Below are 69,507 nucleotides of genomic sequence, written 5' to 3' on the forward strand. Positions count from 1 at the left end.
CCAGGCGTCTGTGGCAGTGACCATTGGGCCCTGGATGGGATAATGTCTCTGCCCCAGGCCCTACTCCTTACTCGGGGCAGCACCAGACCTGCATTCAGATTCTGAGATGGAGGCTTCTGGACTTGGCACAGGGTCAGCTGCGGAACCTATCTGTGCCACACAACCTCAAGTGACCGTGCACATCAGGAGAGCTTATTGACCAGGCTTCCTGGCAGGGGTGGCTCTCAGTTCAGCATCTCCTCCAGGGGCAGGGGTTGTGGGGGTTCTCTGAGTCATGGGGGGATGGAGGCAAGGAGGAGCCATGGCTTGTGATGGTACAGGTTGAAGCAAGCAGGAAGCCTGGACCTTTTGGAAGCATTAGGTGAGGCCTCGGGCTTCTGCACCGGCTGTTCCTTCTGCCCACTCCCCTTTCCTCTCACCTCCTCCTCAGCTGAGCTTTCTGATGCCCCTGGATAGGGGTCAGGGTTTCTTCTGCAGTGAGCACAGAGGAGGGCTTTTCTCTAAGGGTCTTCGGGGCATCAAATGGGGCAGGGTACAGACAAGTGAGACAGCCACACCCCTACAAACATGCACTTGAGCTCAAACACATGTGCATGCAACCTCAGGAGACCTGTGAGTTCTTAGCAAGAGACAGGAGGTCCCCAACCGGTGGTTTGTGTAGCCGATCTGAGGCCCCGAGCTAACTAACCCTACACAGTGCACACACGTAATGTGTTGGTAAATAGTCACTGATTTCGTGCTGAGCACCACTTCAGAGTCACCAGATCCATTGTCGTCTGGTCTTTAGCCCAGGTCACACAGGAGATGCAATGGGGGCTGGGACTTAAACCCAGACCTTCGTGATACCAGGTAGGGCAGGCAGCACCAGGAACCCTGCCAGCCCCTGGAGGCAGTGACTCACAGGCAGGTCCCCACATCCCTTCTTCCACCCCTCCCTTTGCAGCTGACTCAGCCAGACAGTCCAGGGCCTTTCTCTGGAATTCTGGCCCCCAGGCAGCGCTCTTGGCCACCTTCTCGTGTAGGCAAGGCACACCCTCCATAAAGACGCTACACGATCGCCCCGTCTTCATGCTCCTTTCTGGTGCAGGTTTGATGGATTGAGCATCAGTAAGCATCTCTTTCAACCATCCTGGGAGAAGAGGAGGCACACACACTTAAGGCTGGGTGGTACAGCCTAGGGAAGGGATGGTCAGCCCAGCCTCAGTATCTTGTCTCTTAGTATCTGTCTAGTTCTTCTCTCTGGTCTCAATCCATTCCCTTATTTGTCCCGTTCAGCCTTACCTCTGGTCTTATGCCCCACCCAAGGCCAGGTGGGCACAGATCTTTGTCATTGGCTGAAACTTGAATGAGTCACTATTTCTATTCCCTGCTGCCAAGCTTCTGGGTATGGCCAATGGGGTTGGGGGAGGGGTGGTGGTGGTGGGGAGGAACCACACACATCTCACACACACACACACACACACACACACACACACACACACACACACACCTCCTCCCATCTGTCTGTCTGTCTGTCTCTTTCTCAGCTCTCCAGGAGACTCAAATTCCTGGGATGCCATTGAAGATCTTCCTAGAGGAAGGAGAAGGTGAGGGGCTCAGGCATCCCTGAGAGGTGGGAGAAAAAGAAAGTTTCAAGGCTCTGAACACTCTGTGGCTGGCCTGGGAAGACCTTGGTCACAGCTTCACTCCTGAGAAAAGTGAAGAAAGTTGACACACTGCTGGTGCCTGTGCTCTGTCCCCAACTCTCTTCTCTTGCCTAACTTTCTCTCCCTTTTGACCCATTCCTCACCCTAAAATCTGGAACATTCTGGCCCACTCCTACTAGCAGGTGAGCTGGGGTGTTCCAGAGAGATTGGAAGTAGATCAAAGTCCTTGTCCTGAGAAGGTAATGTTTGATCTCCGTGCGGTATAGCCAGAAGGAAGGCAAAGGCTAAGAACAGAGGGATAGACATTCCAGGTGGAAGGAAAAGCCTAGAAGTGGAAGAGTTTGACAGGGGCAGGCCAGGGCCAGTGAGTAAGCAGAGCCCTGGGGACACACACAGCCAACGGGTTCAGCATTTGTGTCTTCCATCTTAGTGGATAAACTGGGAAGGTTTAAACCTGAGTGAAGTCTGGTTTGAGATGATCTGTCAAGGATGAGTTTGTGATTCTAGCTACTTAGGATGCTGAGGCAGGAGGATTACTTGAGCCAGGAAATTTGAGGCTAGTGTGTGCAATCTAGTGAGATCTCATCTCGGCAGCAGTAGCAGCAGCAGCAATAACAACAAAACAACATCAAAAACCAGCCCTCTGGCTGCTCTGTGTTAAAGACACTGAATCTGAGAATTGGGGTGTAGAGGAACCAGAGGTAATGGGACATAGAGGGGTTTAAACCTAGGGATGGGCTTCTTGCTGAGTTGGGAAGAGAAACGACGTTGAAGATGGGTTCCTCAGCTTACATGGACCGTACATTCATGCACAGGGAGGACTCATGTCATGACTGACACTCAGCCATTTGCCTTTGTCTAAGAAGTCATGGCTAAGGCCCATTAGGGTACCCGGCCTGCTCTCCCACTGTCCTCCCTAGTGTGGCTGGCACTGCTTACCTCTTGTCATCTGCAGACAGGGAAATGGAGTCTCTGGGAGGTCTAGCACTTCTGGCCAGGTACCTGGGGACTCAGAGATGCTGTCACAGGGACCCAGACCTCTGTCTCCCTGCCTTGCTTTGGTGACAGGGAGAATGATGAAGCAGAAGCCACAAGAAGACAGTATTGGAAGGGACGCTTAATGGCATTCATCTCCCCTCCATGCTGCGAACACCTGGGGACAGCAGACCAAGCAGGGGCATTTGTTGACAATGGAGATGTGGGTGTCGCACAGGCAAGTGTATGTGTGTGCATGTAAGTATAGGTATAAATGTAATTGTGTGTAACCATGTGTGTGTATGTAAGTGTCGTATCTATGTAACTGTGTGCAGATGATTATGTCTAACTATGTGCCTGTGTGTATCTGAATAACTGTGTGTACAAGAGTGTATCTGTTAGGTGTCTGTGTATGTGTGTAAAAATGTGCTTGTGCCTTTGAGTGTGTCTGTGCAACCATGTGTGTCTATATGAGTGTGTCCATATAAATGTGTATGTGTGTGTGTGCCTGTGAGTAACTGTGCATTTGTTTGTAGCCTGTGTATGTGTGTTGGTGAGTGTGTGAATAGTAATATATCTGTGTCTATGTGAGTGTGTCTGTGAAACCAAGTGTGTGCCTGTGACCATGTGTGCACGTATGAGGTGTTTCAGGATCTCTATAGCTTCTTTAGGAGCAGGCTCTGGAGCCTGCTGTGACTCTGTGACACCCCCCCCCCCCCCCCCGCCCCGGCTGTCAGCTTACAAGCTAATTCCTAGTTTCAGTGCCAGACAGATCCCTGGCCCTGCATTTGTGTATGATGAGAGAATAATTAACTAAAGACTCATTTTCCAGGGTTTCCTTCCCATCATCCCAGCCAAGTGAAAACATTCACAAGGGCTGTGGGGTGGAGCCGCTCCTTGAGGGAGGAGCTGCTCACTGTGAGAGCCAGAGCCAGGGCATCCACGGCCAGCAGAGGAGGGGTATTCCTTGGGAGGGAGCCTTGTGTGACCCTGGACACTGAGCCTCGGGAAGGGAGTCGGGCCAGGGCGGATCCAGTGTGTGGCAAGTTCTTGCTTTCTCTGGGCCCCTGCTTCCTCCTCTGTGAACGGATGTTTGCACTAGAATTTAGTCCTTTCCACAGGGGCTTCTTCTGCAGGTGAATTGGTGACACTCCAAACAAAAGCAAGTCAACTTTTAAGAGTCTGTGGTTCCTTAAGGCTGGGGAAGGAACTAGGTTACATAGGTAAACTAGTTTCTTTACTGCAGGGGCTGTTCAGGGGTTGTGGTCAACCTTGTTTCCTTGGGTGAGTGATGAATCTAATTCGGAAAGTATGGGTGGGTTTGGGGACCTACACATCTTTCCAGATCCTTGGTGTCCTCTGAACCCCAATCTCTCCACCCTGAGGGCACTTTCCAGGGCCCAGAGAGCTGCTATCACGTGAGTCCAGAGCCTTATTGTGGGAGTGAGCATTAGTGTCCAAGGCTTAGGGGAGTTTTGACGCTGCTTTTTCAAACGTAATTGGTTTTAACCACAAAACCCTCAAGTATCTCTTGGACCATGGTCTGGAGGAACAGCCATTCAAAAATGCAAGCACCCTGTTCCATCAACTTTACCCAGGAAGAGAGATGCTGTCAGTCTGGATGCCTGCAGGGACTGACTCCCTTCTTTGGAAAGGTGTCCAAGACCCTTCCCATCCCCCCCCCCCCCCCCCCCCCCCGCTGCCCACACAGACTGTCCTGAGCTTGGTGGAAGATGCGAGCTCTTGGCAGTGTGTCCGGGAACACTGAGACCGTGGAGGGGCACTTGTCCAGGTCACTGGAAGATAAGAGGCCTAGCTGGGAACAGGATGCAATGATTCCAACACTGAACCACACAGCCTCACAGCTGACCCGGGTCTTTCAAGTACTTGGGCACAGGGTGTCTGTGGGAGTAGTCTGTGTGCCCAACACCATTATCCCAGAAGATGGAAGTTCTGCCAACTTCTGAGGCCCTGTCCCACACTTTACAGATATTTCCTGAAAGGTGGACATGGATTATGCCCAGGTATATGGCTTCGGGCAGAGTGGATGTACTTACCATGCAGGTTGAAATGGGTCTGTGTATGAGGTCTGAGCCCAGAGCTCGCTAAGTCGGTGTGACCTGCAGGTCGCGTGTGGCTAGCACAGCGGGACACTTGTGGCTTCCAGGGCTTGTGTGGAGGGTTCAGCCAGCTGTTGGCGCTCAGGGTCGGGGGACAAGGTGAGCGGCGGCGGCGGTGGCGCGCGGGGTGTGAGCGCGCGCGTGGCGGCCCCGCCCCGTCGGGGGCCGGGCAGGTGTGGGAGGGCCGTGCGGACCCCGCCAGGACTGGCCCCGAGAGCCGGCGGGAAACAGGAAGCGGGGGTGGGGGGGTGGGGAGGCGCGGCTGGCCCGTAGAGCGGCCGGGAGGACCGCCGGAGCGCGGCGGGGCGCGGGCGATGTTGGGTGGCCCGGGCGGCCGCGGGGCTGGGGGCGGAGCCAATGACCCAGAGGGCACCGCCCCGTCGCACCGCCGGAGCCGTCGGCCGAGCACCGAGCCGGGAGCCCAGGGCAGCTGCAGCGCCCGTGGTGAGTGCGGGGAGGACACGGGCGGGACAGCAGCGTGAGGACCTGAAAGGACGCTGACGGGACGCTCGGGAGGACGCGGGTGTGACCGCGCGAGGACCCGGGAGGGTGCAGGCAGAGCGGCGTTGGGGTCCCGGGAAGCCGGAGCGAGACAGCGCTGGGACCCGCGGGCGACGCCCAGGTGCGGTGACTGCGGCTCCGTGCCCACAGTGCCTGTCGCCCGCAGGCCCCGAGGACGCGGCCATGCAGGGCCGAGCGGACGCGGGCGAGGCCGATGAGGAGGCCGGGGCTGGTTCGGGGTCGGAGGCCGAAGAGGACGCGCTGTGGGAGCGGATCGAAGGCGTCCGGCACCGGCTGACGCGCACCCTGAACCCGGCCAAGCTCACGCCGTATCTGCGCCAGTGCCGCGTCCTGGACGAGCAGGACGAGGAGGAGGTGCTCAGCACCTACCGTTTCCCGTGCCGCGCTAACCGTACGGGTGAGCCTGCCGCCGCCAGGGGTTTCCTCTCACTTCCCAGGCCCACTCCAGAGCGGACAGCTGGATGTGATTGCCAGTGCCGATGGCGACCCCTGTGGGATCTTTACTGTGCTCTTTGACCTCTCGGGTTCTCTCTGTCCCATTTGTGTGGGAATGCACTCCTTGAAGAATCAGTTTTTCTCAAGAGCTCAAGTCCGGGTCCAATTCTCTAAGGTTCTTCTCCCACTGGGTATCTTTGTACCAGGACTGGCAAGGGAAATAGGAGTCTCAGGGAACTTAAGTCGATGAGAGAGAGCATTTTGCCTGGGTGAGACGCAGGCATCCGATGCCCCCAGGCACGGGTTTGCTGCGGACCTGCTTCAGAGCAGGTGCTGTGGGGAGGGTCTGGTGTTCTTACCCAGGGCAGAATGAGCTTTGCTCCCTGATGTGTTGGGACAGGTCTCTGTGTGTGTCACAGCCCAAAAATCTGGGGAACGTAGGCCCTGGAGCATTATGGGGGTGGAGAGCAGGGGCACTGGGGGAAGCCCTCATCCTGACCTCTGTCACAACCTTTACCCTCAGGGCGTCTCATAGACATTTTACGCTGCCGGGGCAAGAGGGGCTTCGAGGCCTTCCTGGAAGCCCTGGAATTCTACTACCCAGAACACTTCAGGCTGCTCACTGGCCAGGAACCTGCCCAACGCTGCTCCATGATACTTGGTGAGCAATCTCAGTGGGTGCCCCAGTCTCAGTGCCAGAGCAGAGGTTTCTTACCCTAATCACACTAGGGGCCTGTTTCCACTGTACCCACTGGGCAGATGAAGAAACCGAGGCACAGACTGCAGAAGTTTACACAGTAGGTGAAGGGTAGGGTGAGTTCAGAGTCCATGTGCTTAGCATGACTTTCTCTCCTCAAGCATCTTTACGAATGGTTTGGCTGGACATCGAGTTTAGTTTCTTCTATAAACATTCAGGAGTGGATGAGATGGCTCCGTAGATAAAGACAGTATAGCCAGCAAGCCTGGTCACCTGAGTTCACACCCCGCTACCCACACAGTAAGAACTGATTCCTGAAAGTTGTCCTCTGCTCCACATAGATGCTTCCCTCCCCCAAACAAACACACAAATGTAATAAGGAATTTAAGTCCAGGGTGGTGATGTTTGTTTGTAATACCAGCCAGGAGGCAGAGGCAGGACCAAGTTTGAGGCCAGCCCAGCTTGGATGCACCTTGTGCGTCTTGTTTTTTGAGACCGTTGACAAGGCTCCTTGTGGGAGCAGCTACTCAGGATCTGATTCCACTTTTTGAAGAGACAGCATACTTTCTCTGTTTTAGTGAACCCGTCACATAACTCAATGGTGGAGTCCCTTGAGGGTGGACAACCAGATCGGTTCAGGTTTTGTGACGTTCCCTCCTCCCCTGGCCATCTCTGGTGGTTCTACTCTGAGCTGGGAGTTTGTGGAGTTTCTCAGGGAATGTGTACATTTTGTTTTGAATGAGTAAAATTTAAGTGCCATGACCCTAGCTCCCTGCCCCAGCAGAGTGTGAGGGCCCCCCTTTGCTTTATGAGTCCTTTATATGAATAAGAGCACCATCTTGAAACATTTTTGCCAGATAGTTCTGTAAAAATCATGTTTGAGGTTTACATCTTCTGTGTCTTTTTGTGTTTTAGAGACAAGGTTTCTCTGTGTAGTCCTGGCCATCCTAGAACTCCCTCCATAGGCCAGGCTGGCTTCAAACTCAGAGATCTGCCTGCCCCTGCCTCCCCAGTGATGGGGTTAAAGGTGTGTGCCACCACTGCCCAGCCAGCTTTGTGTGATGTGGTTCATAGTTTACTATTCAGTCACCAGCAGGTAAACAAGATGGGTAGAGCCTCAGTATTTGCTTTTGGTATCATGAAGTTTAAATAAGTTGATACAGTGTCTAGTATAAAGAATGAAGCTAACAAACATTAGTTACTGGTATTACTGTTCTTGCTGGTGGATGAAACCTGTTTAGTTTATCTCTCATGTTTTTACTTAGTTTGCTTTTCTTGTTTTGTAGGAACTCTTTATGTATTATGGCCTTGAACCCCATTATAGTTTTTTCCTACCTGTTTTTTTTTTTTTTTTTTTTGTCTTGTCTTTTAACTTTGTTACCTCTTTTACTACAGAACTTTTCAGAGTTTTGTTTTCCTATCGGATTTTGAGACAGGGTTTCTCTGTGTAGCCTTGGCTGTCCTGGAACTCACTCTGTAAAGAAGGTTGGCTGCAGATTTAAAGATCCACTTGCCTCTGCCTCAGGAGTGCTGGGTTTGAAGGCATGTAACACTGCTGCCTGGCCAGCATTTTTTTTTTTTTTTAACTTTTTAAACTTTATTTTAATACAGACTTGTCCACTTTTTTTTTCTCTCCCAACTCCTGGATTTTATGTCTTGTTTGCAAAGACATTCCCTGTCCAACAATAGCAACGATATCTTCTAGAATTTTCCTCCTGCCCTATTACGGTTTTTAGTTTTTCTGTGCAGTCCAGCGTGTCTCTGGGTTCTCTTTGACCCTTCTGAATATTCTACCCCCCACCCCTTACCTGGCAGATGAGGAGGGGCCCGAGGGTCTGACTCAGTTCTTGATGACTGAGGTCCGGAGGCTTCGGGAAGCTCGAAAGAGCCAGCTACATCGAGAGCAGCAGCTGCAGGCCCGGGGCCGGGCACTGGAGGAGGAGCGCGCAGGGCTAGAGCAGCGGCTCCGGGAGCAGCAGGCGGCACAGGAGCGCTGCCAGCGCCTGCGGGAGGACTGGGAGGCAGGCAGCCTAGAGCTGCTTCGTCTCAAGGATGAAAACTACATGATCGCCATGCGCCTGGCTCAGCTCAGCGAGGAGAAGAACTCGGCTGTGCTGCGCAGCCGAGACCTGCAGCTTGCGGTAGGCCCCGGAGAGGTGGTGGGATGGAGAAGGGGGGAGGTGGCAACATGGTCACCAGTACGTGTTTCCTATTCACCATCCCGGGTCTTGGGTCTTGACTGATAATCAATCCCTGGCTGCCGTGCGTTCACCTTTCATTGCCTTACGACTGGTTCTCTCTACTCAGGGACACACCCCACAGAGCACCTGGCCATTCTGGGAAGAGTTTTGTTTTCTTGCTATCTTTTTGAGACAGGGTATCCCAAGTTGGCCATAAACTGAACATGTAGCTGAGGATAGCCTTGAACTTCTGACCCTCCTGCCTCTTCCTCTCAAATTCTGGGCTTCAGGTGTCTTGTTTATGTTCTGTAGGAACCCCAGGGCTTTGTGCCTAATAAGCAAGCGCTGTAACTAATTGAGGTGTACCCCTAAGCTCTGGGAGCAGTTTGGGTGGTCATCCCTAGGATGTTGGTATTAGCATTAGTAAACAGATGCTGCCACGTGTCCTGCTGTGCCCAGGATAGCCCCTACAACAGATTTATGACTTGCTGAATGTCAGTAGTGCCTAGAGCCTTACCTTGGGGCTGGAATGGGTCAGTGAGATCCAGGCTTGGAATGTCAGATGTAGAGCGCTTGGCAGAGGCTGAGGTCCACGCCTGCATCTGTCAGCCATTCTGTCGGCCATTGCAGTTCCCCAGTGCAGGCTCCACGGGGGGCCTCATCTTGTCCTCACCAGCACAGGCACGGTGCTCAGGTTCCATTCCCTGTGCAGATGCAGGGGCTCACACCGGTCAAGGGGCTTGTTCAAGGTCTCAGAGCCTACATATGAACTGCACATGCCTGGTACCCAAGCAGGCCTCCCGAGGGATGCCATTCTGCCTGTCTCGGCTAGTGAACTCCTGCTGGTTCCTTTCCAGAGGATCCCCAGGTTGCCTTTCAAGGCTTGAGTCCCCCCTCCAAGGCTGAGGGATGGGGTCTGTCCCTCACTGTCCTCCATTGTTCTTGGGACTCCAAACGGAGTTTCTGCCATGTCTGAAGACCTCCATGTGTTGTCCGAAGCTCTGAGAAGCTATCTGGCTCAGAGGTTCCTTGTGCCAGTGGGTTCACAGTGGCTTCTGACCTTGGTGTTTGGAGCCCCTTCCTGACCAGACTGGCTTCAGTGTTGGTGGTAATGACAGGCACTGGGGGTAGTGGGACTCTGGGCCACCATTGTCTGGGTTTATACAAGCTGGCTGGCTCAGTGTTTCGGGGAGGGAAGCCCAGATTGCTGAGGCTGCTGTCCCTACTTGACGTGTAGCTGATGTGTTTGCAGTCGAAAGCTGATTGGACAGCTGCCCTCTGAACATCTGCTTCGTATTTGGTGCTAAGTGGGGACTCCGATTGCTCTCAGTTGCTGATGAGCAGTGTCACGTAGGGCCAGGCTTCTCTCCTCGTGCCTCAGTTTCCTGATCCTTAAAGTAACAGGTCACCCCGAGGATGCTTAACATTGGAAGTACCCCTGAGCGTTAGGTGTTTGCTCCCCACACACTTTTTACTTCCCTACTGGGGTTGGGTGCATTTGTGGTTCTCATTGCTGGAGGGGGAAACTGAGGCACAGTACGGTTATCTATAGCTCTTTCCTAGTACCCTGAGATTGAAGAAGCTTTGCTGCCCGCCTGGCTGAGGGTCGGTGGGATCTTCCTCCTTCCTTCAGCTAATCCACTCTTTTGGAACCTGACATGGAGCTTTGTCAGGTTTCTCCCGAAGGGGCCGTTACTCAGAGAGGGCAGTGTGACAGTCAGTGCCCTGGTGGGGCTGCCAGGGGCCGTGGCAGGCTGGGCTGGCATCCTCTTTGTCACTTGGGTCTGTGCATGTGTGACTGGGAGATGTTCTGCGCGTGTCCCGTCGTTGGGGGTGGGAGCTACTGCGGGAATGGCTGGAGTCTGGAGAAGAGTCTGACAAAGGGGAAGGGCCCTTTGTCACCTGCGGTGCTCATGGTTGGGATCAGCCGTTTCGGTGGCTGCCCTTGCATTTAGAGGGTAGTGAGTGAGATCAGTGGAATAAAGAAACCCCCACACCACCTGCATGTCTTGGAGCTTTTCCTGTCTTAAAGTTTAAAGAGGCTTTGCAGGTGGGGGGAGTGCTCAGCACAGCCATGGGGCCTGGTCTCCTCCCACCATGGACAGGTGTCTGATTTAATACGGCGGTTTATAGGGTGCAAAGTTAATGAGCTGTTATTTCTGAGCAACATAAGTTTAAGGAGCTAACGGTGTAATTTCGAGCTCAGGAGTTTGTACACTGGGATTAAAGGCATCCGGGTTTCCTGGAGACTTGTCTCCTGAGCTCACTGGGGAAGCTGGCTGGCCCGAGGGTCAGGCAGGATCCTGGGTGTGCAGTTGTGGTTTGCTGTGAAGGGTGTGGCCAAGCTGGCCTTTGAAACCAGCTGTCTTTCTCTGCTGGATCACAAAGCAGTGTTTTGTGAGGGGAAAGGAATGCGGGGGTCAAGACTCACTGAGTCTTTGTGGAGGAGGAGGAGTGGACTGTTAATTGGAAGATGGACTGACCCAGCTTCAGACGAGGGTGTGTATGCTTGCGCTGTCAGGGCCTCTGGGACCTGGAGCACTGGCTGTCATTCCCCAGACCGGGACACCGGTAGGACACCAGGTGTTGGTTCTCTTGCTGATGTCCCCAGAGGTCGTTGTGCTCTTTCCCCCACAGTGACCTCGCTGATGGCCTGCACCTGTTGCTCTTCTTTCCTTAGCCCAACCTCCCCAGATCCCACATGCGTTTGGCAAACATCCCTGGCCAAGAACACTGTACTCCAGCGAACTGACCATTCGTGTCGGTTCTTGGGCCAAGATGCTATCATCAGCTGGCCACCCCCACCCAGCTCCCAAGCCAGGCTCTTGCTTCCCACACTGAGCTGGTGACAGGCCAGGGCTCTGGGATCCCTTTAAAGCCCCACAACGGCTGTGTCTCATTGCTAGTGACCCTGCAGCCTGCTTTGCCCTGTCTTTGTCTTCCTTAGTTCTTAACAATTCGAGGAGGTGGAGAGGGAGAGGAGCGTGTGCTGATAAAAGCTGAGGCTGGGGTGGGGCTGGAGAGATGGCTCAGCGGTTAAGAGCACTGGTTGCTCTTCCAGAGGTCCTGAGTTCAATTCCCAGCAGTCACATGGTGGCTCCAACCATATGTAATGGGATTTGATGCCCTCTTCTGGTATGCCTGAAGACAGAGACTGCGCACTCATATACATACTATGAATAAATAAATCTTAAAAAAAAAAAAAAAAAAAAGCTGAGGCTGGGCGGAGTTGAGGGACTGACTTGTTCAAGGTGTCAGAGTACAGCGGTGAATACCTAAGCCTAAACCTGAATACGAGGATGTTGGCATGAACCAGCAAGCCAGTCTTTTGGAGAAAACCTCTCCATAAGGATTTTCTTTCCTCTTTCCTTTGTTTAAAGACAGGATCTCACCGTGTAACTCAGGCTGATTTGGAGTTTAATATTAGCCCAGGCTGGCCTTGAACCCTCCTGCTTCAGCCTCCAGCGTGTTGAGATTATGGGTGTGTGACATAGTTGCTTTGTGAAGAGTTTCCTGAAGGGACCCCCACTTCCCTGTGTGTGTTGGAGCCTGGGCTGGAGGGGCAATCCTTGGCTCCTGGGCTGGATGAGGCCCTCAGGTTTATCACTGCTTTCTCCTGGTCTAGATGAGGAGACCCAGAGAGGCACATCCAATAAAAGCATGCCTTGCTCAAGGCCACCCTCACTCCAGGCAGGGCAGGGTCCAGACCCTGTTCCACTCTCTATACTTAAGTAGTCTCCCCCTTTCTCACATTGACATTGGCCAAGCTGTTTCATGCAGGGCATCTTTTCATGGCAGTCCTGGTACAACAGCCTTGGCTTTGCCCACTTCCCTCCTCCCTATCCTGGATTTGCCCTGCCTTAGGCGACACCCTGCTTAGGCTACTCAGGAACCTGGGGACATCTTAGTGGTTCCCAACGGGTCCCCATCCAGGCTGACTCACGTCTTGGGCCTCAGGTGGATCAGCTGAAGCTCAAAGTCAGCCGGCTGGAGGAAGAGTGTGCCCTGCTGAGGAGGGCCAGGGGCCCACCGCCTGGGGCTGAAGAGAAAGAGAAGGAGCCGGATGGCGTGGATCTTCTCTCTGAGCTTCGGGCGGAGAACCAGCGGCTGACGGCTTCACTGCAGGAGCTCCAGGAAGGTCTTCAGCAGGTAGGACCCTGGTGCTGGACCTCGGCTGCTCACTGTCCTTCTGACACCAGAGCCTGAGAGCGTCAGCAGCAGAGGCTAAGGACTCACCTGGCCCATGCAGGGTGGGGCCTCTTCTCACCTGACGCTCTTGGTAGACAGTCCTTAGCATGCTGCTCTCCTTGGGGGTTCAGTCCCGGGTCTGTAGCCAACCCCCAGAACCCCATAAAACCGCACCCCTGAGCGTATATGAGCACTTTCTTATAAAAGGAGGGTTAGAGATCAAGCCCAGGGCCCTGCTTTATACTGAAACCCTAGTTTTCCCTGCTGCATGATTGTGTTTTGCTTTGGCCTGGGCTCATTCTAGTCTCAGCTGATCTAGAACTGGTTATGTACGCCAGACTGGCTTCAAACTTGTGGTAATCCTCCTGCCTCTTGGGTGTTGCAATTACAGATGTGAACTACCCTGCCTGGTAGAGTTAGGCTTTTTTGAGACAAGTCTCAGTATGTAGCCCAGGCTGGCCTTGAATTCCCAATTCTTCTATCTCAGGCTCCTGAGTGCAGGCCTTGTAGACCTGCGCCACCCACTCCTGGCTTCTGGAATTTAAGAAAGGAGTCTCTGACCCTGAAGTGCTTGGGACAGCCTGGGTGGCTCTAGGACATGTTTAGTAACCTCTCTCAGGTCTGTGGTACTGTGGACTTGCTATTGGTCCACACAGAAAGTGGGAGTAACATTGTTTTTTCTTTTTAAGATGTATTTATTTTTATTTATATGAGTACACTGTAGCTGTCTTCAGACACACCAGAAGAGGGCATCAGATCCCATCACAGATGGTTGTGAGCCACTATGTGGATGCTGGGAATTGAACTCAGGACATCTGGAAGAGCAGTCAGTTCTCCTAACCACTGAGCCATCTCTCCAGCCCAACATTATTTATGTTGTGGTTTGGAGGTGCTTGATTAAGCCAGTCCCTAGGCCTTGGATTCAGGATCAGCCCCTTGGAATCTTTTAGTCAGGGGGATAGGGATAGGCCTTGGGGAATAATAGTACTCTGGTGAGGGGCCGGAGGACGAGAGTGGGCTAGGGTTTTGTTTATGACCAGGGTCCTGGCTGAGCTCAGAGCACACCCTCATCCACTCTCTCTGGGCCGCACACATCTTCTAGAGGGCAGTGGAGCTGGAGGGGCCAAACCACTTTCCACATAGGGAAACTGAGGTCCAAGTGCCAAAGCCTGGAATAGTAGACACTTGGCTGATTTGGAGAGTTGAGGGATGTGTGTCTCCCTTTCTCCATACGCCTAAGGTGGGGTGGGAGCCCCAGGGGTTGAGGTAGCCTCCCACTTTACCCTGCAGGAGATGAGCCGGCCAGGAGCTGCGGGTTCTGAACGCATCCTGTTAGACATCCTGGAGCATGACTGGAGAGAGGCACAGGACAGCAGGCAGGAGCTGTGTCAGAAGCTCCATGCTGTGCAGGGCGAGCTGCAGTGGGCAGAGGAACTGCGGGACAAGGTAGGGACCACTCACCCCTGTTCCGATCCAGCAACTTCCACTAGATGCCCTGGTCTAGGAGGGGGATACTGCCAGGCATGGTGGGTTGTTTAGGCATTGCAGATTCAACAGTAAACACCTCTAAGAGTCCCTAAAGGAAAAAAAAAATCTTAAAACACAAACCCACAGGGTTTGCGGATTTAGCTCAGTGGTTGAGTGCTTGTCTAGCAAGAAAGAGGCCCTGGGTTTGAACCCAGGTTCCGTTCTGAGCACCCGTGTCAGGTTGCTCCCAGAGGCTGGTGAGTGTTAGCTGCTCTGGTCTGTCTTCTGTTGACATCTGCACTTATGGGTTTATATCCCACCACCAAACACACACGCATACACACAAATAACACATCTTCAACGCCAATTCTTGGAGGGGGTGTGTATAGCAAGCAGGTGTACGGGGTGCACACCTGGGACCCTAAAGCAGTTCACAGAGCCGTGGGCTGTTGTGCCTGCAAGGAGCTGAGAAGAGCAGCGGGGTTTGGGGATGAAGTCTCCATGGGAGACCAGAGTTGGTGTGGAGGATGCTGTTGGTACTATCGAGCCTGCTTTACAACTTATGCAGCTGAGGCTCAGCGAGACAAAGACAATGGTTGAGGATATCCTGCCGGAGAGGTGGGCACTCGTTCCTGGGTTTTGGGGGTTCTGAGCCTCACTCACCTGCCCTGCCCACAGTACCTGCAGGAGATGGAGGATCTGCGGCTCAAGCACCGAACTCTGCTAAAGGACTGTGACCTCTATAAGCACCGCATGGCCACTGTGCTGGCCCAGCTGGAGGAGATTGAGAAAGAGCGGGACCAGGTGAGCGGCAGCCTGCTAAGTGGCATCCCTCATCCCATCTCTGGCTCTGATTTAGGGAGGAAGAGGAGGAGCAGGGGAGGAGGAGGAGAATTGGGGAGGAAGAGGAGCAGGGAAGAGGCAAAGGAAGAGGAGCAGAGGAAGGAGGAGGGAGGAGGGGGAGGAGGAGGAACAGGGGGAACGGGGAGGAGGAGGAAGGGGAGGAGGAAGAAGGTACAGGATTGGCATTGCAGGAAGAGACTTTAACCGTGCACTGGTGAATTGGTGAACTGAGACGAAGCTGGCAGGTCAGGGAGACCGGTAAGCATCTTCACATATACCCGGGCAAGCCTGTGAGTGTGCTGGATTGTAAACTACGGGCCTCAAAAGATGCCCACCAGTCATATGAGCCTCACAGTCTCCCAGAGACTCTGCTCTAGTCTCTCATTGTGCGGAGCCCAGAGAGGGTCAGCCTTGGTGATGATCACACAGGCGGGCAGGACTGGAGCAGGGCCCAGACCCTTGGTACATCACACAGGGGTCCTGGGATTGCAGCCAAGAGCTCTCTGCCTTTTCCCATTGAGCACTTAAGAGATCCGCCCTGAGCTCTCCTGCCCTCCCAGATCCTCCTGTATCTCAGCTCTCTGCATATATTTGCTGATAGGAGGAACCTGCAAATATTTGCTGATAGAGGAATTCCCAAAGGTTTTGGCTTTACATCCCTGGCACCACAGGCTTGCCTCCTGTGAAGGCTACAGGGTAGCTGAGGGTTCCTGACCAGTTCCTTTATGCCCATGACCACTGTGTGGGAGCTCACCCCTGTAGGCAGGGCAGGAGGTTGTTGTCCTACTAACACATGTGGTAGGAAGCCTTTAGAATGTAGGTTTGGGGTGTCATCCCTTGTGTTGTGTCTCTGGTGCTTTGGAGCCACCAGGCTCTTCCAAGCCCTCCAGGCCTTTTATCCCAGCTTCTTCAGAAGCAGTGCAGGCAAGTCTGGGCCTGGGCCTGGCTCTCAGGGATTTCTTCATGCAAAGAGCATCCCCTGGGCTGAGTTGAACTCCTGGCACCTGTAGGGAGCCAAGTGCTGTGATTAAAGTTAGGTTCACAGTAGATCTCTTGAAAGTATCTTTTTGTTGTTGTTTTTTTGAGACCAGGTTTCCCTGTTCAGCCCTAGCTGTCCTGGAACTTGCTCTGTATACCAGGCTGGCCTTGAATTCGGAGATCTGCCTGTTTCTGCCTCCCAAGTGCTGAGATTTAAAGGCATACTCCACTACCACCCGGCTGGAAAAAGCATCCTTTAAAAAAATGTTTTTTAATATTTATTTATTTTTATATACTTTAGCTATCTCCAGACACACACTAGAAGAGGGCATTGAATCCCATTACAGATGGTTGTGAGCCATCATATGGTTGCTGAGATTTGAACTCAGGACCTCTGGAAGAGCAGTCAGTGCTCTTAACTGTCGAGCCATCTCTCCAGCCCTGGGAAACGCATCTTAAGTTTAGGACTGTGATATTCCTGGACTCTGACCTTCCCAGCTAGAGCCACCTGTAGCTCTGGCGGTATTTTTTCTTCCTCCAGTAAGACCAGTGATCCATCTTCTTAGTCCAGTGGTTGCCAACCTTCTTAATGCTGTAACCCTTTCCTCCTGTTGTAGTGAACCCCCCCAAACCATACAGTTATTTTCACTGGTACTCCATAACTCCAACTTTTGCTACTGTTATGAATCATCGTGTAAATATTTTTGGAGATAGGGACACACAGGTTGAGAACTGCTGTCCTAGTCTCTCTGTAGAGATGATAAGAGCCGACCCAGGGCCCCCAGAAAGTGTCCCACTGGCAACAGCACTGGCTCTTGTTCAGTCCAGCCCACTGAGGCAGCACCATTCCCTCAGAGGTTGGCTACCCTGTTCTCTCCAGGCAATCGAGAGCCGGGACCGGATCCAGTTGCTGTATTCTCAGAGCCTCATTGAGAAGGACCAGTACCGCAAGCAGGTGCGGGGACTAGAGGCGGAGCGCGATGAGCTGCTCACCACGGTCACCAGCCTGGAGGGGGCCAAGGCCATGCTGGAGGCACAGCTACAGCGGACACAGGGGGGTTCCTGTCTCAAGGTGAGTAGGGCCTAAGATATAACACCCAAGGACTGGGTTGCTGTGGACTTGGGGAAAATATATGCCGGCCTAAGGCTGGGCCTCTGCTGTGAGCTCTAGGCTCCCGAGACCTCAGCTAGGTCGGACCGTGGTTGATGTTGACAATGGGTTGTAGCTGAGAGGTTGTGGACTGACTGCTGGCTTTTTGCGACTGCTCTGGGCACAGAGGATCGTTTGAGCTGACTGTAAACACTTGGCAAGGACTCTCAAAGGCAGCTAGGCTAGTCAAGCGTGGGTCTTAAAGTTCCACAAGAGAATAGCTGCTCCAGTCCTTTCAGAGTGTGGGGCCAGAGGTCTGCTGGAGGTCACTCAGTCAGGTGGTGCTGGCACAGGGCCTGGTCCTTTGGGAAATCAGACAGTGGTCCTCGGACTCTGCCGGGAGCTCTGTTCTGTTTCTGGTCATTTGTGATGAGCTCATGAGCCTGGAGGAGCAAAAGGAGGAGGCAAAAGTATGTGACCTCTTAGTGTCAGAACCTTGGTGGCTTTTGCTCTGAGGCAAAGACAGACCAGTTCTGGCCCCTAGGCCCAATAGGTTGGGCTTCTCCCACCCACTTAGCTTGGTCCTGTGGGTCTTAGTATCTTGAATCCAAGACTCTGTCGTGGTCCTGCCTTAGGACCTTTGCATGTGCATTTGTCCAGATCGTCCTTCCTAACTAGACCTGCTTTGCACCCCCATACCCTGAGTCTGCAGCCCAAATCCCACTTTGCTTGGTGCGCACAGGGTCCTCTGCTGGGCTCCCTGCTCAGTGTAACATTTCTTCTGCCGTCCTCACATTTGGGATGATTTTGCTCCTCTGTAGTCCGCCCCCTTTTGCGGCATGGGCTCTGGCATCCTGTGTCTGTATCTTCCCTGTGCCTGGCACGTGGTGCGTGTGCAGTACGGACTGGCAGTCCGGTTCGGCCCTGCTCACCTCCTCCCTTGCCTCATCCTCTGGCAGGCTTGTGCCTCTTCCCACTCCCTGTGCTCCAACCTCAGCAGCACCTGGAGCCTCAGCGAGTTCCCATCGCCACTGGGAGGCTTGGAAGCTACAGGAGAAGCTGGGGTATCTGAGCCCCACACCTCGGTAAGATATCACCCACTCCAAACACAGGGAAGCCTGGGACTTTCCTAGGTTGCCAACACGCACAGTGCGTACGGTTTACCAACCGTTGCATGTCACAGACAAGCACAGACAAGGCCCCGGGGAGACAGAGAACCTTTTTATTTTCACATGTGTTTGTATGTGCAGGTGTTTCTTGCATGTCCCTATGTGAGCAAGCATATTTGTATGTGCATGTGGAGACCAGAGGTCAACCTTGGGTATTGCTTTTCAAGAGCCCACCCACCTAATTTTTTCTTTAAGTTATTTGATTATTTTTAATTATACGTGCGTGCATATCTGTGTGCACACGAGTACGGATAGCCTCAGAATCCAGAGATGTCTGGTCCCCTTGGAGCTAGAATTAGAGGTGGTTGTGGGTGTTTAATGTAGGTGCCGGGAATGGGGCTTTATCTTCTGAGAGCGACACAAGCTCTTAACCATTGAGCAGTCTCTTTGGCCCTTTGTCATTTTTGGAGACACTCTCTCCCTGGGACTTAAAGTTCTCTGATTAGGTCATGCTGGCTGGCTAGGAACCCTGGGATTACAAGTGTGTGCCACCATGCCTGTTTTTTGTGTGTGTGTGTGTGTGGGAGGGGGCAGCTGGAGACCCAGCTCAGGATCTCCTGCTCTCTCAGCTTTTTTTTTTTTTCTGGCTAAGCCTTTCCCAGAGCCCACAGGTATGGGGAGCCCTCAGGTATGGGGAGCCCACAGGTATGGGGAGCCCTCATACACTGTGGTCTCCTTCGTCCTGGGCCTGAGGGCTTGTCTGGGAGCTAAGGGTTGGGAATGAGTGAGGTGGAGATGATCAGGCCTTATGCTGGGGTTTTGCAGGAGGAAGCCACAGACAGCGAGAAGGAGATCAACCGGCTCTCTATACTGCCCTTTCCACCCAGTGCTGGCTCCATACTCCGCCGGCAGCGTGAGGAGGACCCAGAGCCCCCGAAGAGGTAACACGCTGGAGGGAGCTCACCATGAGGGCAGGGTTGCTAGGTCCTGATGCACACATCCGCTGAGTTCAGCTGCCAGAGTCAGGCAGGGCTAGCGGTCCCCTTACTGAACTGCCCCGAATCTGTCTAGAGTCCTAGAAACAGTGAAGTTGAAAGAGGAACCAGGTTGGGTCAGGATATGGCCAGCTGTCAGAGTGGGCTCAGGGGCAGCCCAGCACTCCGGTGGAAAATCCACTGTAGGCAGCCTGACATCTCAGGTTCTTAACCTTAGAAACTGGGTTGGCTCAGGTTGGGGATATAGAGGACTCCATGGGCAGATTACCCAAAGCAAGAAGGCCAGGCCTCAGCTTCAGTTAGCAGCAGCAGCAGCAGCAGCAAGCAGGTCAGACAACCCAGCCACATCCGCAATGGCCAGAGCAGGATGTGGGATTTCCTGTCTCCTAGTCCTTCCCATCACCGTTTTCCCCTCTAAGTGGCCTCCTGATGGGAGGTTGGGCTGGGGAGGCTGTGGTGCCCATAGGTTTGTGTGAAGTGTTCTACTTTCACAGGGATGGCTGTGAGGAGGCTGGTCTAGCCCAGGAAGTTCAAGTAGGAGCCAGGGACCAAAGATAGCAGGGGAGGGCAAAGGCAGGGGGCAAAGGTAGCAGGGGAGGGCAATGGCAGGGGGCAGAGTAAGGGATGTAGCATCCAGGGATGAACCAGCTGTGGATAAAAGCAGTGAACTCCTTGCCTTGTGCTTTTAGGGGACCGGGGTAGCCTGGGTGTCCTGGGCCCGGGTCCTGGTCAAGTGTTTGCTGGGGCCCTGAGATACAAGGTGGGGCAGAAATGTCACGTGTCTCATTTGCCATCCCTGTCTCCTCTCTGTTCAGGTCATTTAGCAGCATGTCGGATATCACAGGTAATTCCCAGGTCCCTGGGGGAGGCCCACTTTCGGGTGGAATTCCTCACCACTGGCCTAGATCCTGTGTGTGCTTGTTCTTCTGGCCTGTGTTCCCTCTGCTACAGCCTGTCTGTGCCCCTGACCACTCATGGAGGTTGTGTGGGAGGCTTTTGAGAAATAGGGTCCAGCTTTTACACCTGCTCCTGGGTGTGCCACATGGGGCCCTTCACTTCCTGCCTACTTCTTCCTCCTCTAGGAAACTGGAGCCTCACCCTGAGACCCTGTCCCAGCTCTGTGCTCCTGGGGCCATTAGCCTGCTAGGCCCCCCTTTGTTGCCTTCAGCTGTCTCTGTGTCTAAACTCCTGACTTCCCTCTTCCTCCCTAGGGAGTGTGACCCTTAAGCCCTGGTCCCCTGGCCTCTCTTCATCATCTTCATCTGACAGTGTGTGGCCTTTGGGAAAACCGGAAGGCCTTCTGGCCCGGGGCTGTGGCCTGGACTTCCTCAACAGGTATGCAGTTCTCCAGGGTGGTAGAGTAGGGTTTGGGTGTCATAGCTTCAGAGAGAGGGTCCAGGTCTCAGCTGGGAGGCAGCAGGCCACACCTCTGCTCGAGGCATCCATGAATAGTTTGTGCTGTATGAGCCCCGGCTGCTCTCTGGTCCCAGGCCTCAGTTTCCTCACTGGTTAAAGTCAACAATGATCTCTTTAGAATGTGGGTGTCTGGAAGTTTCTGGTTCATGTGAACAAAGCATCCAGTTCTGGCAGGTACAGAATTTGTTGCTCATGACTCCCTCATTCCAACTTCTTTCTAGCTACTCACCTCTGCTCTGAGCTCTGTGGGTAAGACTCAGCCGCTGAGTCATTTACAACCATTTATAATGGCCCAGGTCACCCCAGGAGCCCCTGTAGGTGTGGTGACCACAAACCCAAAACAGAAGTCAAAGACATTAGGGCAGGATGCCCTGGAAATGACCCACTTGGTCCATGAGGAAGGACCCACCCCTTTCTCCCCAGGCCACAAGACCTTTGAACTCTGAGCTGCTTTGGAAAGATAGGACCGGTTAGTCAGGGAAGGGTCTGGAGTCAGTGAGAAGGGAAGAAAGGAAGATGGAAGAGAGAGTTCAGGCCAGATGAGTCCCGATGGACCCTGTGACTAAGGCATAGACGTGGATTTTGGCTTGCGTGAATTAGATGCTTGGGAATGTTCCACTACCATTCAGTGCCAAGGCAGCTGCTTCAGTCCTGGGACCAAGTGTTGTTTTGATTGTCCTCCTCTCATAAACTACAGAAGCTCAGGGATGTTCATGAATTTGCTTGAGACCACATGGCTGAAAGTCAGGGACTGGACCATACTTGCATTTTTGGAAAGCCTTAGGAAGCACTGAATGCCAGTCAGTGTGAGGTGGGGTTCGGGGTAGGGATGTCAGGCTCAGGATAGAGCGGGACCAGAGGCCTTCTGCCTCCTAGAGACAGCTTGGCCAGGCCCCCAGCACCCCACCCCCCACCCCCATCCCCACCCCCGGCTCCTGTTGCAATCCCAGTGTAGGCAGTGGGCCCAGTGTGACATTGTCTCAGGCCTGTGCAGGACATGCTTATGGGGGAAGGGGTGGAGGTGCCTCCCTTCCTGCCTGCTGTGGCCCTTCCTCCAGCCCGGATTGCAGCAGAGTCCTGGCTGTCTTCCAGGGGGCGCCAGGATGCTGTACTGGGAGCGAGGATCTGGCCCAATCCTCCTGGGCTTGGGCTGGGTCACCTCTCCTGCTCAAGCTGTTCTGGTGAAGAGGGAGTTGGAGGAAGACTACAGACCAGGTTGTGGGCTTAGGTGGCTGAAAGAGAAAGGGGGACAGACCCTCACTTAACTGCAGGACACTTGGGTCCCAGGATATGGCTATAACAAGGTGGGGGAAGATCTGGCTCTGTATCCAATGCCTTGGGTACAAAATCTTGCTGTTTATTGCTCCCCTGGGACTTGGGCAGGCCACTTAATTTCCATGTATGCTATAGATCTATTACAATCCAAGTCTCTTAGGTCCTTCTCTCCCCATCCCCAGGAGTCCTGAATTAAACAGTACCTGGCTTAATCTTGGGTACTCTAGCTACACAATGACTGTGCAGAGCCTGTATGGGTGCGTGTGCAAGGAAACATGGACTGTGTAGTAGAATGTGGAATGTCTGCCCGCACAGGTGTGTGTGCATTTGTGTGCAGGTGTGGAGGACAGAGTTGAGATCAGTGACTTCCTTTCATGGCTGTCCACATTAAGTCTCTGTATCCCGGGATGCAGGATGCATCACTGTTTGGCTAGACCTGCCGGTCAGTAAACTCTTGGGATCTTTCTGTCTCTGTTTCCCCAGCCCTGGTGTAACAGACACAGTGTGTGGCTTTCATGTGGGTCCTAGGCATCCAAACCCTGGTCCTGATGTTTACACGGCAAGAGCATCTTTTCATCCCAGAACCCATTCAGGAATTGCCCAAAGCCACTGGAGGCTGGTGTAGTTTGAACACACCTGCCTTCGGTGTGCTGTGTACATGTTGGGGGACATACACATAGCTCCTGAGCCTCTTAGTTGCTAACTCAGTCACCCCTCCAGCCTCTCCACTCTGTTAGGGAACAAGGCAGACAGAGTCAGTGGGCAGTCAGGCACTGGGGTGGGTGGAGTGGAGCTAGAGCCCACTGGGCAGATGGGTGTGTGGAGGACATGGTAGGGGAGCCTAAGAATGATGTGAGGGTCTGGATACTGGAAGAGTGTTAGAGAAAGTTGGTCTGCTGTCTATCCGCAGAACCCTCACATGGTCCTAGAGATTTCTAGAACCTTCTGACCATACACAGAGAGTTCTAACAATCTTTGTCCAGATCCACTACCCACCATTTGTACCATCCTTGGGAAGTGATAAGTTCTTGTACCTCAGTTTCCCACATCTCTAACATGGCAGCATCGTAGCCAGAAGCATTAATATTTCTAGTCTGTGTGGCAGGCTTTGGCCTCCGCATCCAGGTCCCTGACTGATGCGAATCTGGAATCTGTCACATGCACAGCCTGAAGATCTTCCCTCAGTGTTATGGGACAGGGGCACTCACACGCCACAGGGCCCATTACTACTCACCGTCAGCAGGAATGACAGGCTCTCTGACAACACGGGGGTCGGGCTGGGAGTCCTTCTAGGAATTGGGTAGCCCCTGTCTCTCCCAGGCTCCAGGGCCTTAGTCTCAGACATGGTCAGGATCAGCTAGCATGTCTTTCTCCCCTCTGAATCCACCGAGGTCCCAAACAAGGGGCTTTCTGCGTGCTGTTCCCAGATGCTGACAAGTACTCAGATTGGGCTGCCTGCTTGTGAGGCTTAGGGATCAGGGAAGTTTACAGAGTCCTTGGGGACCCTGGGAAGGGTGGTTGTCCATGGTGTTTCAGAGGAGAGGTGCCAGAAGTTAATCTTTAGGTTTCAGGGTGGGCAGGGGTGTGGGAGGAATCTGAGATCAGCAGTTCTGTGATCTCGGCATGATGGCAGTGGTCGGTTTGTGACAGCTAGGGAGATGGGACCAACAGGATTGTCCTCAGTCCCACCTGACAACAGGAAATAGTCAAATCTTTTCTTAAAAATATATATTTTGTTTATTTAATATGTGTGTGTGTGTGTGTGTGTACCGTGCATGCCACAGAGAAGTGTAGAGGTCAGAAGACAACTTGTGGGAGTTGATTCTCATTTTCTATCCTGTGGGTCAGAGATGGGGCTCAGGTCATCAGGTTTGACAGCAGGCACCCTGACCTAATGAGCCATCTCACCAGCGTGACCAGAGTTTCTTGAGCATCTCCCATGGGGCCATAATGCTGAGAGAACATTTCTAATCGTGGATAGACGGGTTGGGGTGAGTCGGGGTTGAGGGGTGGGACGTGCACATCCGTCAGGCCACGGTGCTGTTTCCCTCTGTGGCGCTTTCCTGACCTTGCACCCAGGAAAGGAAAACTTGGAAGAAATGAAAGGTTCATGAGACAGTAGCCCAGGCTTGGGGATGCGGCTCAGATGACTTGCCTGACATGCACAGAGCCTGGCGCTGTGTGAAACACACAGGGTAATGCATACATATAATGCATTGTACTTGGGATGTAGACGCATCGGAAGTTCAAAGTCACCCTCAGCGATATAGAGAGCCAGCCTGGGGTATCCAAGACACTGTCTAAGGGATGAGTGTGGTCCAGTCATTTGAGAGGAGGCCTGGTTGCCTTTTGTATCCTGTTCTGTCAAGAACAGAGTTAGTCGGGGTCTGGGGAATTTCACAGCCCACAGTGGCTTCACAAATCCTTACCTTGTCCTTCTGACCCTCACGCCCACAGCGTCAGAGGGATGTCACTGTCATCTTCACTTTATGGACAAGCAGTCTGTTCACTCTTGTGAATCCAGGTCATGGGTTAGCGCGGGTGTGCCCAGACCTTTGACATTTCAACACTGTGTTGTCACCTACACAATCGACGCTCTGTGCAACTGAATTCTAAAATGTGGCCCGAAAAACCTGTCTTAAGTAGTTTAGGATTCTGTGTTGGGCTTCACCGAGTGCTGTCCAGGGTGGCTTGTGTCCCATGGGTTGGGTCGATACACTGAGTGGGGGCCTCTAGGATATTTTTCTCGAACTGATGGTGGCACAGGTTTCAAGAGTTCCCCATTCTGCCTCGGTCTTTCCACATTTTCTCCACGATCCAGGACAGGCCCCAGGAGCCTGGCTCTCCAATTTGACTGAGGGGACAGGTGTCAGCCGCAGGGGGCAGTGTGAGCACCTCGAGGTGGGGAGGCTCTGCTGGGAGAAGAGGCGCTCCTCTAACTGGCCTAGCCTCAGGCTCATGGAAGAGACTTTGGGGTCAGTTTGTCTGAGACTGGCCATCGGGCCCTCCCAGTTCTCATCCAAGGATGGGCAGGACTCTGCTGTCATGGAATCCTGGCATATCTTTGGCTTCAGTGGCCACAGCCAGTGGCCCCCTTTGTGTCAGGGAATAGGGTGGACAGATACCTTCCTGTGACTCAGACACAGGTTCCAGCTGGCTTTCTGGGGGCTGTTGGCTCAGGATTTTAAGTTGGTAATCCAGGAGGTGACTGTGGTGCTGGGGACACACGTAGCACCTGGAATTTCTTACTGCCTCTGCTGCTGCTCTTGGTATTGGACCTTCTGCAAATCCTATACTCTGTGCTGCAAGCCTCCCATCACCCCAGAGCCTGACTCCTCACCCTCTGTCACAAGATACTCCGGTTCCATACTGTCTTAGTCAGAGTTTCTATGCCTGCACCAAGAAGTAAGTTGGGGAGGAAAGGGTTTATTCAACTTACACTTTCACATCGCTGTTCATCACCAGAGGAAGTCAGGACTGGAACTCAAGCAGGTCAGGAAGCAGGAGCTGATGCAGAGGCCATGGAGGGATGTCACTTACTGACTTGCTTCCCATGGCTTGCTCAGCCTGCTTTCTTATAGAACCCAGGTCTACCAGCCCAGGGAATGGCACCACCCACAATGGGCTGGACCCTCCCCCCTTGATCACTAATTGAGAAAATGCCTTACAGCTAGATCTCATGGAGGCATTTTATCAATGAGGCTCCTTTCTCTGTAGTAACTCTAGCTTGTGTCAAATTGACACAAAACCAGCCAGCACACATACTGAGGTGGGACCCAGCAGTATCTTCCCCCCGGAGCCTCTTCCTACCCTCTGCTCCCCTTCCTGCAGCAGCTTCTAGATTAGGGTGTAACGGATCCTCCCTCCTGGGATTGTGAGTAAGCTGTACTTCTTGGTCCTCAGTGTGTTAGACATTGGGTTTGGTGATGGGATACAGGCTGCATTTCACAGTTGTCTGGGCTTCAAGGGCTTTGAGATGGGCAGAACTGAAGAGAAAATGCAAAACCTGGCAGCGGGGGCAGCTGGGTAGGGCAGGTTAGTGGTGTGCATCTGGGAGGGAGAGGCTGTGTCTAGCCTGAGTTTTGAAGCAGCTGCAGACTGACCAGACTAGGGAGAGGGGGAAGGGTGCTGGGGAGAGGGGGAGGGATGCTAGGGAGGATGCTTTAGGGGGAGGGTGCTTCAGGGGCACTGGCCCTGGGTGAGATTCATGGCCTCTTCAGACAGCAGGAATCACGGTTGCTTTCGGGCAGTTCTGTTACAGTACTGATTGGATTCTTATTTCTATTTTCTCAGGTCTCTGGCCATCCGAGTGTCCGGCTGGAGTCCCTCTGGGGGCCTGGATCTTCAGGATAAGAGTCCAGATAGCCTGCCTGGACTATCCGTTCTTGGGGACAGATGGTCTGGGGCGGTAGTGCGAAGGGTGCTGTCTGGGCCTGGGTCAGCCAGGACAGAACAGAAAGAGGTGAGATTCCTCTTTCTGATCAGGGGCAGGAGTTCTGCTTCAACAAGGGTGGGTGTTGGTTGGTGGAGCAGCATGGGGGGTTCTGGGCACTGGATGGAGTAGAAGTTGCTCTGCCCTTAGCCTACAGTGACTAACTGGGGGGGGGGGCATAATGACAGCATCCCGACAGCTGCATCTCTAAAATCATTCACTGTTTGTTTCGGCTCAGCCCCGGGCGGAAGGCAGTGGCCTGGAGGGGCCAGGCCTGGAAGCTGAGGCCCAGCAGAGGACCTTACCCTGGAACCAGGGCTCCACCCTCCCCTTCCTGCTGGACTCAAAGGGTAAGCCCCGGGCCTATGGGAGAGCCTGTTGAACTCATGAGACTCAGCCAGCTCCTTCAGTCCAGGATGTGGGTAGGAACAGAAGGGCCCAGAAGTACATGCAGAAGCCAGTGTCTCAGTGCCCTGCAGGGCTGTGGCCTTCTTTTGGTGTGCACATGCATTCTCTGTTTGCATTTAGTAAGCACTAGCTGTTAAAGGAGTATTACATTAGGAGTCCAGAGGCCTTTGAGTCCTGGGTCTGACTGTTAGGGTTGACTCAGAGGTTCAAGCCAATCACTTAACTGTTCTCTCCCTATGCCCAGGCCTATAGAGAGGGTCATATCAGCCCCCAAGGTCCCTTGAAGCTGATCCCTGGACTCACTAGCTTCCTGTGTCTTCCCTACTCTGCCAAACCCAGCCTGTCAGTCCTTCCATGAGGCCCTGGATGCCTGGGCAAAGGGCCCGGGTGCGGAGCCCTTCTACATTCGAGCCAACTTCTCCCTGCCTGAGCGGGCAGATCCCCATGCCCTTTGTGTGAAAGCCCAAGAGATCCTGCGGTTGGTGGACCCAGCCTACAAGCGGAGGCAGGAGTGGTTCTGTACTCGAGTGGACACCCTCACCTTACGGGACCTGGACCGGGGCACTGTGCCCAATTATCAGAGGTGATGCCGGAAGCCTGGACTGGGGGCCTGTGGAACCTGGTATGGGGATGTAGCCCTCTGTCCCAAGGAGTCCCTCACTGCCTTCTGGGACAGGATGAGTTGGAGGAGAAGACGTCGGGGCTTGCTTTTCTCTTCAAATGTGTGACCCAACCTTCCTCCTGCAGAGCTCAGCAGCTTCTAGAAGTCCAGGAAAAATACTCAGTCTCCAGCAGACATCGAAGTCCTCGAAGCAATGTAAGGAGGGATGATGGGTAGGGACAGGCATTGGCAATGGAGGGAGGGGCAGGCTGAGTATTCTGTCATCCTCGAGGAGAGAGAAGAGGGGAGGCCTTCTTGACCATAGTTGATCTCCTAGGTGCCTAGGAAACAGAATGTTAGTTCTCACACGCAGGATGATTGAGAAATGAAATGTATGGAAGGGGCCTGTGCTCTAGTCTGGTCTATGTCTAGCACACAGTGGGCACCAGAGAATTGTCATTTTTCTCTTTTTCAGTCCCTGGGGTGGGTCACCACTGTGCCCATGGTAAAGTGAGGGCCCTTGATAGTGAGGGTCCCTGGGAGACCCCATTGCTGGAGAGTGGCCAGGGAGTGTGTGTTCAGGGGGATTGAGAAGAGCGTGCAGCAGGACTGCGAGCAGCTTCTGTGAAACCATGCATGTCTGGGGCCCAATGCCCACTCCTGTGCTTGCTGCATGGTTGTCATGCTCGGGCTAAATAGTGTGAGTGTCAATGGTTTTCCTACCCAAGGTCTTGGGCTAGTTCATTGGAGGAGAGACTGTGCTGGACTGGGCTGAGGGTGGGGATGAGGGATAAGGAGTGGGGTGGTGGTGAACAGAACGATAAGGGGGGATGGGCAACAGAATAGGAGGGGACGGGTGTGGGACTTTGTACTGGAGGCTTTCCTTGGAGATCTCTGACCTGGCCAGGGGTGAGGGTTAAGGCGAAGGGAAGAGAACTTGAGCAGGGAGGAGGAGTTGTCTCCCTGCCCACCTCCATCTCTGCAGATGCTGCTTCAGTTGCTCCAAGACATTGGGCCAGGCTGAGCCTGGGGGAGGCTGACTAGCCAGTGAGAAGTGCAGGGAAGCTTCTGGCGGTGATTTCAGGAGAGCAGATCTCTTCCCCAGGCTGCAGTGTTACAGCTCTTATGTAAAAGCTCTCAGATGATAGAGTGGTTCTCGTCCACCTTTATTCTTCCTAGATAGGTTTCTTCTTCTCTTTTTTAAAAAAGACTTATTTTATGTGTTTGAGTACACTGTTGCTGTCTTCAGACACACCAGAAGAGGGCGCTGGATTTTATTACAGATAGTTGTGAGCCACATGTGGTTGCTGGGATTTGAACTCAGGACCTCTAGAAGAGCAGTCAGTGCTTTTAACCACTGAGCCATCTCTCCAGACCAATAGGATTCTTATTTATTTGCTTATCTGTTTGTTTATTTTAAGTATACTGTAGCTGTCTTCAGACACACCAGAAGAAAGCATCAGATCTCATTACAGATGGTTGTGAGCCACCATGTGGTTGCTGGGAATTGAACTCAGGACCTCTGGAAGAGCAGTCAGTGCTCTGAACCACTGAGCCATATATCTCCAGCCCCCGATAGGATTCTTATATACAGTTTTGGGGTGGGTCAGGGTCTGACAGTAGATACTTTCTATTGGCTTGGTCTGAGAGCTTGGAGATACCTAATCTACATGTGGGAGGGCTCAGGGTGCTGTTCCTACATGATTGATAGCCACAAACCTCTCTATAGGGGGCACTGGGGGCAGGCTGTAGCTACATGACTGGCCTGGAGCCCAGGAACAGGCAAAACGCCTACCGTCCCTTTCAGAGTTACTGGGGTTTCAAGCCTCAGCTTAACCGGGAGCCAGGATGCCTTTCACAGCCCACCGCCCCATAGATGGGGATAGGGCTGCTATGTGCGGACCTGTTGAGTCCGGATGACAGTGGCAAGGTGCCCCCTCAGCTTAACCTCATTGCTGGGATGGATTGTGACAATCTTCCTTTCCTGTCCACTTAGCTGAAGAAGCGCGCCCTGGGGCTGGTGAGGCCCAAGCCTGCTGGGGGCACTGCAGGAGACTCAGCGGAACAGCTGCCTGCAGACCCCTGCTCAGGTGAGTCTGAGGGGACCGGAACATTCCCTCTGTTCAGGTGCCCAGTGTGCCTCTGGGTGGGAACAGTCCGGAGCTACAAGGCTCCCTGGTGGTGGGGTGGATTGAAGACGCCCATTGGTAGATGGTGTGCATATGTGTGTGACTCTGAGTAGGGTTGACAACCAGCACCACCCACCACACGGAGGAGAGCGAGGGGCTGGGGAGGAGCCAGATGAGGAAATGGCACTCCGAGGGGCACCAGGGGTGCAGAGGGAAGATTTTGGGTGAGAGGGGGAGGAGCTTACTCCTGACCGGAGGAAAGGCTCATGCACGGTCATGAGAGCACAAAGTCACAAAGTACAGTGACTTTGGAGGGAAGTGGGTACCATGGTTGTGGAGAGCCTCTCTCAAGTCCAAGACACTTAGCAACCCCTTGCTCAGGGGCTTCCTGTCTAGCAGATGAGGCAGTGAGTGTAGTTAGAGCCAGGTGCCCAGTAGCATGTGTTAGGGACCTAGGACGATGTGACTGGAGCTTGGGGTGGCTAGTGGAAGTTACCTGGGCTGACTGTGGCTGTGAGCTGCAGGCAAAAGCCCCGGCATTGCAGGTAACTAAAGCAAGAGCAGATGAGCTGCTGAATTCCTGCCCAGGCTAACATGCAGTGCCTTTGTTACCACTAGCAGGATGTGACCTTTTGCCCTGGGATGTTGGGCCGTCATTGGAACCTTGAAAGCAGGGAGTCCTTTGATGGTTGGAGACCTCTCCCGAGGTGCTGAGTGCAGAGTGGCCTGTAGGGGGCAGACCTGAGACAGGATCAGAAAGATGCCTTCTGCAGAGAGATCTTTTCTGAGTGTGTGCGTGCGTGTGTGTGTGTGTGTGTGTGTGTGTGTGTGTGTGTGTGTGTGTGTGTGTAGGAGCACAACAGGACTCAGGAAGGGGAAACAGGTGGCAGAAGATGTTGATTTAAGGACCCTGTGGAGCTTCTCACCTCTTCCATACTTGTCTCTGCAGAGCTAGAGCGAAGCCTAAAACCCTATAGCCTGGTGCGGCCGCTCTTGGTGTCTGCCCTGAGGCCTGTGGTGCTCCTGCCCGAGTGCCTGGCACCTCGCCTCATCCGCAACCTGCTGGATCTGCCCAGCTCCAGGCTGGATTTCCAAGTGTGCCCCGCAGGTGAGCCTGCCACTCGGGTGGGTGGTATATTGGTATGGGGTGGAGGGGTGTGCATCTGGGTGACACTGGGCAGCCAAGCCTGTGGCCCTGGGTCACACATGGCCTTGTTCTCCACAGAAAGCCTCTCTGGAGAGGAACAGTGTACATCCTCAGCTCCCGGAGCCCCCAAAGCCTGGCCCGCCACTGCTGGGCTGGGCAGCAGGATCCGTGCCATCCAGGAGTCTGTTGGGAAGGTAAGTGACAGTGGGGGCAAGGCTGCCCTCTGGGACCCTGAGCCAGCTTCTGGGTCACCACCTGGGCTCCTCAGGGCCCTCCCTGTGCTGGTTGGGTCGGAACAATGACCCTTGGGGGTTACTTGATGAATGGGCTGGTATCTCTTACCTGAACCTCCACCGTCCTGCTTGCTGGCTGGGGCTGCAGGGGGGTGACTGATGGTGATGAGAGTAGAGACCGGGGTCCAGAGGGTCTTCCCGCAGCGCAGTCCTGAGTGTGAGTCCTTTGCTGATGGATTAGGACTTTCTCCTGGGAGGTGGTGGCAGGGTGGGTACAGCAGGGAAGGGTGGGCCCAGGACTGAACTGTCTGTCTGTCTATCTGTTGGAAAAGAAGCACTGTCTGTTGGAGCTGGGTGCACGGGGAGTGCGGGAGTTGGTGCACAGTGAGGTCTACCCCATTGTCATCCATGTGGAGGTGACTGAGAAGAATGTCCGTGAGATCAGGTGAGTAGTGGCCATGTTTAGGTGCCTTCTGTGGAAGCCTCTGTCTCTTCACCTGTCTGCCTGTCCATCTGTGTGCATGCTTGTGTCATGTATGTCTATTGTGGGCATTTATCTTTAGAGAGGGTTAGGTCTGTAACATAGGTAGTCATGTGTATGGGTATCAAAAGCATTTGTACTATGTGTCTCATAGATATGCTTGTATCATACGTGTATCATATGTGTATGTTCTGGATGTGCATTCTGTGCATGTGTCATAGATGTATAATGCATTATAAATGTATCTTGTCTGTGCATCATGCATAGCGTGTATCACATGTGTAACTTTCATGCCATGTGTATATCAGGCACAACACACAAAGTGCATACTATGTATTATGTACTTATATGTCATATGTATTGTGCTTTTGTCGTATCATGTGTGTTGTAGTTATATGTGTGTATGTGTATTGTGTATTAGTATGAATTCGTATGTGCTATGTATGTTGTCTGTCTTGTATGTGTGTGAATATAATGTATATCGCACATATATATCTGTATTGTGTGTGTGATTGCATGTGTGTGCACATACGTAGCCAGCTCTGATCACCCCCTTCTTCTGCAGGGGCCTGTTGGGTGTGTATCAGTATGTATTGGTATGTGCTGTGTGTGTTGTCTGTCATGTATGTGTGTGCATATAATGTGTATCGCACATGTATCATAGATGCATATTTGTCTTAGTCAGGGTTTTTATTTCTGTACAAACATCATGACCAAAAAGCAAGTTGGGGAGGAAAGGGTTTATTCAGCTCACACTTCCACATTGCTGTTCATCACCAGAGGAAGTCAGGACTGGAACTCAAGCAGGTCAGGAGGCAGGAGCTGATGCAGAGACCATGGAGGGATGTTGCTTACTGGCTTGCTTCCCCTGGCTTGCTCAGCCTGCTTTCTTATAGAACCCAGGTCTACCAGCCCAGGGATGGCACCACCCACAGTGTGCTGGGCCCTTCCTCCTTGATCACTAGTTGAGAACATGCCTTATAGCTGGATCTCGTGGAGGCATTTCCCCAGCTGAGGCCCCTTTCTCTTCAGCTTGTGTCAAGTTGACACAAAACCATCCAGTATGGTATTGTATGTGTGATTGCATGTGTGTGCACATACGTAGCCAGCTCTGATCACCCCCTTCTTCTGCAGGGGCCTTTTGGGCCGGCCAGGCTGGCGGGACTCGGAGCTCCTCCGTCAGTGCCGGGGCTCAGAGCAGTGGCTCTGGGGACTGCCGTGTTCCTGGGTGCAGGTGCCTGCCCATGCATGGGGCCATGCAGAGGAGCTGGCCAAGGTGGTTCGTGGCCGAATCTTGCAGGAACAGGCTCGCCTTGTGTGGGTGGAGCGAGGCAGCAGCAGAGGGGGCAGTGGCAGCAGCAGTGAGGCCTGAGGACCCATCTGATGTCCAGCCTCTTCCAGCCACTGTCCAGACCTCCTCCATGCGATGCCGGGGCCTCCTCCAGCCTGGATACTCTCCAGTAATACATGGGCTCACACCTGTGCTGGAGAGGTAGCCAGCTGAGGAGACCTGGTGTCTTCAGTGGAATCAGACTTTCCCCAGTTGGGGCCTTCCATGTCCCCCATGGACTCTCCAATGTGGGACCTAGGTCCTGGGCTCTCACCAGAGTCTGTCATTGGCCTTGCACAGACTGTAGGAGCCCACACACCTGTCCCTGACCTGCTGCTCTGGGTCTCCCCATGTTTCCGTTTGTGGGTCTTGTGTGTGTGTGTGTGGCCTTACACACTCACCCTGGAATAGAGTTCTCACTCCATTGTTTAAATTTGCACACATGTCCTCATGGATCTTGAGTTCTGTCCCTTCACCTTGGTGCACAAGGTCTCTGGTGTCCTCAGCCTGGGGTCCTCAGTCTGTGTGTGCACCCAGCCCTGCCTAGCACCATGTGGCCTCCACAGCCCACTGGCATTTCCCATGTGTGCTGTCATGCAGATACCATGGCTGCCCTGGTTAGCTCCCACCCTTATGTCTCTTCACGTGTGTCATCTCTCATCCTGTGTGAACATCACCATTCCTGGGACACTGGTGTGTGCTCTGCCCAGCACACGGGGGACATGTTTTCTCTGGTTCCCCACCTGCCTCTAGGAGGTCAGGGCGGGCGGTGCTGCTAGGCCGCCTGAGTGTTAGGCTTGTGGGTAATTCCCAGGCCTTTCATTCAAGCTGCACACAATGAGTCATTAAAGTTTGTCACAGAAGTTGGTGACCTTATGCTTGCTTCCATCCCTGGCCTGGGGCCCTTGTCCCGCTGCTCCCCTTTGTCCTCATCCCCAGCACTGGCAGATTCTGCCTTTTAGGTCCCTGCCAGCTTGCTGTTTGTGGGAAGGGTCACATTTCCTTGGATCCTCCCAGAGACATCCGCCCACCATCTGGGCTGGAGTCACCTTACCTGCCCCAGTGCCAGGTAGGGGGCCCTCTTCCTGCCTTCCTCATCCACAGAGTGTCCTCTGGTCAGACCATGGAAGCCAGCAGGCCTGGAGTGGCCGAAGGAGCCTGGTTTCTGAATACAGGAGACCCAGAGCAAATTGGGGGTGTGTGGGTGTCCCCGAGGCAGCTTCCCTAGAGTGAGGATGCTCAGCTTCTGGGGCAATAGTCCAGAGAGAGACTGGAAGGGGTGTCCCCGGGTTTTGAGGTTGGGTTTTCAACACTCACAGAATTGTTCACTGTGTGCGCGCGCGCAGGAGCCAGTTTAGGACTCCCCTTTTGTCATGTGGGTCCTGGGAATCACACAGTGATCATGCAGTTAGCATGTCAGGAAGCTACTTCACCTGCTGAGCCCTCTCACCTGCCCCGAGATCCCTTTCTTTAAGGAATTTGCTGTGGTGATGTACACCTGTCAGATGTGCAGGAACACAATTTGCTGTGGCAATTTACACAAGACCAGAGGACATCTTGCAGGAGTGGGCATGTCCCCGGGAATTGAACTCAGTTCCTTAGGCTTGGTGGCAAGCACCTTTACCTGCTGAGCCCTCTTGCAGGTCCTCACCACCATTTCGTAAATGAAAGAGGTATCCTGCCTAAAGCCGTACAGCCAGGTTGTGGCCCCCTAGCTGGGATCTGAACCCAGCACCAAGCCTAGGTTTCATCCTGGTGGCACTGTTCTGAGGAGGTGGGCTGTGAAGGGGACAGGCTGAAGCTGATGCCTCATTGTCCCTGTGCAGTCCGGAGCCTTAGCAGGCTAGATCCATTCACAGCCACCAAACACTTTCCGGTGCTTAATTAACATAATTAACAAGTAATTGATTGAGTGCCCAGTATGTGCTAGGCACCATGCTGGGCTTTGGATAGTCAACAAAAGAGAAGAACCCCCCTGCCCTAGTAGTATCAAGACTAAGACAATGAATATGTAAAACAAAATACAGCAGCAGAAAGACAGAAGGGTCCGGCTTGGAGGCTGCGTTTAAAGTGGGCAGGGGAAAAAAAAAAACCTCACGGCAGAAATAATGTTTGTGTAAAGATTCAAAGACAGATCTCTAGGGAGCATTCTATGATGGGCATTGCCCTGTGGTAGGCCTGATGTGTGGTGGGTGATGAGGGCCAGCAGGAGAGAGAGTGAATGATCCGGGACCCGCCAGGACTCTGAAATGCTGGGTGTTGTAGGAGCCAGAGACAGGGCTGTGGGGCATAGAAAGGCTGGAGAGGCTTCTTCCCACCTCATGGAGGGTTTTGTGTTGCTGTAGCAGCTGGCAGAGCCTGGTGCCCCCTTCAGTGGGTGGCTCCCAGCAGCTGCCTCTGGGACTTCCCATGCCTAGCCCCGCCCCTCGGGTTGAGAGAGGGGCGGGGCCAGGAGCTAAGCGCCCTGCCTGGAGGGAAGGCTGAGGAGCAGGTGGCGGGCTGGTGGCCTCTGCCGGCTGGCAGGACGGTAGTGGCTCAGCCTCTGTGTCCAGAGACCCAGCTTCCTCCTTTCCCGTCGGTGCCTGCCCCCGATGCCTGCCAGACTTTTGCCTGTACCAGGGCCCCCGCCTGACCAGCCTCCCACCCCAGATTGATTGGGGAGTCGGGGGCTGAACTGTCTGTCCCCCCTCCTGCCACCCACCAATGCAGTGCCGGGTTTTTCGGGGCCTGGCGGGAGCCCTCTTTACCCTCCTGTGCGTGGGACTCCTGTCTCTGCGATACCACTCAAGCTTGTCCCCGAGGATGATGCAGGGCACGCTCAGACTGAACCAACCGAACCCAGGGCCCCTGGAGCTGCAGCTGGGCGACATCTTCATCGCAGTCAAGACTACCTGGGCCTTTCACCGCTCCCGCCTGGACCTGCTACTTGACACGTGGGTCTCCAGGACCAGGCAACAGGTGACAGGCGGCCCTTCTTGAGGCCTGAGAGAGCTCCTGGGAGTGGGTCCTTCTGGGGTCTTTCCACTCCTTCCTTCCCCCATGCCCACCCCTACTGCCTGCTACACTCCAGGGCCTCCTCAGACTCACAGGTCTACATCTGTTGGGTTCAGTGTGGGATTCCTGTCTTAGGCTCCTCTTGGGTCCCTCTCTTCTAGATTCTTGACCCCCAACTTGCCTTAAGGTCGTGGTGGGTGTTCAGGAAGCTCCAGAGAGATGCAGTCCACCAGGCCTGAATAGCTGCCCACCTCAGCTCTGAGCCTGGATGAGGTTGTGTGTGAGGCAGGGGTGTGCTGTGGATGCTGGGGAGACATGGAGGTGGGGCTTAAGGGAGGCTTCCTCTCAGTTCCTGCCCCACTGTGCTGCCCAGGCTGTGAGGGCAGCGTCTAGCCTTCCCGTTTCCTGTGCTGCCGTTGGGAGGCAGTGGGTGAGGTAGAGTGGGTAGAAGTTCAAGGTGAGGGGGAGATCTGCCGGGCATGTGGAATGCTTGCGTGTGTGTGTGTGTGTGTGTGTGTGTGTGTGTGTGTGTGTGTGCGCGCGCGCGCGCGCATGTGCTCATACACGGGGCTGGGTATGCTAAGTACAATAATAAGGTGTGGGTAATGAGTGTGTTTTTTTGAAATCAGAGTCTTTCTTCCCATCCTCAAAACCCCATCAATCAAAGCCAGGGATGGGGGTGGGCATTGGGGACCACCTCGGGAGGTAGAAGAAATCAAGCCCTTGTGCACACACATACTCTGTCCCCACATTGGCTGCTGGCTCTGTGGGCGGAAGTGACTGAACCTTTTGAGGGGAGGCCAAGGACAGGAGGCAGTTCAGCGAGGGAGGGTGGGGGTACCTGAAGAGGATGCCCTCCTCCCCTGTTTCCTGGCACAATGTCCGGCATAGGCATGAGTCCTTCCTGGGTAGAGCTCTCTGCAAACCCCCGGCCCCCCACCCCCAGTATAGTTTCTTGTCTGGAGGAGAACACGGTTCCTCCTCGGAAACCAGCAGGGCTGGCCCTCCGCACAGACCTTCCTGTTTATGAAGCTGTGTCTGTGTGTACCAGGGAGCAAGTCCTCACATGGTCCCTGGTGCCTTCCTGTCATGCTCACCGTGACGGTGTCCTTGCCCTGAATGAGGAAAAGAAAAGCTGGCCAGAGTCATTCAGCAGGCCCGTGGGACAGGGCACAGTGGGGCACCATCTCTACATCTCAGCTGGGCCCCCTTCTCTACCAGGCCTTGAGGCCAAAGCTGCCAGGGTTACTAGGGTGCAGCTGGTCCTGGGCCACCAGCTGAGGCAGAACAAGGCAGCGAGGCCAGCAGCTGCCTACATGTGGGTCCGAGGTTCTCCCAGTGGCTAATCAGGCGCCCAGGTGAAAAGGGCACTTGCCAGCTTCTCTAAGGGGCTGCATGCAGTAGGAGGCTTCATGTCCCTTAACCTGCATAGCAGGCACCGACTTCCCACCTACAGTGAGGTTAGGTGGAGAGGCGGGAGAGGTGCTAGATCCCCAGCCAGAGCCAGGGAGAAGGTTCTAGAAGGATGGTCAGGTGCAGAAGGAAGGTGGAAGACAGGGAGACCCATTCCTTACTCCTAGGCTCCTTTCTTCCTGTGACCTTGGCTATGGGCCCTTAGTTTCCACATTTGCACAACATAAGTGTGTCTGGAAACAGCCCTAGCTGGTTAACCGTAGTCCTGGGCACCCGGCTGGTTAAAGGTGATGGGGTGACAGGTGGCCTCAGCTTAGTGTGCTAGGATGGACTCATGTATGGCCTTTGTCTGGTGGAGGGGGTAGGCGGGGAAGGCTGCTTTGTGTGTTTTGAGTTTGAAGGAGCCTTTCTCCTTCTAGTCCCCTCTCTGGTGGGGGCTGGGCAGGGGGAGATGGCCTCAGCCCATTCTCCCCTTCACTGCAGCAGATGGTCTCTGGCCACTCCCTCCCTTACCCCAGCAGGGCTGCTTTTCTCTTTGTTTCCCAGCCTGTGAAGCTACAACTAACTATTGTCTGTGTCTTTTTGCTTAAGTAAATCAAGTGCAGCCTGCTCCTCCTACTAAACCTGCCTGTGCTCTCAGGAGCTAAAACCACAGAGCTCCTGAGTCTGCTCCTATCCCAGGCTCCAGCCTGGACCCTAGTCTTTGCCCTAACTCTGCCCCTCCTGCCACCCGACTCCAGCAAACATTCTCAGACCGTTTGTTCCATGCTCTGGACTCTAGTGACTTCTGCTGCCCCATGGCCATTTGTTGGCAAAAACTTGCCAGGCAGTCAGACAAGAAAGGCCTGACTTCTTGGCAGGCTACCTCTGGAGCTATGTGGTAAGTAGGCTTGTGTGATATTGGAGCAAGAGGCAGAGGAAGGCAGCCTCGGGACCTAGGAGAAAGGGCTGGGCCAGGACTGGCCTCAGGAGCAGAGAAAGAAGTCAGGATAACATGGATGGTGACATGAGTGGACAGGCCACATGAGGTCACAGGCATGGCAACTTGGAGGCTCTGGGCCCAGTGATTGGGAATAGGGCTGTGTGGGAGAGAGGGTAGGGGGCTCATCTCTTGGTGCTGATCATGGAATCCAGGGATGCCCTGGCTCTTCTTTGTGTGTGTGTGGGGGGGGGCAGGGTTTGTCTCCCCCACCTACTCCAGTGTTAAAAATTGAGCTCAAGGTCTGAGCCTGGTAGGCAAGCGCTATGCCACACTCCAAGCGCTTTTTAGGGGTTCACTCTTAATGCTCTGGCCTCTAAGGAAATGTTGTGGTGACAGGAATTTGAGAGGCGGGGGCCCAGCAGGTCCCAATAGTAGGCCTGGAGGGAGTTTCCTGGGTCCAGGTCCAGGGTCCTGTGGGTGGACAGGGTTAGAGAGGAAGATACTAGGCAGACCTAGGCCACTTGATCTTTCTGGAACATCCGGGGCTCTGGCACCAGCTCTAAGTGACCAGGCTGAGGCAGACCCTGGGGAGAGGGCTCAGAATGAAAAACTGCCCAGTTTCCCCAAGAGAGCCAGGTGCGGGGACACTGGAGACAGACAGTGTGTTATCCTCTGGTGGGCAGGAGAAGAGCACGGGGTTGGGTGGAGGCTCTGGAGTAGCTGTTGGATGTCAGGGAAGGTCGTTGGGGGGGAGGCACTAGAGGCGGCAACTTGAGGTTGAAAGATGTGCATATGCAGAGAATGTGCCTCTAATGTGTTGGGGTAACTGAAAGAAATCTGAGTAGAGATGGTGGTAAGGGTCAGTTGTCTCTTCCTTTATCACACTGATCTTTTTTTAAAAAAAGTGTTCATGCGTTTGGGTGTTTTTGCCTGTGCATCTGTGTACTATGTGGGTGCAGTACCCATGGAGGCCAGAAGAGGGCGTCGGATGTCACTCTGGGATTGGAGTTACAGACAGCTGTGAGCCACCATGTGGGTGTTAGGAATCGCTCATGGGTCCTCTGGATGAACAGCCAGTACTTTGGAGGGCTGAGCCATCTCTCCACATGTATCCTAAGGAAAATAGGGACGGTGCTGACGAGTGCGTGTAGGTACCATCTACAACAGTGGCTCTGAAGTAAGCTTGTGGTTGTGGGCCTTGGGAGAGCGGGAGTAAGTATAGCCACCTTCCCTGTTCACACCTCCCTTCCCGTCAGCCCTTCCTCTTGCCCACTCTTCTTTGTTCTACACGCTACAGCTGCTGCTCTCTCCTGCTTTACAGATGGGTAAACTGAGGCTCAGGACAGGGCTGTTTGGGTCTGGCTTGTGGTGTGAAGACATTGTGGGTGAGCAAGGAGTTGTGGCCGGACGCCTGGTCTAGGAGTTCACAAAGGCTGCCTCCACAGTGACACACTTCTACCAGCAAGGCCACATACTCCCTACTGGTCAACCATTCAAACGTCTTTGAGGGCCATTCCTATTCAAACCACCACAACAGGCAGCTGGCGAGTTCTGCTCGCACTGAGCTTGCTCTGGGTTGGGGTGACATATTCCCTTCCTGCTGTGACTCTTATCATGCCCGCAGGCAGATTCTAGAGTTTTGAATCTGGTACAGAGTTGGTATGTGGTTGACTAAGAGATTGATCCTCACCCACCTAGGGGTGGCAAGAAATGTCACAGTCATGCCAGGTCACACCTGTAATCCAGGCACACAAAATTCCAACGCAAGAGGAGGATTGCCACCAGCTCCAGGCCAGTTCATGGCTATGTAGTTAGTTCCAGGCTAGGTGGATCTATGGTGTGAGACCTTGTTTCAACAGATAAACAAAATAAGGAACAGCCCCGTGGGTTGGAATCCAGCTCAGCCTCATCTTCAGCAGGTCCCTGCGGAGGCATTGTGAGTGCCGGTCATGGCACGTGCCCAGTGTATGCGGTTTCTGGTGTCCCGCGGGTGGAGATGGGGGTGACTCTGCACTTGCACGGGGCTTTGTGGCTGTATGGTGTGGTGTTTGAGGGTTTGGGTGGGACAAGTCCCTACAGTCTGTATGCTCCTGTGGATAGAGTTCAAGGGCTTTGCTTTCCATACTGTGATAAACACAAGGACCAAAAGAAACTTGAGGTGGGTTAGGGTTTGTTTGGGCACTCAGGGTACATACACCATAGAGGGAGGCAGGAACCCAGAGGCAGGCACTGAGGCAGAGGCGGTGGACGGGTCCTACTTTACTGGCTTGCACCCCATGGCTTGCTTAGCCTGCTTTCTGACACAGCTCAGGACCACCTCCCTAGGGGCGGCTCCACCCACAGTGGGCTGGGCCCTCTCACATACATTTTTAATAAATCTATGCCTTACAGCCTTCCCTAGAAGCTACTCTGTTGGAGGCATTTTCTCAATTGAGGTTCTCCCTTCCCAGATGGCTCTTGCTTGTGTCAAGTTGACAAAACATGGCCAGCACAGTGGCCAAGGGTGGCTGTGACACTGTGGCATTGTGTGTGGAAGAGGGGGTAAGTGGGTTAAGAGAGCAGCCCTAGAGAGCAGATACAGCTGCGTTCCTTCACCCTGGGGTTGTATATCCTTGACAGCTTAGTCGTATGTGTGCATGTGAGTATGTCTGAGGGGAGAGAACAGAAGTCTGCCATGTCTATGTTTTCCCGTGTATGGGTTAACCTAGGGCGTGGCTTGGGTGGGCTGTAGATTTGGGGCCCCCCTCCATTAACCTATTCTGATGCCTCCTCCTCCCCACAGACATTCATCTTTACGGATAGCCCGGATGAACGCCTCCAGGAGAGAATAGGTAACTGACTGGGGAGGTGGTCCTCCTCTGTTGGCAGGAAAAGCTGGGTGGCTGTGATAAGGCCTTGGGGGGCCCTAGGAATTAGGTCTCCTGTCTTTGACATAGGGACTGACTACTTTGTGTCCAGGAGGAGGCTCTGAATACCTGGGCTCCTGTTCAGTCTGCTGCCCCAGTTTTCTGGGAGGGGATGAGCCCTCCAGGTCTAGCTTTATCCTATACATCCTATATTCCCAGTGTGAGTGTGTGTGTGTGATGGGGGAGGGGCTGGAGGGGCCAGCAGGTCACTTGACTGCTTCTCATCCCCAGGCTCACACCTCGTGGTCACCAACTGTTCCGCAGAGCACAGTCATCCTGCTCTGTCCTGCAAGATGGCTGCAGAATTCGATGCCTTCTTGGTCAGTGGCCTCAGGTAAGTGTGGCTAGGTCATGGGGACAGGAGTGACCTTTGCCTCAGGCTGTCTCTTTACACCCCCCACCCCCACCTGCAGACAGGGTCTCATTATGTAGCTGTAAGTGTCCTGGCTCTATTCTGTAGACCAGGCTGGCCTTGAACTCACAGAGATCTGCCTGTTTCTACCTCCCAAGTGCTGGAACTAAGGACTTGGCTTTTTAAAAAACATTTAAATATTTGTATGTGTCTGTATACATATGTGTAGGTATATGTGTGTCATGCATTGTATAAAGCTCAGAGAACTTTTTTTATTTTAAAGGTTTATTTACTTATTTTATGTGAGTACACTAGCTATCTTCAGACATACCAGAAAAGGGCATCGGATCCCATTACAGATGGTTGTGAGCCACCATGTGGTTGCTGGGAATTGAACTCAGAACCCCTGGAAGAGCAGTCAGTGCTTTTAACCGCTGAGCCATCTCTCCAGCCCCAGAGGGAAACTTCCAGGAGTTCCATCTTTCCGTGGCATTTCTGGCAGGTGCTAGAGTCATGTCCCTGGTCTCAGACCATCTTTTGAATAGAATGTTGTGTCAAAAGTGGAGTGGTGTGAAAAAAAATATATTAAAAAAACCAAACAAACAAAAGTGGGGGGAGATATAGGCTGGAGAGGTGGTTTAGCTGTTAAGAGCACTGGCTGCTCTTCCAGAAGACCCAGGTTCAATTCCCAGCACCCACATGGCAGCTCACAACTGTCTGTAACTCCAAAATCCGACACTTTCACGCAGACATACATGCAGGCAAAACACCAATGCTCGTAAGGGAAAAATAAATAAATCTAAAACAAAACAAAGAAAGCAAAGCAAAGCAAACAAACAAACCCAAAAAGTGGACTGGTGGGGCTGGGGATATGGATCAGTGGGTGAAGTCTTAGTTATGCAAGTATAAAGATCTGAGTTCGATACCCAGCAATGACTCCAAACGCATGTGCACGTGATTGTAACTCTAGTGCTAGGATGTAGAGATGGGCTGCTTCTGGGGCTTGCTGTCTAACCATCATGTCCTGGTCCCAGGGAGAGATCCTGTCTCAAAGAGCAAGGTGGATGGTAACAGGAACACCACCATGGTTGCCTCCGGCCTTTGTATGCAAGCACACACATCTGTACCTGAACGTACACTGGCATGCATACCCCAGCACCACCCTTCCTCCGAATGGAGGGACCTGGGCCAGTGAAGGCATCCTAGGGCCTTCTGGGGTCAGACTCACCTTTTCCCACCTGGAGTCAAATCCTGTCACTCACTGGCTGTGTGCTCATGAAGTCTTTGTCTTCACCTGTCCTGCAGATATCTGTAAGGTACACAGCATGCCTCCTGGCCCAAAACATGGGGTTCAAATAGTAGCTACCAGTAGGAAGCACAGACAGACAGCTTAGAGGAACTTGTGGGTCGTGTCCCCTTCCACAGGGGTCACCTCAGACCACTGGGAAATCACAGCTGCTTACATTATTTTCATAACAGCAGCCACATGACAGTTACAAATTAGCAACAAAATAATTTCACGGGAGGGGATTGCCAGGACATGAGGGGCTGTACAAAGCCACGCAGAGTTAGGAAGGTTGGGGACCGCTGGCTTAGGATTGGCATTGGTGAAGCCAGGGCTGCCCATCATGGGACCCTCTTTTCTTCAATGGAAGGATGAAAGATGCCTTGTCACCTGATCATCTGGAATGACCAGTGAACGTGGACAAACATGGTCCTCTGCTGTTCTGTTAGGAGCCAGCCTCCACCTGAGTCCCTCCAGTATCCTCAGAACTGTCTAGACCCTTGTCCTGGGCTTTGTTGCTCAGTGAACAGAAAGCATCCGTGTGTATGAGGCCCCATGTGCATCCTCTTAACAAAAGAATCTGTCCTTATGCTTATCACAGATCCTGCCTGTAGCCCCAACCCTGAGCTCCAATAGAACTCCTTTTTACAGTGAAGCTTTCTTACTTTGATAGAGTGTTTCTATGTAGCTATGCCTAAAGCTTTGTTGCAAAAATTGTCACTTGGTAACCTTTCTCCAAAGTTTTCCTGTGCTTTAAATGTATAAGAAGAAAAAATCAGGAAGGCAGTTTCTAGGAGATTTTGACCCAGTACCTAAAAGATGGTACTGACTTGAAGCTTCATTCTTCAGGTAGAGTGGATGTCTCCCTAAGGGCCCTGAGGCTTTGGAAGTCCCCAGCCACTACTTGACTCAGAGCTATTAGCTGTTGACATGGGGACCCAGGAACACAGCATTTCCACAAACTTCACTGTGGCTCCATCCCCACAGGTGGTTCTGCCATGTGGATGACGACAACTATGTGAACCCCAAGGCTCTGCTGCAGCTGTTGAAAACATTCCCGCAGGACCGTGATTTCTATGTGGGCAAGCCCAGCCTGAACCGGCCTATCCACGCCTCTGAACTGCAATCAAACAACCGCACGGTCTGTCCCTTCCTCCTTTTTTCAGTTAACTGTTGCTCTTGGGGTGTGTGTGTGTGTGTGTGTGTGTGTGTGTGTGTACTGATACTAGTAACAGAACTCAGAGGCAGGGCCTGGTTATATAGTAAGAGTAACATCAAAGCTTGGCAAGGAGGTCTCTGATCACTGGGCTTTCCTGACTCTATGACCAAACTCCCAGCCACCTGGAATCACATGGTTTTGTACAGTCCGAGGCTGGGGTTGGAGCTCAGTTGGTAGAATGCTTGCTCAACATCATAAATACAACAGAGCCCAGGCTGGCTTGGGGAGCCACTTGAGGAGGCTGAAACAGCTGTTATTGGCCCAAGGCCAGCTTGGGTTACACAAATCCCCAGGTCAGCCTGGGCCATAGATGGATACTGTGTCTAAGCCAGAAAAATCCCCAAGCATTGCTGGGCCAGGTGATAGATCATAGCTGCTCAGAGCTGTAGACCAAGCCCGACATGTGGCTCTCTTCGCTTCTTCACTGTCCAGCCACTGAAGTGTGGACACTGGGAGCTAGGGAGGCCAGAGCCAGCCTCACGGCAGACCCAAGAGACAGCCCTAGGATAGGCAGCTTAGAAAACAAACAAAACCCAGGAGAGCTGGGGCATACCTCTACTAGACTTCAGAGAAATAATGAGCTTTTGTCTGTGTTCCTAATTGCATGATTCTTCCCTGCCCTCGGTACCGCCTGGTTTCTGGAGCTTGGGTGGTAACCCCAGGGTAGAGGGAAGACAGGGAGCCCCCCCCCCTGCCCTCTCCCCCATCAGGAGACCCTGCCTGGATGGAGCAGAAGCTACTGCTTGAGACTCCCCCCTCTTCCCCAGGCCACCATCTGCTGCTCTGGGGAAACTGGAGCCTTAATTATCAGTAGCTCATCAGCTGCTGAGCCCTAATTAAATCCTCCTGGGCCTCAGGGTGTGTGTACACACACATGCCACTCCAGGTGAGGCAGGGGGTGTCCCCAGCGCTCCACCCTGACCTCCCACCCAGCTTGAGCTTCTCTATCTCCAGGCCTGAGGACTCCAGGCTGGATCATGTCTTTTGGGGTTCATATGCCAACCCTGTCACTCCTGTTTGGGGACCCTGATTGAAGCTGATCCATCCCTTTGGGTGTCACTGTCTCATCTGTGGGATAGGTGACAACAGCTGTTCCTCACAGGGTGACTGTGAGCATAAGAATCAGGTAGGGCCATCTGTCAGAGTCTCTGGACTGGGGACTGGATGAATATTATGGGATTCATTTCTCAGCCAAGACACGTCTTACAGTGCCAGGTCAATGCCTGCCTGGGTACATCCAGACCCCAGGCCTCACTGTTCTAGTTTGCTTTCTCTCTCTCTCTCTCTCTCTCTCTCTCTCTCTCTCTCTCTTTCTCTCTCTCTCCTGCTGTCATAAATACCATGGCCAATATTGACTTGGGGAGGAAAGGGTTTATTTGAATTATGCGTTCCAATCACATTCCATCATTGAGGGCTGTTAAGGCAGGACTTCAAGCAGGAACAGAAGGTAGGAATCCATGGAGGGGTGTTGCTTACTGGCTTGCTCCCCATGGAGGGGTGTTGCTTACTGGCTTGCTCCCCATGGCTTGCTCAGCCTGCCATTTTTTTTTTCCTTTTTACAATCCAGGACCACCTGCCCAGGGATGGCACTACCCACAGTGGGTCTCACACACTTCCTTACAAGCCAATCTGATGGAGGAATCGTCTCAGTTGAGGGTCTCTCTTCCCAGGTGTCTCTAATTTGTGTCAAGCTGACAGAGACTAACCAAGTCACTCCCACAACATGTGCAATGTTCTTTTCATATGCACCACCACAGGGCATGTCCCTTATCCTCTGTTCTGTCCTGGAGTGTTCCAGAATGGCAGAGTGCCCAGTCCAGTGTAGAACCTAGAGCTGTGCATGGTGGGATAGCAAAGGCAAAAACTCTCTCTGGCTTGCCCTCTGTTTCTGCTCTGTGCCCTGGTCATTGTGCTTTCCGTACGGCTTTAGCACAGGGCCAGGCACATCGCTGAGGCCTGTTTGGTAATGCTTTGTTTACTGTAATTACACAGGACTGTGAAGTCTCACACTTGTTAGTTTTAATAAAGCACACAATTATTGAGCACTTTCTTGATGCCTGGTCCTCAAGAGTCATTCATACTACCTCTTGGAGCCCCAGACTGTCTCTAATGAATGTTTGCAGAAATAAACCAGAAAGGAAGGCCGTCATGACAGAACTGGGAAATCTGTGCTCCCAGGCTTAATTTCAGACCCGGAAGTGGCTCCTTCAGGGGGATGCTAGCGAGGGTAGGGGGAGCCCTTTGGGCCTCTTCATTGTCTGTCCACAGGTCTTTCTAGAGCAGCATCACAGGAGTAGTCTCAGCCCAATGCAAGATTCTTTTATTAAGCACCAGTGTGGACTTGGAAGAAGGAATTTGAAGAGGGGGAGGGGTTATTGTTAGATAGAGAGATGAAACAGAAGAAGGGAAGAGTTCTCCAAAATTTAGGGTCCTTGCAGGAGAGCAAGGAAGAGGCCTGGGCTAAGGTGAAGGTGGTGAAAGGTCAGAGAATGGCGGAAGGGGTGCTCCTGTCAAGGGGCTGCCTGCCCACTGCTGCTCCCAATGGGTCCTCCTAATGGGTGCTCCCAAGTGGTGCTCCCAAGATTGCCTCCTCTTTACTCTGGAGGCAGCTCCATGCTCTTCATCTGTAGAACACCTTTCTCAGCCTCAGGAATTGGGAGTGGAGAATTTGAGAGCTGGAGGTTTGGTGTAGGTGTCATTGGGGAAGGGGGTTCCTCAAGCCTTATAGAGGTTGCTCCCCTATGGCCTTCCTAGAGCACTGTGGGAAAGGCTCAGATTGGCTGGCCCTAGTCACGTGCCTATTGCTGGGTCAAGGGGCTGAACCCTGGCTTTCATTCCAGAAGCACCAGGCCATCTCTGTGAGCTGGGGGATCAGGTGCCGGGTCTCCCCTCAAAAGCCGAGGGTAAAATGGCCCCTGTCTCCTTCTACCACCCCATTTTCTCCTGTGGGGGCCTATAGACTGGGATGTCTCAGACCCAATGCCCCTCTTCAAGAAAGCAAGACTCTGACTGGGTTTGGGGGTGCCCTGTGGCCTTGAGACTCATAATTAGTGCTGTGACCTTGGGCCTCGGCTCTCTATCTGTGAAATGGGCATGCTAAGACCAGGCTTAATTAAGATCCCAGTTAGGTGTGAAACACAGAGCTTCAGAGTCACGATGGCGGGGGTGGGGTGGGGTTAGGGGCAGTCTAGCTGGTATGCCTCAGGGTACAAGATGGTCTGGCTGGTGTAACTGGGGCCCCTTAGTTCTCTGAGCTCACTATACATCTTTGACACTCTCTTTCCAGAGGCTGGTGCAGTTCTGGTTCGCCACAGGGGGTGCTGGCTTCTGCATCAACCGCCAACTGGCTTTGAAGATGGTACCGTGGGCCAGGTAAGCAGAGGCCCGGGGTGGTGACCATGAGGACCTGTGGTGTAAGACGGGCTATGGTTAGTGTGAGAGGCTGTGGTGAACACGAGGTGCCTTTGAGGCAGGGAGGAACAAGGGGGCACTTGGGAAATTGCATCTTATTCAATTGCATTAGGGTGACACAGGTCTGTGGGAGACATCTCTGTTGATTTTTAGGGAATGTGGTTCAGTATACTCTGCCTTAGTTTCCCCATCTGAAGTGGAACTGAACATACATACACACACACACACACACACACACACACACACACACAGTGGCCAATGGCACTGTAAGGGCTGAGTGGGAAAATGTATGGGTGAACACCTGCAGTGGGGCGGGGTCCCTTTCTTCACCTTCTGATAGTCGATGTCATGGGGGTCAAGCATAGGAGCCCTCGGAGATGGAGAGGGGATACTGACTTCGGGAAGGAGGGAAGGCTTCCTGGAAGAGGTGGCATTTTTATCTGAGACATCCTTGAAGGTCCTTACAGGAGAGGGATCTGGGAGTGTGTACGGGTAGATACGCTCCTTCTGGAAGAGGCTGAGCCTGGCCCTTCCCCAGTGTGTCGTCAGTGACCATGAGCTCATATGGACCTTTGCTCCATCTTCGACTGTGCAACTAGGAGACCCACAGCAAGAGGGAGGGCAGGGCCATGCTCAGAACCCTTGTGAGAAGTTGGCAAACCTTAGGTTACCCAGGTTCGAGGTCACACCGCTGCTCGACCACGGTCCCTGTCTGCCCTTCCTTGTCTGTCCCTACGGCCAGCCCAGAGCAGGCACACACTGTGACCCAAGGTTGACTCGTGACTAGGGTGCCCACCTCTGCAGTACCCATTCCCATCTAAACGTTCAGCAGCGGAGGGGCACCCAGGCTGGACTCCTATGCCCACTCCTGGCCAGGCATCCTGAAAAATGATGTTGATGGCTTTGGGTGGTCAGGAGATGTTCCCTGAGACACTGGTTGATTCCAGCTGCCTCTGGGAAATCCACGGGGCTAGGTGGTGTCAAGCTCAGCAGTGAATCTATGAGCGAACGGATGGGAGGAAACAGGAGAAGAAAGAATATATTTCCCGCCATTCCTTCACCCAGTCCTTCCAGGACCCTGGGGTGGCAGGGCTGTAATCAGCCCATTTCTCAGGGGAGGAGACTGAGACCCCCCCAGGTTCTAGACTTGTCCAGTACCCCAGTGCAGTGTGTTGGGAGGTGGGAGGGGCGCATGTTCCCAAGGCCTGGGTCAGTGGCCGCCACCCAGCTCTGTCCTTCAGCGGTTCCCGCTTCGTGGACACCTCGGCTCTCATCCGGCTCCCTGATGACTGCACGGTGGGATACATCATTGAGTGCAAGCTGGGGGGCCGCCTGCAGCCGAGCCCCCTTTTCCACTCACACCTGGAAACCCTGCAGCTGCTGGGGGCAGCCCAGCTTCTGGAGCAGGTGAGCCGCAGAGCAGAGGGCCAGGGGTGAGGAAAGAGGGTCTCCCCGGACCGAGGTTGGGCTTCTTGGAATCAGCCTGGAAACTGAACTTAATGGGGAAACAGAGGCCCAGGGAGATAGTGGCTCAGGCCCCCATCTCTGTGGTCTAGAAGGACTTTACAAGCATGGGTGCTGCTGCCAGAACCTACCCCACCCCATCCCCCAACTCCATGCCTCACCCCCATCCCCACCCCCATCCCCGGTTCCTCTTTCCGCTCTGAATCTTCCACCCACCACACTGACCTTCTGAGCTGTCTGCGGAAAGGACTTCTGCCCGGAGTTCCCTTTAAGTCCTGCCTGGCCAGAGGGCCTGAGGCTTGTTTTTGCTCCTATGGAGTCAGACTTTTGAGGTACGTGTGAGAAACTCCTATAAAACTGAGTAACATAGACGGACAGGGCCTGGCTTCAGAAGGGTCTTAGGTCAGCGCTTGGAGTCAGTTGATTGGCTAGGCAGGGAACCAGGATGTGGGGTCCACCCATTAGGAAGCCAAGAAAGGGAGTCAAATTTAGGGTGGGCAGAAACAGGGCAGCTAACTGTCATTGCTTTTTGATCACCTGGCAGGCGTGAGGGGCCTCACCTTCTTCACTTTCTGTCTCTGTCAGTTGTCCCATGGTGCCCACACAAGCCTCCTTCGGTGTCCACAGGAACTTCTTCCATGTCCCCGGGGATCCCCAAACTCTCAGCTGCAGTCCCTTATGTGAAGGGCTTCAGTGTTTGGCGTGGCCCATGGCCCTTTTTCATACACCTATCAGTTCTGGGTTATTTTCCATTCCTAACAGGATAGAAAGACTCAGTAAATTGTCAGGCTGTGGTGTTTAGGAAGCAAAACAAGAAGAAAGAAGTGCACAGCACAGATGCCATTGATGTATCTCCAGCCCATGGTTGGTTGAATCCATGGTTGAGGCTGTAGATACAGAGGGCCGACTATAGGGTTGGGATGTAACGTAGTGGGTACATCGTATGCATGAAGCCCTGAGTTCGATTCCTAGATTTTCAGAAACCAGGTCTGGTGGTGCAGACCTCGGATCCTAGCTGTTAGAAGTAGAAGCAGGGAGATCAGAGGTTCAAACCCCTATCTAGGAAGAAAGAAAGAAAATCTCTGAAGGCTGACCACAAATATGATCCCAATTCTATTACATGGGAAAACCGAGGCCCAGAAAACTAAGTCAGTTGTGACACATCTGCTGTAGTCAGAATGGGGATTTTGAGCGCTGGTAGCCACCAAACCATCAGTTTGGTGACGTCTCTGTCCCATGTCTTCCTGACATGGTAGAGTCGAGGCTCCTGGTGGAGGGACTAGTTGAGGCCTGTCGGGGAAGTGGAAGCCTCCCGGCTCGCCCAGGCAAGCTGAGGGGAATGGCCCCTTCTTGATGATCTTGATGTCCCAGTCCTTAGGAAGAGGGACTCTCCAGCTTCCTGGGTAAACATTGCAGATTGAGGCAGGAGCATGCCTTCAGGCTACAGGGCCTTTGGGAGGGGCTGGACTCCCCTGTATGGGAGGCTCAGTTGCCTGCCCCCTCTAAAGACCCAGTGTCTCCCTGGAGGACCTCCCTGGTGTAGCATCCCCCAATTCCTTCCCTTCTTCCCCCAGGTCACCCTCAGCTACGGTGTCTTTGAGGGGAAACTGAACGTCATCAAGTTACCGGGCCCCTTCTCCCATGAAGAGGACCCCTCCAGGTGGGTGTGGGGTTGAGACCGTAGGATGAGGGCGGGGACTGAGGAGCTTTGAGGGAGAACAGTGCCACAGGTCATGGTGGCTGAGCACACAAGCTGGGAACAGGGAGAATAGGCTTAACTTGCTATTCTGCTACTTTCTGTGTGACCTTAGATAAGTGTCTTGTCCTCTCTGGGCTTCAGACGCTCCATCTGTAGCACCAGAGCCCTTGGCTGTCCCAAGAGTCCTGGAGTCAGGGCTATGGTAAGCGTGGTCATGTTTCAAGATGGAATTTGGTTTCGTTTAGGGAAGAAATGCAGTGTCCCCAGAGGAAAGGCATTGCCTTTTAACAGAGTGAGTGCCCATCAGTGGGGGCATGTGAGCCAAAGCCTCACTGTCAGCTGATGCTAGATCCTTTGGGAGCCTGGAGATTCTAGAATCCAGCCAGGTAGCTTTCGGTGTCTCTGGCTTTCATGGCATCTGGAAGGAGAGGTTCTCAAATCAAGGGTCATTTGCCAATGTTCTGATTGAGCCATCCTGGGGGTATTTGCCTCAGTCCTGCCAGACACAGGGTAGCCCCGTGTGACAGTTACCTAGGCTGAGCATTCACAGTGCCTGTGGATCAGCGAGGTTGGGGTAACTGTCTCCCCATGATGGTCTCTCTGCAGATTTCGTTCCCTCCACTGTCTCCTCTACCCGGACACACCCTGGTGTCCGACGCTGGCAGTGCCCTGAGCTCCGACCTGCTGCAAAGGATGATGGATGCTTCTGCCTGACTACTTCCCCGCCTCCCAAGTAGTCCTGAGGGCTCTTGATCCAGTGCACACTGGCAGACGATCCCTGGCAGGGCCTTCGGGTGGCAGGAAAGGCCAGGATGTGGAAACTGCTTGGTGTTGAAGGTATCTCGGGCCCAGACACCTGGTCACACCACTGAGGTTGCAGGAACACTTGAGTCGGTATGCAGGAGGGGATCCGGGTCCTCACCCTGCCTGACATCTGGCCTCTGGCTCCGGCCTCAGTCATTCTTTAGGGACTAGAGTCATTGGGATAAAACCAGGGTCTGTGACCTGCAGCTATGGGGCTGGTCTCAGCGGCCGGCTCCCAGTTCTGCACAGCTGGCCAATGGACCTAGACTTTGGAACCCCAGCAGGCTCAGGTGCCAATTGCAACGGACCTTTGGTTCATTGACTCAGCCTTCTTTGCTGTGAGGAGCTGCCATATGACCCAGCCGAACTGAGCAAAGTACATTCCCAGCCCAAGACCCTGCCTTCCTACTATGATCGTAGGTGTGATGGCTGGATCCGTGGAAGCTACTTTGGCACCATGAAAGAAAGGCCAAGACAATCTAAAGCTGTTCTCCCTAACACCTGATCTGTAAGAAATTAAACCTTTATTTAAGTCTCTTTCTGTCCAGTTTCCTGCTATAGGCAGCCAACGTTCCTGGCTGGAGCGAGGTTTCTGAGCCATGGTGATAGCCGTATTTGGTGGTGGGACGTGGTGTGTTGCTCAGAGCCTGGTGCAGAGAGATGGAGGGCTTGGTGAATGAGGACCATGAGGGGTGTGTGTGCATGTGTGTGTCTGTGTGTGTGTATGTCTGCATGCATGCATGTACATGTGTGTGCATGTATGCATGTGTGTGTGCATGAGTGTGTGTGATGCACTGTATGATGTGTATTTGTGGCTGGGACATGCACCTGTGTGGTTAGGTCAGTAGTGCTGGGAGCCCTGTCTCCTTTCTCTGCCCTCAGGGCATGAACTGAGGATGCCATTGTATCTGGGAAGTCAGCCTGGTGACTCTGAGCTGGGGCTTTGCCTTGGTGTCAATTAAAGGTGACAGGAGATGGCCTGTGGCTGGAGCCACCTGTGTGGCTAGAGTGGCACTGACTCAGGCTCCCAGGGCTTATAGTTCCTTTGGAAATGACCTTTGCCCTTGAACGTCCAGAATGCACTCAGCACATCTGTGTTTAGCACGTTGGAGGCCACCGGATGCCTGGGTCTTGGTCTCTGAAGGGCTTGTTGTATTCCTGGTGAGCTGGTACAGAACCCAGCTTCAAGGGCTCTCCCCACAAAGCTGACATCACATGAGGGAAGGTCTGGTAGAGGAAGAACCCGGAGTCCAGAGCTAGGTGTGGTGAGAGGACCGTCCTGTCCACTGCCACTGGTCCCTCTTAGACGCTGCAGCAGGTTTTTGGGTTATTCTCAGATCCTGAGGGTTTGGTAGAGAGAAGGAAGCCCCCACCATCAGAATAGCTGGGCAGGGAGAGGAGCTGGGCAGGAAGAGTAGCTGGGCAGGGAGAGGAGCTGGGCAGGGAGAGGAGCTGGGCAGGGAGAGGAGCTGGGCAGGGAGAGGAGCTGGGCAGGGAGAGGAGCTGGGCAGGGAGAGGAGCTGGGCAGGGAGAGGAGCTGGGCAGGGAGAGGAGCTGGGCAGGGAGAGGAGCTGGGCAGGGAGAGGATCTGGGCAGGGAGAGGAGCTGGGCAGGGGAGAGTAGCTGGGCAGCAGGGCCTGCACTAGGACGGAGGGAGGGGAGAGTGTGGCTTAGCCTCTGGGACCTGTGGGGATGCTTCTCAAGATGGCCCCCTCTTGGGCTGCAGAGAGATTCATTTGAGCCCAGATGCAGGAACCAGGATTAGGCACGGTGAGAGACCCCGCCCGTGGTCGTTTCCTTTGACCCCCCCCCCCAGCCTCCTCTATGTTCTGCACTGCTGAGCCAAGGCTGGACCCTGCAGGGTGCCCATAGGTGGGCTGAGTTGGGAGCTGAGTGGACAACTGAGCTGGCCCATGATAAGGGGGACATAGGGGAAGCCATGGCCTGAGGCAGCTTGGGGGCTAATCTTGGTTGTCAACTTGACATACTTGGAAGAGAAAACCACATTTGTCCCCACCAGACGGGCCTGTGGGCACATCCGTGCGGCAGTTTTACTGGATTTCTAATTGGTCAAGGAGGCCTGGCTTACCGTGAGCAGTGCCATCCCTAGGCAGGTGACCCTGGGCTGTCTCAGGGAAGTAGCTGAGCCAGCCGGAGGAAGAAGTCTTGTCAACGCTCTTCCTCCATGGCTTCCCCTTCCATTCCTGTCTCTGTTCCTGTGCTGACTTCCCTCAGTGTTTTGTGGCTTGGTAAGCTGAAAAGAACCCTCTCCTCCACATGGCGCTTGGATTTTGGTGTTTATCACGGCAACAGAAAGCAAGCCGGGGCAGACAGTGCTAGAAGGGGCCTGGGTTTCTCCAACCGGCCCCCATCCATAGCCAGGAGGCAGTAGGGGGCCAAGTGAGCCTGTGCCCCTGCCACCCACACCGTTCCTCCCCTGAGTCAGCCCAGAGACTTGGACAGGATTTGGGGAGCTAGTGATGGAGTGTCTCCATGTGGACACAGAGGTCACCAGCCACACAGGAGCAGCCACTGGGAAGCAACTGTTGGCCAGGCTCTGTGGTTTCCTGTCGTCTCGTGTCTCACAGCCTACTGCGAGCTCACTATGCAGCCGAAGATGGACTTGAACATTCAATTTTGCTATGGCTAGGATTTAAGGCATGTGCCACTAGGCCCGGTTTATGTGAAGCTGCTGTGTGTGTGTAGGGGTGTTAAGCCCAGGGCTTTGTGCACACTAGGCCAGTACCACCAATGGAGCCACACCCCCAGTCCTGCCCCCAAATTCTAAGCATTTAACATGAACCAGCTCACTTCAGATTCACCTATTTGAAGCAGAAGCCGTTTTCGTAGGGTTAGGAGACAGGCGTGGGGGTGTGGCTCAACCTTCCTGGTGTCAGAACCCTGGTGGCCTGTGTCAGTTGCCTCTCCATATAGGATGGTTTTGAAGGGTAGAGGAGCCTCTGCAGGCCTGGGCTCCATCCTTTTGCCTTTCTTGGGCTCCGTGTATTGGGTAAGTGGCTTCTCCGGGTGTCATGGCTGTCCTTAGTCACATGAGCTGAGTTGGGGCCCTGCACAGGATGGCAGCTTCATGGGCAGTTTGCTCCACAGAACCTTCCCTTCCCTCCTCAAGCTCATTCTCTCAGTAGTAAAGATTGAGAGCAGACTGGATGGCTGTGGGTCCCTCCTCCCCATGTGTCCCTCCTCCCCATGTGTCCTTCCTTCCCATGTGTCCCTCCTCCCCATGTGTCCTTCCTTCCCATGTGTCCCTCCTCCCCATGTGTCCTTCCTTCCCATGTGTCCCTCCTCCCCATGTGTCCTTCCTTCCCATGTGTCCCTCCTCCCCATGTGTCCCTCCTCCCCATGTGTCCCTCCTCCCCATGGGTCCTTCCTTCCCATGTGTCCCTCCTCCCCATGGGTCCCTCCTTCCCATGTGTCCCTCCTCCCCATGTGTCCTTCCTTCCCATGTGTCCCTCCTCCCCATGGGTCCTTCCTTCCCATGTGTCCCTCCTCCCCATGGGTCCTTCCTTCCCATGTGTCCCTCCTCCCCATGGGTCCTTCCTTCCCATGGGTCTCTCCTCCCCATGGGTTCTTCCTCCCTGTGGGTCCCTAGCTCAATAGCCCTGCCAATCCAAAGGCTCTGTCCTTATTGTTCCCTTCAGGGTCCTCTGCTCAGCCTCTCCCCCTCCTCTCCCCCATGCCCTCTGTCTTCACATAGGAAGGTCACCATGGTCCCAGTTAAATCTGCATTTGCTTGCTGTGGGCTCCTAATGAATGTACCCTGTGTGCATGTATGGTGTATATGTGTGTATGTATGTGTGGTGTATGTTTGTATGTGGCATATGCATGTATATGTCTGTAGTGTATGTGTGTATGTGATATGTATGTCTGTTGTATGTATTTATGCATCTGGTGTGTGTTTATATGTGTATATGGCATATGTGTGTGTATGGCTTATGTGTGTGTGGTCTGTGAGTTTATGTGTATATATATATATGTGTGTGTGTGTGTATGCATGTGTGTGTATGTCAGAGGATGACCTTGACTGTTTTTCTTCATATGCTGTTCACTTTTTGTGTGTGTCTGTGTGACAGGGTCTCTTACTGACCTGGGAGTCACTGGTTGGCTAGACAGGCTGGCCATTAAATTCCCGGGGATCCTCCAGGCTCTGCCTCCCAGTGCTGTCATACAAAATAAATGCTACCACCACTTTTGACGGGGGAGCTAGGTTTGTTCTCAGATCCTTGCTCTTACGAGGCAAGTGTCTATGGACTAAGCCATGCTCCTGCCTCTTGTCTCCTCTGGCTCTGCCTCACTTCCATGTTCTCTGCCCTTTGACCTTAAGTGGTCTCAGCATTCAGGAGTCCTTTCAGCTTTGCTCCCTGCAGCTTGCAGCTTGATGGATCTGAGGGATGGATAGAAAAAGGAAGGGAGTGGTTTCCTCCAGTCCCTCAAAGCTCTGATGGCAGGACGTAGGGCCCCTGGGTCTGCTGCAGGCACGTGGTGGGACAGAGCTCTAGAATGGATCCCCAGGTCATTGTTGGCATCTTTCCACAGTGTGAGCAGGCGGGTGGCCCAGGGTTGCTCAGATGTCACTTTCCTTGGCAGCTGGCTCCCTGTCAGATCAGCCCCAGGCTAGTTCACAGGACCTGGGGGCAGTGCAGGCAGGGGTTAAATGACATCATAAAGTTTGGTCCATCAAGTTCTCTGTGGGGACAGTTGTAGAGGAGGGAGGACCTGGTGTCTTCAGCAAGGGAAGCTGTAACCACCAGGGAAAAAGAAAGAGACAATCTCAGCCCTCAAAAGTGGTTTGATCTTGATTCAAATCAATGGGCCCTAAAAAGATGCTTTTCAGGAAAATGAGGAAATTTGAGCAGGGACCGCGCCTTAGATGGCATTAGTGTCTTTATAAGAGGCAGTGGCATTGAGGTTTTTCTTTTCTTTTTGAGAAATGCTCTAATATGTAAGAGATACATTCTGAAATATTTATGGGTAGAATATGTCTGGAATTTTTGTTACAAAGAGGCCTGAGGGGAGGCATAAAATAAGAACAGCAGAGTAGGGGTAGGGCTGGAGTTGGATTAGCTAGCCGGCTTCATTATGCCACCAGCACCCCCACCCCCATTTTGTTCCCATTTGAAACTTTATACAATAAAAGGAATACTAAATAATAAAAGAACGTCTATGGGTATTCCATATTTCCCAGATGCTTCTTCCCCTATCTCTCCTCCTCTCTGCCCCCCTCCCCGCTCCTGCCCCACATTCAGACCCAGAGAACATCTGTTTTCCCTGGGTACAGATGTCCTGGCACCTACCCCCGGGGAGGCAGGCTTTCTGGGGCCAGCTTCTCCTGCTCTGCATTTGGCTTCTTGTCTGGTCTCCCCAAGGCTCACCCTGATTTCTTTTGGTTCGCAGTACTGGTCCCAATCGCATTTTCCCTGGGCACTGCCCGACTCCATTCCAGCCTCCCTCCACCACTAATGCATTTTTACTGCTCACCTCCTGGGGTGGGCGGAAGCAGTCTGTGTTAGAGTCCACCCCGGGGAACCAGCTGCAAAGCCGCTCCCCCCCCCCTGAACAGGGAGCTTCAATCCCAGAGGGGACAACATGTGCTGGGGAGGACAGGGCGTCTAGTGCAAGCGGTAACAGAATGTACCTGTAGTGGCATGGAGGAGGGGCTACATGGGTAGCAGGAACCCAGACTCCTGATGTAGCATATGGTGTCATATCTGGGTCTTGAGCCAAGAGGAGGTCTGAAGGAGTGGGGTGCATCATACAGACAGGGCCTGGGAGGCCCAGGGGAAGAGACAAGCATTAGCTGTGCCTAATCATGCCTTTTCTCACACACTTGTTAATTTTATCTGAGAGAAAGCAAGTCTGGTGTGCCCGGTGCTTGTCCGCACTCAGTAGATAGGTCCATCCTGTCCAGGTGCTGCCTAAGTCTGCATATGGCCCTCAGTGTCTCTCTGTGGCACAGTGCCAGGCTCAGAGCAGCAAAATGATTTTTGAAGCAGGTGTTCAAGTGCCAACCGCAGGTGCCTGGTGAACTGATCTGGTGCCTGGGCATGCACGGCTGGGAGTGTGCTTACCCTGTGTGCACAAGGTCCCGGGTTGGATCCTCAACACTGCATACAAACAGGTGTGGTGGTCCATGCCTGGGGTCCCAGGAAGGCAGGATATCAGAAGTTCTAGGTCATCCTTAGCAGCATAGCAGATTCAAGGTAGTCTGGGCTACATGAGAGTCTCACAAACAAACAGACATCAAACAGCCCAGGGCTCATGGTGAACTTCCAGGAACTACATCTCCAGAAGGTTCAGAACCTGCTAGAGAATAAGATGGGAGAGAAGTCCGTGAGTTCAGAACTATGGACAGAGCCCAGCCCCACAGCCGTCACAGGCGGTTTTTTCAGACTGGCTGGGTCTAGGAAGCTTGTGTGTAAGTTGAACATTCACGATCCTGCCTAATGGGACCAGAGAGTGCCTGTTGTCCTGCCCCACCCCCTGTGACCCTGTCACCTTTGTCTCTGCTTCAGAAATGACTGAGAGAGGCCACCAGTCCTGCTGCAGGGATGACTCCAACTCCACACAAGGAGGGGCCCTGTTACAAGTGTCTTCCCTTGATAGCTTTAATAATTTGTATTCAGCCCCATACTGGGCAAACAGCACATTGGTATCCCCGAGTCTGTGTTAATGAATTAATCCTCCAGATATGGTTAAACACTTATTTTGGCCAAGGGCAGTGTTGGTAGCCAAGGGCCATGGAGGGATGGGAGAGATTTAGATGTTGCCTGGAGAGCCAAAGCTTGGTTCATTGATTGACAGGAAGGATAGTGGCCTCACCAATCTCCAGGATGAGAGTCAGCAGGTCTGTGAAGGAGAGGCAACCAGGGGAAGTAAAGACACAGGGACTCTGAGGCTGGGGCTTCTGAGACAGGATCAGAACCTGCCCTGGTGGACCATGTGGCCTTGGACATGTCTGAGAACTGGAGGTGATGACACCCCTCCCCCAGTCCTCACAGGGCACCTAAAGGGAAAAGTGTCCACTCAACTCAGTGCTTAGGACCCTGCCAGAACCCTTTGCTCTCACCCATGAACCCCACATTTCCTGTCCATACATGAATAAGGGTGACTTTTAGCCCCGGGGTAAGGCAGACATGGCCTTTTTCCTCTCTTCCTCCTGGTCTCCAGCAGGATGTGTCTAGCCCCCTCCCCAACTGCCATAAGTCAATCACAGACCTGGATCATCAGCTCCATCTTGTCTTGATGCCCATAGGATGGAGGGGGAGAGGTTAGGGGATGGAACCTGGAGATGGGCGTGGCTCTATCTCAGGGTCCTCAGAGGAGGCTTGCTCACCACACACCAACGGGGTGACTCTGAACAGGACACTGTGGTGAGGTAAGCTGCCTCAGGGGGATCTGGCATTTGATGTTGCCGAAACTGAAGGGACAGGTAGCGCAGCTGAATCCACGGGGCTGGGTAGGGAAGTGAAGAGCAGGAGCGTCATGTAGGGGCTGGGGAAGGCACACTGTGTGGCTTCCTTTCAGATTCTCCAAAGCCTCACTAATACATTCATAGCCAGGGCTGTGCTGATGACGGCCTAGCAGTGAGTCCATGCTTGTTGAGAAAACATGACTCACGTTTGATTCCTCAGACCCGTGGCTCAGGGAGCGGAGACTGCAGCATGCACCTGTAATCCCAGTCGAAGGGAAAACAGAGACAGGAGAACCCCTGGGGTTTGCTTGCCACCAGTCCAGCCAACCAGAGCTCCAGGTTCAGAGAGAGAACATGTTTTTAAAAATTAGGTGTAGAGAAGCTGAGAAATCTTCTGTTGAGGGCTCATCTTTCCCCAACATGAGTGTACATGAATACACACATACATACACACACATGCACATACATACATACATACATACACACACATACACACATATACACACATACATACATACACACGTACATACATACACATACATACATACACACACATACATATATACATACATACATACATACATACATACATACATACTTTAATAATATCTTAGTGTGCAGATCAGCAGCATTGGTTTTATTTGCAATGTGCAGCCCTCACCAAAACCTTTTTCATAACCTAAGGCATGACATCTGCACAATTTACCCATGTTGGAATATGTACCAAAACTCTACTTCTTCTTTATGGTAGCATAGTATTCTACTGTAGCAATGGGCCACGCTTTGTTCAGCTATTCATTTGTTGATGGACATTAGGCTCTCTCTCCTTCTCCCCCTTTTTCTCCCTCTCCCTCTCCTTCCTCCCTCCCTCTCTCCCTCCCTCCTTCCCCCTCCTTCCTTCCTTCCCTCCCTTCTTCTTCTTATTCTCTTTCTCTCTCTCCCTCTCCCTCTCCTTCTCCTTCCTCCCTCCCTCCCTCACTCTCCCTCCCTCATTCCCCCTCCTTCCTTCCCTTTCTTCTTCTTCTTCTTCTTCTTCTTCTTCTTCTTCTTCTTCTTCTTCTTCTTCTTCTTCTTCTTCTTCTTCTCTCTCTCTCTCTCTCTCTCTCTCTCTCTCTCTCTCTGGAAGGGGTTTTCTCTGTGTAACCCCAGCTGTCCTGGAACTCACCTCTGTAGATCAGGCTGGCCTTGAACTCAGAGATCTGCCAGCCTCCATCTTTGGACTCTCATGATAATGATGGCATGAAGGTGGATAAGCAAGTATCTCAGTTCCCTCTTTCAGTTCCAAAAGCAGACCTGGGCCCTGACATAATTTTGTGTTAATTTTTTTAAAATAACACTTTTTGTGTGTGTGAGTACACCATAAAATGTATGCAGAGGTCAGGGGATAATTGGTGGGGTCAGGTCTCTCCTTCCACTATGTGAGCCCTGGGAATTGAACCCAGGTCGTCAGGCTTGGTGGCAAGTGCCTTTGCCTCCTGAGCTGTATCTTGCTGGCCCAAGTACTGAAAATTTTAAAGAACCCATCATACTGTTTCCCACAGCAGCCACACAGTTCACATCCTCACCAGAAATGCACTACGGTTCCCAGTTTTTGATGTTTTTGAGCCCAAATCATCTATAACTTAGGTTGCCCTCAAACCTGGTATGTGGCTGAGGCTGGCCTCGAACTCTAGATCTTTCTGCCTTTACCTTCAGGTGCTACAATTACACGGATCTCTCCATCCTTTCTTCCAGTCCTTTGCCTGTCTTGCTGCTGGGCCCTCATTCTTTCCCACACTTCCGGGGTGTCCCTATAATCCTTTCTGGTTCTCCACAGCCAGCCCTCCTCTGAGGATGGTTGGATTATTTCCAATCATGCGCCCCCCCCCCAAACCATCCTCCTGTGAGTTGTGGATTTCAGGTGAGCACACGGGTGGATAAATTTCATGGAGTGGGGCCAAGAACCAATGAGAAAGCGTTTCTGTGGTTCGGTGGTCACGGCCCAGCCACCCGCGAGCACAAATGTGCTGATTTTGACTCCCACTAGTCATGTAAGAATGAGGCCCAGCTACAAAGCTAAGCACATATGCTCTCCACAGTGTGCCAAGGATCTTGTCTCCCTCAGGGGACAGATCGGACATTTCCAGTTAAAACTAGCCTACCATTATATCCTGTGAGGGGTCTTGCCACTTAATTACATTTGTTTATGAAACATAACTGGTATTGAATATTTTGCTATTGATGGAACTAGTTCTGATATGGTGCTGTGGCAAAACTATTTCTGTTTTCAAACTCTCTCGAAGCTTAAAAAAAGAGAGGGGGCGACTCACGCTGGAGAGATGGCTCAGGGGTCAGGAGCATTTGCTACTCTTTCAGGGGTCCCAAGCATGCCCAGCGGGCGGCTTACAAACTCCCTGAGACTTCATTTCCAGGGGATCTAACACCCTCTTCTGACCACCAAGGGCTCCTGCACACACATGGTATACATATTCATGTACACACAACTACATCTAAATAAATTCATCTTGTTCTCAGTTCTCTCCCCGAGGTACAGCCACAAGACTCCATGGCTGGAGGGTCCCTTTCTCCCATCAGAGGTGACTGACCAGATAGTAGTTCCGCTCTTCTGCTACATGCTGTCCTGACTCACATGCTCTGTCCTCCCTGTGGGTTTAAAGATACAAGAGGAGTCTTCCTCCCAAACCTGCACATAACAACACACCCTTCCAACTTTAATCAAGGAAGGAGGAAAATAGCCAGGACCACCCTTATGAGAGATGCTCAGATTATAAACCACATTTAACTACGTTACACTAATACATGTTTGTAATTAGCCTCTCAAGGAAGGGATTTTTTTTTCCTCCCCCACCCCCAGGGAAAAAAGTCTTGTGAATGAACTAACTTATAAATAAATTTAGGACGGCAAGTCCTCTGTGCTCTACGCAACAGCTGATGTAATATTTATTATATCTGCTGGTAATAGAGACATATGCTGGGGCTGGAGAGATGGCTCAGTGGTTAAGGGAGTACTGGAGAGATGGCTCAGTGGTTAAGAGCACTGGTTGCTCTTCTAGAGGATCAGGGTTTGATTCCCAGCATTCACATGGTGGTTCACAACCACCTGTAACTCCAGTACCAGGAGACAGATCGTCCTATTCTGGGCTTTCCAAGCTCAACACACATGTGCTACACAGACATACATATATGCAGGCAATGCACAGACATACATGCATCAGGCAATACACACATGCACATAAAATAAATGAATAACAAAAGACATATTCCAGCCAGGGATGAGGTGGGGCACATGCCTGTGATCTCAGCACATGAGAGACTGAGACAGGAGAATAACCACGAGTTCAAGGCCAGCCATGATTTGTCACGGGAGCTTTGTCAGTGTCAACTCATGTCCCCATTTCTGTGCCAGGCTTTAGTGTCTCTTGTCACCAAGGCTCCTCCGGTGACAGCAGCTTCATTGTCTCAAAACTGAAACCAGGGCTGTTCTAAATTGGGTGTCTTGTGTCCTCAGAGGTTCATGTGACACATGTCTGCGTCCTTCTGGGAATCAAGGACACAGACTTTCCCAAGGGACTCTGTAAGCCAGTCAGCTGTGGACCACACTGCTTTGTAAATTCATCAATAATCTTCCACAACACACCTTCATCCACAACCTGTTCATTCATTCATTCACTGACAGCATTTATAGGATTTCTCCAGGTATGTGGTATATGTGTGTTTGCTATATTATCAGAGTGAACCTTTGCACATTAAATCCTTATTTTTAAATGCCACAGATGTGGTTGGTTGGCCAGGTACATTTGTCTAATATATTTATAGAACAAGATTACTGTTTTCCCAAGATCACATTGTACCTCTAATGCCATCCATCCCACCTCTAGAAAACAGTGGATTTCCCTGCACTTGCCCATCCTCCATTCCTGAACCCTCCAATGGTCCATGCTCTGCATTGGCTGCCTACCTCTGCCTTCTTGTTTGACCCTACCTGGCTCCCACCCATAGCCACATTCCTGGCTGCTGAAGTAGGTGTCCCACTGCCTTGATGCCCTACTAAAGCCTCTTCTCAGGACTTCATGGGTCTCCTCACCCTTCCAGGCAGTCCTACTGTGTGCATGGGAGGCTGGTGGGCTCCACATACACTGCTGGAGTCTCTGTGTGCAGTACCGAGCATCACCAGCAGGGGGCACTCGTGCCTCAGGCCTGGCTTCTCAACCAGGGTCTGAGTAAGCCCTGCCAGGGCAGGCTTATATGTAACAGGCATTAGAGTGGGCCCCTTGTACTCATATCCTAGAAAAGCCTTCCCAGTCCAGGGAAGAAAATTATACTATGTGTCTCTACAAAGCTCAACAAACATGACCAGCTAGGGACACAGTCATCAATTAGAAGTGACAGCAGCTTCACTATCTGGAAAGGCAGTGAATCCCAGGCAGATTGAAAGCAAGTGCTTTTCTGTCACTTGGTGAAGGGTAACGATGACATGTGTGATGCGGTCACACCCGGCTGTGAGCACTGGACAGTGTCATGGCTCACTGCCAGACCTACCCCAGCTCTGCGGGTTCTTTCAGGGTTGCAGGCTAGTTCAAGGGATGCGCCTCCTTGGGGCCTGGAGATATCTGAGTGCAGTCTGGGCAGATTGGGGGTTCTGCAAGCCATTTGTGACAGTGCCCTAGCCTCAGATGAGAGATGGGACCCAAGCCATGCTCGCATTGGGAGTGCATTAAGGCATTAGAGAGGAGGTTAGACAAAAATGGGGGTGGCGGAGCTAGAAGGAAGCTTGCCTGGCCCCTCCTACTAGAGTCTGGGTGCAGCTGTAGTGTTTGATCGACTACCTCAGCCTGCCCGAAGCTAGGACTGGTGTGGTGGGGCTCTGCCTCTGTCTATGAGGGCGGAGGAGAAGGGAGGCAGAGCCCATGGGTGGGAGGTTTGGGGTCAGGATCCTTCTCTGTGTAGTCCCCTTATGTTGGGGCTGTGAGGATGCAGGGCAGTGGCAGGCTTCCCCAATCTCCTGAGTCTTTATGGTTCAGGCTTCAGGGCAGGGAATAGAACCAAGGGATGAGATTTGGTGGACCCAGCATATCTGTGGACAGCGGCAAGAGTAAGAGGGGGCACATGACTGGATTCACCTCACGGAGGCAGAGGGCTGGGAGCCTCAGGATGGCGTGCCCAGCTAGGGGCAAGAATAAGTGTGTTGTTTCCCTCCCTGACCCCTGGAGCTGAGGTGCAGGATGCTCCCGGGGCAGAGTTTCTGTGTATATGCGCCTGTGTGCATCCTCCTGAGATGGCTCTGTCTCTCTGAGATTGCCTTGCCTTTGGGGACACAAATTGGTGTGCACCTGTGTCTGATGTACCACTGGCTGTGCATCTGTGTGCAAGAGTGCATGTGTACACCTGTGTTCGGTGCGTGACCCTGGTAACAGCTGGCTCTGATGGCTGTGGCTTCCAGCCACCTAGGGCTCCTTGCTGAGCCTTTGGGAACCTAGACTTGGGACAGGGATGGCTAGAGCAGCTGGGGGCATGAGCCTGCCTAGCCTAGATAGAGGCTTAAGTCCCCAGTGCTGGTGGCCAAGGGATTACACCCTCACCCACTGTGTGTGTGTGTGTGTGTGTGTGTGTGTGTGTGTGCACAGTCCTTAGTGGCTGCAGATCCCCAGTACCTGGAGAGATGCACACACACACCACACACACAAGGCTCTCCTTCCCTTCCTTGCCCTGGTTCCTCTCCAGGATATGTGACCAGGATATGTGCATACACTCTATGATTCTGTAACCCTGCCCCCCCTTAGGCTCTCTGGATTGGATGGAGAAATTTCTGCCAGGGTCAGAGGGGAGATATTATGGGATGCAAGGAACTGCCTCATGCTGGCTTCATGATGAGGCAAATGGGTGGAATTCTTGACCCTGTGTTTGACAAATGAATTGATGATCACCGATGCATATTTCCACCTCTATAAACTAAACAAGAGGAAGGCCTTGGGCTGCTCTCCTTGACATCAGGAAGCCAAACGTGTTAATTACCACGAGAGCAGCCTTCCAGGGCATCTCGGAATGTTCCAGCACCAGGGAGGAAATTTGGTTTCCTCCAAGAAACACCATAACACACACCAGGAGGAAGTCTTCTGACCCTGAAGCGGCAAAGATGGCTGATAACCCTGAAGCCCTTCATACACACCCGGTTAACCAGGGATGCTCCTGGAATCCCACCTAGCCCGTGAGTACCCATTTTACAGAGTGAAGAAGTAGACAGGGGCTGGCCCAAAGGATCTAGGGAAGGAAGAAAGGAGGAGGGGGGAGGGACACAGCAAAGAACTGTTCATCTGTGCCATTCAACAATGGCTGGCAGAGTGGTGTGGGGAGAACTTTGGAACTTGGAGTCCCGCAGGCTGGGTTCACATCCTTCCGTTTCCACTTCCTGGTGGGGCGGGGTCTCAGCAAGTTGCTGCTCATTCATTTCCGGTTGTCCGGTTGTCCGCCCTGGGCCTGACTGCCCAGCAACTGCCTGAGATATCCCATTCTGAGCTCTGCCTACTAACCGGGGGTAGAGCTCCAGTTGGACCTCTCAGCCTGGCCTTGCTATAGATTTGTGGCTCAGTGAGACTGAAATGGTAGGACCCCGTGTCCACAGCATTAAGAACTCAGGGCGCACTGGGCAGTGATGGCGCCCGCCTTTAATTTCAGCACTTGGGGAGGAGATCTCTATGTGTGAGGTCAGCTTGGTCTATATAGCGAGCTCCAGGACAGCCTGGGCCACACAGAGAAACTTTGCCTTGAAAAAAACCACAACCTCCCCTCCCCTCCCCAAACTCAAACCAAATCAAAACAAAACTAAACAAACGTCCTTGGGACAGCAGTAGCCAAGTACTCACCCAGGCATGGGGCCTCCAGGCCTGGGGCTGTGCAACTCTGCCCAGGACACAAGGCACATCTGTGCAGCCCCCAACAGTCTCAGGACCCAATTGCTACGTCTGATGGCATGGGGCCTCCAGGCCTGGGGCTGTGCAACTCTGCCCAGGACACAAGGCACATCTGTGCAGCCCCCAACAGTCTCAGGACCCAACTGCTATGTCTGATGTCCCTGTTCCACCCCAGCCCCATCGGCCATTGTCACTGTTCCCAGGCCTTTCCACTGCTCCAGATACCTTGTCTAGTGGCTGCCACTTTCCCCCACCAGGTCACCGACTGCTCCACCTGCTCCAGGTGCCACCTGCTGTTAAGCTGCACGTCCTTTAAGTTATGGGTCTAATATCTTCACCAGGATGCTCGGAGTATGTGGGTGGAAGACATCAGGAGATCAGGGCTGGGGCTCCCCCGAGGGCTCTCGAACCTGCTGTCCACCCACACTTTGGAGGTTTTAGATGGAAGGAGAAGCCTCGTTAGAATTTCATTCACCGGACGCTTGAGGACCGAGGAAGCGATATAAATCATGACATCCGGTCTGGCATGTGTGGCTCAGTGGTGGAGCACTTTGCCTAGCATTCATGGGCCCTGGGTTCCATCCCAGCATGAGCCTGTGAGTTCCACAAAGCACTCCTTCTCTGCAGGTAGACGATAGCATCACATACACATCCCCACCATGGCCTGGATAACCAAGGGACCGCCTGCCCTGTTAGGAGGGTTTCTGCTCGTTATTCATGCTCTGTAGCTACTCCCGGCTCCTCTCCTTCACCACAGTGAGGTGTCCCTCAGGCTGCCACTGGCTACTCACTGGGCACCCCTGTCAAAACCCCCCATGGCCATTCTCCCAAGGAGTACCACTTATCAGGGAAGCCATGAGGCCACTTTGGTTGGCCAAGGCTGAGCCACAGCATCTGGGTGAGAGGAATAGAACGCAGGTCTTCTGGGTGTCAGAGACATCTTGGAGGAGGGCCGACTGCGCTTGTGCAGAGAGGGGGTATGAAAGGCAGAGTGTATGGTGAGGGACAGCTGTCCAGCGTTGGTGATGGAGCTGGGATAACAGTGGCTACGGAAGCCTAATGCTGGCCACGATTCTCACACAGAACATGGAAGGCAGTAGGGCGGGCACCATGACCCCATCCATTGATAACCCGGTGCTGTCCTCTCCTTTGTTCTTTCCTCTCCACTCCCTCTCTGAGATAGGGTCTAATTTGCCTTTTTTAGAGACTGAGGCTTCTAAGAGTATCTTTGGCTGGGCTTAGTGGGGCACACCTTTCATCCCAGAACCAAGGATGCAGATCTCTGTGAGTTCAAGACCAGCCTTGTGGAGACTCTTTCATAGGCTACAATTCCATCGAGGAGGGTCCTACCCTTGTGACTTAATCACTTCTTAAAGACCCTGCTTCTTAATCCTGTCTCAGAGGCAGCAAGCTTCAGTGTGAATTTGGAAGGGGGCACAGACATTCAACCACAACAGTAAGAAGAAGCAGGCGGACCCAATCACACCTCTTTCCCTATTTTTTGAAGATGATTTCTGGCTTCACAGGCCAACCCAGTCTCAGACTTCTATATACATGGATGAGTGCATGAATGTGTGTGTGTGTGTGTGTGTGAGCACATATATGTGTGAATACATGTATGTGAATATGTGTGAGTATGTATGTGTGTGTCTATGTGAGTGTGTGTATGTTTGTGATTGTGTGTGAGTAAATGTGTGTATGTGTGTGAGTGTGTATGGGTAGGTCAGAGGTCAACACTAGGTGTCTTTCTTATCACTCCCACTTTATTTTTGAGACAGCATATCTCACTGAACCTGGAACTTGGCTAGACACTAGCCAATGGCCCTAGGAATCCTATGTCTCTGCCTTCCTGGTTACATGGGGTCACAGGTGTATAATAACCTGCCTGCCTTCTCACATGGGTGCTGGGGATTTGAACTTAGGACCTTAAGCTTGTGTAGCAAACGGTTTGCTGTGTAACCATCTACCCAGCCCTAGATGTTCTTTATATGTGCTGATACTAGCCCTTGCCAGGTATATTTATTGGGATAGTCTTGGCATCCATGAATTGACCTTTCTTTCTTTTTGGCTAGTTATATATTCTTCGTTTGAATGAAACCTAATGTATATCTCTTTCTCTCACTGCTAAAGCTCTTGGTGTCCTGGATAAAAAGGTTTTGCTTGTCATACTGGTCATAGTAAATCCACCTGAACTCACCTTATCACCCCATTGCCCTATCACTTTGCCCCATTACCCATGACCTCATGACCCCATGATCCTGTCACCCCATCACCCCACCTGGTTGCATTCTCTGCCTTTTCTCCTAGATCCACCTCCTGATCCGGTGTCTCCTGAGAAGGGGGCGGTATAGGAGAGGGGCTATGCCCTGAAGTGAGAACCTAAGGCTTAGATTAGCAGCAGCCAGGACAGGGGACTGTCCCCCCCAAACCTTCTTTCCTCTGGAGGATTTGGGTTTATGCTGGGCTGTAAGATTAAAGCCAAAGAGATTAAAAGATTACCTCAGACTAGGAAGGCAGAGTCTGCCCTTTTGCTCCTGGGGGAAGTGGAGGTGAGGTGGGGGTGGGCACGGAGCCCCACCCCGTTCCGAGCATCCACATGCTCACCCCCTCCCCTGTTCCTGCTGAGAAGCCCTGCCCTGGGATGCTGCAGCCCGGGCTACCACCCTCACCTTACATGGCCTTGGGCATAGCTTTCTGTTCGGGTTGGAGAGTGGGTGGGGAGCTAAGCTGGCTCTGTGAGCACCGGGGCTTTGGAGGCTGAGAGTGTGGCCCCGTTACCAGCATCAGCCAGGGAGGGACTCTGAGGTTTGCTGAGAAAGGAGCAGCAACTTGGGTTTTAAAAGCCTTCTGGAGATTCTTACAGAGGCTGACCTGTGCCTTTCCTAGTGGCAACAGTGGATATGTTCTAGAATCTTCTCCCACTCAGCATGATGCCTGTGCTCCTTTGCCTTCCTGGCCTGGTTACCCTGCTCTGTACACGTATGAGAACCAGAGAGGCAAAGCGGCTTGCTCAGGGTGACACAGCTGGGACTCAAGACTGAGTCACTGTCCATGGCTACTCTGATGGCTTCCCGGTCCTCAGGCTGAATGCTCTGGTCCTTGTCAAAGGCTGTCAGCTGCTCCAAGGTGTGGGCAGCTGCATAAAGCTGAGTGCCCAGGGTTCTCAAAGCCTTTCCTTTGTCACAAACCCCGGACCTTATGAAGCTTTCAGTGGCCATGACGGGCACCCTCCTCTTCTGCTGATTGAGAGAGCTGTTGGGAACTCCCTGAGCTGATGCGGGGAACCTGGCCAGGGAGCTGGCCTGATGCTGAGCAGCTCTCAGGCCCTGGAACTTTGGAGGAGTGTGAGGACACACCCACATCTCAGTCCATTTCTCCCCTCACTATTTAATGACTTCAGCTGAGAGCAGAGACTGGCAGACAGCTGGGCGTGGAGCGAGGAACAGAGGGAGAGGAAACCTGTCTATCAACTTAACTGTCCTCTCTGCCAACCCCTCCTGCCACCAGGGATGTCACACCCCATCCCCTGAACACTGGAAAGTGATCAAAGGAGCGGCCATGGCTAGGATGAGCATCTGATTTATGGGCCATGGTGGGGAGCCAGCACAGCCGTGGGAGAAGTCATCCATCAGAACTCACTGGAGAGAGCAGGGAGGTGGTGCCAGGTTCTCTGCATGCGCCCTGCCAGGGCACCACCCTGCCAGCTCCCTGCTCTTAGGGAGAGGGTTTCCTTCAGGACCCCTGAAATTGCCTTCTCTTCTTCAGTGTCCTGGGCTTGTAGCTTCTTGGCACTATTGAGTAGGAGGAGGGAGGAGGAAAGAGAGAGGGGGAGGAGGGAGGGGAAAGAAGGAGGAGGGAAGAGGGAGGAGGGAAGAGGGGAGGAGGGAATGGGAGGAGGATCTCTGAACTAGATCTTAGGCCCATTCCCTCTCTTGGCTTTTAGGTACAGGCCTTGGCCCTGGCTCTGCCAGCTTCCCAGGGTCTCGTGAACATAGCTGGCTATG

General features: G+C 53.1%; 2 protein-coding genes across 4 annotated transcripts; both read left to right on the plus strand.

The window, feature by feature from the left end:
- Window positions 1-5,055: 5,055 nt before the first annotated feature.
- On the plus strand, window positions 5,056-33,516 carry CARD10 (caspase recruitment domain family member 10; the record flags this gene model as incomplete). Of its 3 annotated transcripts, none has more annotated exons than XM_080939033.1 (21): window positions 5,056-5,185; window positions 5,409-5,660; window positions 6,222-6,359; window positions 8,211-8,536; window positions 12,533-12,724; window positions 14,054-14,209; window positions 14,909-15,034; window positions 16,932-17,123; window positions 18,101-18,226; window positions 19,076-19,191; window positions 20,061-20,089; window positions 20,457-20,580; window positions 26,230-26,398; window positions 26,607-26,718; window positions 27,116-27,359; window positions 27,524-27,593; window positions 29,374-29,467; window positions 30,456-30,614; window positions 30,732-30,847; window positions 31,219-31,331; window positions 32,502-33,516. In XM_080939033.1, the coding sequence occupies 21 exons, from the start codon at window positions 5,056-5,058 to the stop codon at window positions 32,737-32,739; spliced, it is 3,222 nt and encodes a 1,073-aa protein (XP_080795159.1). In that variant the 3' UTR covers window positions 32,740-33,516. The 3 variants fall into 3 exon arrangements, with proteins under 3 accessions (XP_080795159.1, XP_080795160.1, XP_080795161.1); XM_080939034.1 differs by having other exon boundaries at window positions 5,135-5,185; window positions 5,393-5,660; XM_080939035.1 differs by lacking the exon at window positions 5,056-5,185 and having other exon boundaries at window positions 5,210-5,660; window positions 31,222-31,331.
- A 1,604-nt stretch (window positions 33,517-35,120) lies between these two features.
- Window positions 35,121-51,657, plus strand: MFNG (MFNG O-fucosylpeptide 3-beta-N-acetylglucosaminyltransferase). The gene is made up of 8 exons (XM_080939012.1): window positions 35,121-35,655; window positions 40,809-40,857; window positions 41,164-41,266; window positions 43,557-43,710; window positions 47,075-47,160; window positions 48,441-48,606; window positions 50,238-50,323; window positions 50,969-51,657. Exons 1-8 carry the CDS (start codon window positions 35,401-35,403, stop codon window positions 51,033-51,035), a joined length of 966 nt encoding a protein of 321 aa, XP_080795138.1. The 5' UTR covers window positions 35,121-35,400; the 3' UTR covers window positions 51,036-51,657.
- Window positions 51,658-69,507: the final 17,850 nt, after the last annotated feature.

This window comes from Micromys minutus, assembly GCF_963924665.1.
Source record: "Micromys minutus genome assembly, chromosome: 27".
NCBI classification, from domain to species: domain Eukaryota; kingdom Metazoa; phylum Chordata; class Mammalia; order Rodentia; family Muridae; genus Micromys; species Micromys minutus.

What these genes read in the sequence shown, in the direction of transcription:
- MFNG (XM_080939012.1), top strand. Translation starts at nt 35,401, where the DNA reads ATGCAGTGCCGGGTTTTTCGGGGCCTGGCGGGAGCCCTCTTTACCCTC. An exon ending in ACGCCTCCAGGAGAGAATAG is followed by an intron (nt 40,858 to 41,163) that starts GTAACTGACTGG and finishes TCTCATCCCCAG; the next exon opens with GCTCACACCTCGTGGTCACC. An exon ending in CATGAAGAGGACCCCTCCAG is followed by an intron (nt 50,324 to 50,968) that starts GTGGGTGTGGGG and finishes GTCTCTCTGCAG; the next exon opens with ATTTCGTTCCCTCCACTGTC.